This window comes from Plecotus auritus (genome assembly GCF_963455305.1).
Source record: "Plecotus auritus genome assembly, chromosome: 9".
Classification (NCBI taxonomy): Eukaryota; Metazoa; Chordata; class Mammalia; order Chiroptera; family Vespertilionidae; genus Plecotus; species Plecotus auritus.
In genome coordinates this window covers 110,431,077-110,503,165 of record NC_137783.1, presented here as the reverse complement: position 1 = coordinate 110,503,165, position 72,089 = coordinate 110,431,077, and the positions used below count along the sequence as shown (strand labels likewise).

The window sequence follows — 72,089 nt, the reverse complement described above, 5'->3', positions numbered from 1 at the left end:
CCCCACCCCCACCCCCATCTGATGGAAGAGGCAGACACTACATGAATGACCATCACACAAGTCAGAGATAAGAACTAAGACAGAGGCTTAGGGTAGGGAGAGGTCTTTGCCTTTAAAGAGACTTGGGGGTTAGACTTGGAAGCCCTCAAGGGAGGAATCAGATCACTCATTTGCCATTCAAAATGTTTATGGAGCCCCTGCTATGTGTTAGGCCTAATGGGAGGCAATGGGTGAGCAAGATAGAAGAACTGCCGTCACTTCAGGGGATAGACAAGGGTGGTTCCAACTCTGAGGGACTGGGGCCAGAAGCCTCGGGGAGCCCATCCAGGGCTCTGGACCCAGCAGGCCCTGCGATTAGCCTGCCTGGTGGGTCTGGAATATCTCACAGGCTCTATCCTTCGCCGCTGGAAACGGAACTGGTTTGCTCTGTGGCTGGATGGGACTCTGGGCTACTACCATGATGAGACTGCACAGGACGAGGAGGACCGTGTGCTTATCCGCTTCAATGTTCGCAACATAAAGATCGGCCAAGAGTGCCACGGTGAGAAGCCCTTTCCTTTCTGGCACTCTATGAGTACGGCCCTCCCATCGTGTCTGTCCGAGAACACCTGCATTGGAAGGGGCCTGTGACCCATGGAGACCCCTTATCTGTGTGTCTGCCTTTAGATGTGCAGCCCCCAGAGGGCCGGAGCCGAGATGGGCTGCTGACTGTGAGTCTACGGGAAGGCTCCCGCCTGCACCTGTGTGCGGAGACTCAGGATGACGCCATGTGAGTTGCTCCCAGGAGAGGATGGGAGGTATCCTAGGGAGTGTGGTCAGATGCCTGCTCCTCGTTGGGCCTCCTGGTTCCCTGACATTAGGGAGAGGGGACAGAGAGATCAGTCAGGTTGGTGGAGGCTGGAGGAGTGGATTTGATGGTTCATGGTGATTGGTAAGGTACCCCGTTGGACTGTTGGGGGAGGAGTGTGCACACCTGCCTCGTGTGTGTGGCCCCTGATCATTCAGAGTCAGGTCTCGAGCAGTCTCTAAGGTGAGCACTCACTTAGGAGTGATACAAAGGAACAGAGCCCTGTGGCATCCTCAAAGGACCCTCCTTCTGAGATGATGTCCTGGTTGGAGACTGATCTGAGGAGTAGACCCTGACCTGCCTAACAGAGGCAGCCTGCCATATCATGGGGGCACCCCAATGTCAGACTCAGGTCCACACTGTGAGACTGGGTGTATCTTCAGGCACCAGCTGCTCACTCACATTCTTTCCCTTCCTACCCTCTGGCAGAGGGTCAGTTGGCCTTTGCATTGTAGGAGAGTGAATGAGATGGGGTGTGTGGGAGTGGGGGAAGCTGAGCTCTGGGTAGACAAAGCACAGAGCTGCCTTGTCCACCCGACAGGTGCCATGGCAACCAACAAAAGCCCAATTGTCCTGTGTCCACTGGGCCTTTCCAGGGCTCTGGGGTCAGTGTTGGGAAACTGTTTGTAGGTTTTGGATGTTGGCGGGGGGGGGGGGGGGGGGGGGCGGGTACTGCAGCTAGAGAACCAGCCTAGGCATGTCAGAATTTGAAGGCCCCAAAGAGACCCCCAGGTCCAGTTGTCTGTTGTCTACATGGGGAAACTGGACCTTCTAAAGGGTAAAAACTATGGACTATGAATGAATTATGAGGTTCCAGCTCAACTGAGGGCTCTGTCCATGTGACTGAGGCAGGGGAGGGGGTCATCTTTGTATATTCAAAAGATCTTACCCTCCCCTCCAAAAATGGGGCAAGAGTCTGGGTGGGAGAATTAAATCTAAAATGTAGGGGCTCATCCCCCTTCTTCCAACCCTCCCTCATAGTGTGGTGGGGTTTGCTTTGCAGAGCTTGGAAGACTGCGCTGCTGGAGGCGAATTCCACCCCGGTGAGCCCCCATTCCTTCCTTCTCTCCTCCCCACCCCTACTTGCCATGGAATCATGGGTGATTCAGACTCGGTCTCCGCCTGCCAGGAGTTCTCAATTCCCATATACGGTCAAACCTGGGTTCTCGAACGACTCCTATCTGGAACAATTTGGTTCATGGGGAAAAAATGTCTAGGTCCTTGAATAAAACTTCAGTTCTGGACCTGATAACCCTTTCATGCTGGTACATCAGCATGACAAAAAGCATCTCTCAGGCCACAAACAAAGGAGAGAATTGGAGTCTACTGCTAAACCTTGCATTGTTAACATCTCAGGAAATTGTGCTGTGAATATTTTTGTGGGTTTTTTTTTTTTTTTTTTGCTGGCAAAATGGACAACTAGCACAATTTTAAAATATATAGGGGCCATCAAGAGTGCTAATGTTGCTAAGGGTGTGAAAGAAACAATGATCACAGGCCATTGAAGAGTTACTAGTAGAAAAATTGTTGATTTGGTTAAACAAAAAGCAGTAAGCAGTGACAACATTTTGGAGGCAGCAACATGTGAAAAAGGGAAGATCACATGCTGACTTCCTGAAAGACACCCCTGGAAAAGTGCTACGAGTGGTTCACTTAAGGCGAGTAGGGGTGATTCAATAAATGTAAGAAAAGAAGTGTTTGTTTATAGTTTAAACAGTACCTTAGACATGTACCGTATATAAGAATGGTTAAAACGGAATCATCTGAGCGACTGGAACAAACTAATTCAATTTACATTATTTCTAATGGGAAAAAATGATTTGGTTTTTGAACAAATCGCTTTCTCGAATAGCCTTCCAGAATGAATTAAGTTTGAGAACTGAGGTGCCACTGTATGTGAGTGGATTGACTTGTGCAGACTCAGATGCCCTGAGTCTCAAGCAGGAAAGGACAGAAGATGGTCCACTGGTGCTCAGAGGAGGGAGAGAGGCCTCCAAGAAGGGGATGGCATGTGAGCTGGGGGAAAGGAACTGTCTTTTATTGAGCAACTATTACGTGCCAGGTGTGGTACAGATGCAATTCCAGCTATTCCTCACAACAGTCCTGTGAGGTAGGGATTATTGTTCCCTCTCTGCAAAAGATGACTGAGTTTCATTCATGTACACAGCAAACATTTACTGACTTTCTACTACATGCCAGGCACTGTGCCAGGGCAAGGGATCAGATGTGAGCTCAGGAGATGTGAGCCCTGCCCTCCTGGACTCAGCCTACTGGGAAGCCAGATGTGAAGCAACTAATTATACGCTTGTTTGTTCCATTGCAATGGTGGTAACTGCTCTGATGGAGACATACAGTGTACATTCAGTTTGTGACCACCCTGGTGGCCTGATTCAGACGGGAGTTCAGACAAGGCTTACACTGAGACCTGAAGTATAAACAAATAGACTGGGTGAAAGGGGTGGGTGGGGTGAATGGAACAGCTTTCCAGGAAGAGGGAACTGCATGTGCAAAGGCCCTAGAGGGATTAAGACTTTGGCAAGTTGAAGAACAAAAAAAAAGGCTGGGTGGCTGGAGCTCAGGGAGTGAGAGGGCAGTGGGAAAGGAGGGTTGGCAGGGCATTACGGGCTGTGTTAAGGATGTCAGTTTCTCCGGAGAGCATCAGGAAGTCATTGAAGGTTTTTAAGCAGAGGGATGGCACGAATAGGTCAGGTGGGATTTGTATTTTTTAAAAGATAGTCTGGCTGGTAGGTAGGAAATGGATTGTAGAGGGTAAAAGTGGATCCTGGAGACCAGTTAGAAGGCTGGGACTGTGTCCAGGTGACTGGCTGGAGGACTGGACTAAGGCCTTGCTGGCAGAGACAAGTTGATGAGGATAAGGCATGTTTAAGAGGCAGAGCCAACAGAACTTAGTGAGGTGTGGGTTTGAGGAGCTGTCCAAAGCCCCTAGCTCAATATTGGCCCAACTTGCCTTGACACCCATCTGCCTGTCTCCAGATTCCATGCTTGCTCCTTCTATCTGTGGTGCAGTGGAGTCGTCCTACTTATCTTGAGAGGAAGTCCGTGGGAAGTAGCAGGGAAAACTGGGATGCATTTAGAAACCCCTTTGGACCTGATATAGATATAAAAGGCCTTAATAAAACATAAAATTAAAAAACAAAGAAACCCCCTCAGGCATCTACCTTCTGAGAGACAGGCAAGCCGATGAGCACCTGACATGGGTTATATCATTTAAACTTCCAACAACTCTGGTAGGGGTTGATGTTTTCAGCCCCATTTTACAGATAGGGAAGCTGAAGTTCAGAGGGAGTGATTTGTCCGAAGTCTCATAATTTATAGTCAGTGAAAAAGCCTGTATTGGAATCTAGGTCAGTGTGAGATTTTGAGGGAAATTGCATGAGCAGAGGCAGGGAGGTGACATGTGCATTTGTGTGTATGTGCGCATGTGTGTATCAGGGCCAGGAGTCTGGCCTGGCTGGAGGGTAATGTGCGGAGGGAAAGAAATGGGAAAGATGACCTCTGAGGAGCTATGTCACAAAGGGCCTTGAAGTCCAGTTAAAGGAACTGAACTTTACCCCAGGGTTGTGGGGAGCAGTAAAGGTCACTAAGCAGGAAGGGCTGTGGTCAAACTTTGGGGAGTAGACTCACGCTTCTGGGTGAAGGCTGGATTAGAGGAAGCTAGGAGTGAGGAGGCTGGGCAGTGGTCAGTAGGACGGAGGTGGAGGGACCCCAGTTGGGCTAAACTGGCTCTGAGCTCCAAATCCCCCTTATACAGGGCAAATCAGTCCCACCTGAGAGATGGAAGGAAGGAGGTGAGAGCTGACCGTTCTGCACTCTGTGACTCTATGAAGCTGTCTTGTCCCTTCTTCCTGTCCGCCTTCCTGCTGCTCTGCTTACCATACCTCTCTGCTCTGACCCTCTACTCCACCTCCCACTGCTCTACACACACACACATCCCTCCGGTCCCAGAGCTTCTCAAGGGGGTTGTGTTTGTGTCTCTGTCTTTGTACCAGTGTCTGCCTGTCTCTGAGTGTTCATGCCTGTGTGTGGGGGCTTCTCTGTCTTGTACCTATGCAGGAGTGACCTGCACTTTATCTCTTCACATCTTGCAGGTTTATCCCCTGTTCTGGGTGGAGGCTCGAGGAGGAGCTCCTGACCCCAGCTGTTCTAGGGAACACAGGGCCAGGGAGAAGGCTGGGGGGCCAGTGAAGGGGGCAGGTGGCTGGAAGGGCAGATCATAGCTGTTTTGTCCTCCCTGGAGATGGGAACCTCAGCAGCCCGAAACACGTGAAAGTGGGCTAATTCTGGAGAGATGCTACTGATCCTTCTTCTCTGAGTAACTTTGGCAAAATCACCACCCCCTCCTAGTCTCCCCGCTTTACCATGAGTGAGGAGGAAGACACCCCCAGCCCCTGCCCAGCTAGAAGAGGGCTCTGTTAGGGCCTATTAAGAACTGTGGTTCTCTCCAGATGTAGAGAGCCTCTGACAACTCCCTTCCTCCCCCTTCTTGGGTTTCTGTGGCCTGAGCAGGCCCCAGCTGGAGCCACCGTCCCTCCCAGAAGCCGCCGGGTTTGCCCCAAGGTCAGGTGTGTGACCAGCTCGTGGAGCCCCTGTAATGTTGAGAGGCGAATCTGGGTAAGTGCTGACTTAGCCCTTCTTGCCTCCATTCTGGCCACCAGGATGTGCCTCCCAAACTGGGCCTGGTCACATTCCTTCCCGGCTCACAAACATTCCTTGGCTCCCATCATCCATCAGACACCAACCACAACCCTGCTTTCAAGGCCTCGGGATCTGGCCTGAGCCAGTCTTGCCTACACAGGCCCCTCATCCCCTGTGCTCCAACTGCTTTGCTGTACCCTCTGTCCTAGCTGCTCCAGACCTTTCCCTTCTTCCCAGCCTTTGCACATGCTGTTCTCTCTGCTGTGAAAACCCTTAGTTTCCATATTCACTTGACAAACTGACGTTTAGTTTATTGTCTAAGACTCACTTCAAAGGCTGCCACCTCCTCAGGGAGGACTCCCAGACCTCCAGGTACCATCACTCCCTCCCACATCCCACTGCACTGATGCTCAGTACTGTCTTCATTCTGCCTGGTTTCCATTCTGTTTATTTCTCTTTGTTCTCTCATGAGACCTGGAACATCCTCCAAGGCAAGGACCAGGTCTGATCGGCTCTGCCCTATGGAGCCTGGCACAGTGCTAGGTATACAGCAGGTCAATGACTACTTAGTGATGGAGAGACAGTCTATTTTGACCCTCCTTATTCCTGGTGCACAAGGTCAGGCACAAGTAGGCCCAAGGCAATGTTTACTGAATAAGCAAACAAGTGAATGAATAAAGGGAAGAAGGAAGAAGTGAAAAACTTATTATGGCATATTATAATTTAGACCCTGTCTGTCTCCCTGCACACTCCCAGTGTTTCTGGAATGCAGGATTTAGGGATGAATCCTCTCTCTCTCCAGTGCTCAGTCAGGGCACAGTGGGGGCCTGCCATAGAGTACCTGTGATCTTATAGTCAACTGTGAGCTCCTTTTCTAGCACAGTGGTGATCAATGTGGTTGTACATTAGAATCACTTAAGGACTTAAAAAACAACAACCCAGAAGCCGAAACCGGTTTGGCTCAGTGGATAGAGCGTCGGCCTGCGGACTGCCCCGGGTTCGATTCCGGTCAAGGGCGTGTACCTTGGTTGCGGGAACATCCCCAGTGGGAGGTGTGCAGGAGGCAGCTGATCGATGTTTCTCTCTCATCGATGTTTCTAACTCTCTATCCCTCTCCCTTCCTCTCTGTAGAATATCAATAAAATATATTAAAAAAACAAAAAACAAAAACAAAAAACAACAACAACAACCCAGAAATGTTCAGATCTTACCTCTGGATTCTCTAATACCACAGGTGTGGCTTTTGGAAATCTGGTTTAAAAATTTCTCTTGGTGATTCTAATGTACAAGAACCACTGAGCCCAGAAGTACTAGGACCAGCCAGTTGCTTAGACGTGGCTCTGCTGGATTCTCACTGTAGCTCAGGAGTGGACAGTGTAGGACTGTCCCTGTTTACAGATGAGAAAATTGAAGCTCTGAGAGGTCATAACTTGACTAGGGTCACTTAATTCATCAGTAGCAGGGCTGGGACTTCCAGCCCAGTATTCTGAGGCATCCGCCATGCCCAAACTATGATTCAAGTTTGTATACAGTGGAGATTCCAAAAAATAGGATTTAAACGATTGTAAACCACCCTGGCCAGTGTTGCTCAGTGGTCGAGTGTCAGTCCATGGACCAAAGGGTCTTGAGATCAATTCCCAGTCAAGGGCAAGTATGTGGTTGCAGGTTTGTTCTGGCCCCGGCCAGGGGCGTGCAGGAGGCAACCAATTGATGTCTCACATTGATATTTCTCTCTTTCTCTCCCCATCCTTCCCATCTCTCTAAAAATAAAAAAAAAATTAATGGAAAAAATATCCTCGGATGAGGATTTAAAAAAAAGGCTGTGGAACCTTTAAAATCTTATAGTAAGTACACAACAGTTTTTCTGAGGGAAGGGATCTATTTGCATATAAGGGTCTAGGCCTGCAGAGAGGGAGAGGACCAGAAATCAAGTCCTTTGGTTCTTCTGTCCATGAGGTCTCGGGGGATCCCCCGCTCCGTTGCCAGGTGACCCACATGACTTTACCTCTGAGCCTCCCAGGCCTGGAGGGTAGAAACAGGTGGCCCACAGGGACTTAAGTGGTGTTTTCCATTCTCTCCAGGGCCTGACAGGGCCACTGGCTCCCTGTGCAGCTGCAAAGGTGTACACTCTGGACCTCAACTTCCCTACCGATAAAATTCGGGATCTGAGTGCTTAGATCTCTCTAGCCCCTTCTAGGCCTGGATCTCAAATCCTGGCCACACCCACCAGAAATCCCTATTGGATCACCCTTGGAGAAGGAGCACAGTGAGGGAAGTCACTTGAGACTGAGCTTTTTTTTGTCTGAGCCTCCTGCATTGTCCTGGGTCTGGTCATTGTGCCTAACTTGAAACTGGACTGAGTTGGATGACCTTAGTTCCAGTCTGACCCTGTATTTGATTCACTTGAGATATATTCAGTATATTAGGCACCTACCATGTTCCAGTCAGGCCTGTTTAGACCCAGGCGCTGCCTTTGGTGGTGATGATAGGGTGTCTACAAGTCTGATGAGAGAGATTCACACTCACAGGGATACAAGCAATGACACTACCGAGTGATTGGTGCTTTGCTGTGATCAGGAAACTCTAAGGCCAATGAGTGCCCAGATGGGAGCCCACCAGAACCTGAGGTTCAGGGAGAGTAATACTTGAGTTGACTCTGAAAGACAAGTTAGGTAGTTGAATAAAAAAAGGTGAGGAAGACAAGCTCCCCATCATTGGGAAATGGCATCGAGATTTGAGAACTCCCCTTTACAGCTAAGCTTGTGGTTTTTTAACCTGCTTGAAGTCTATATTTTATTTTTTGTTAATCCTTACCCAAGGATTTTTTTTTTCATTCATTGATATTTACAGAGTGGAAGGGAAGAGGGAGGGAGAGAGAGAAAAAGAAGGAGATAAAAACATCCATGTGAGAGAGACACATCAATTGGTTGCCTTCTGCACCTACCCTGACCCAGTCAGGGATAGAACCTGCAACCTAGGTATGTGCCCTTGACCATGAATCAAACCCAAGACCCTTTGATATATGGGCCAGCATTCTAACCATTGAGAAACACTGGCCAGGGCTACAGCTAAACTTCTTGAAAGAGATGTCATGATATGTTGGTTCCATCCCTCACCTCTCAATCATTCTTTAACTCCCTATAGTCTGGCTTCTTTTCCTAATCACTCCTCTGAAAGGTATTTTTTTCAAGGTCACCCACAGCTTCCAAGTTGCCAAAACTAATGGCTTATTCTCTTGGCACTGGCCAAAAGGATGGACAGAAGAGCATATTTAGAAGATAAAGTCATGTGACCTGATGGCTGATATGATGTGGAAGATGAGTGTGTGAAGACAAGGGTGCCAACATGATGTCTTTGAGTGCATAGTGGTGGCATTTAGAGAAACGAATTTACAGAAGAGCAGGTTTGGGGGGATGGAAGGATGATGAAATCACTTTGAGATGCGTGGAGTTTAAGACACCTGGACTTCAAAGGGGAGCTGGACCATTCAGGTGTGAAGCCCAGTTAGAAAGAGATATAGGGTGGAAGGGTGGCCAAGGAGGAGTCAGGAGAGAAGGGGATTCTGCCTCCTCTCCAGGTCTGCTCTCTGTAGGTAAAATGAGGGCTTGGACTAGGAGCTACCATTTAATCCAGCATATATTTATTCTTAGCATTCACTAGACTCTGCTGGTGACACAAATCAGAGTCCTTGCCTACGGGTAGCTTACATTTGGGGTGCAAGCAGGAAAGGCCCAGAGGAAGGATAGGATAAGAGGCACAAGCATAGCTCACAGAGAATTCAGAAAGAAAGGATTCTTTCTGAGCCCAGAAGGGCTTCCTGGAGTGGGTGACTTTTGAGTTAGGCTTGGAGGGGTTAGTAAAAATCTAATGGGGAGCGAAGAGGGCAGGGAGTGCATTCCTCCCTCCCAGAGAACATTGGCCATTTTCTGAGCCTCCATCCCTAGCTCTGTGGTAATGTGGAGATGATAATGACTGTGGTAGGGAACAGAGGAGGTAACAATGTGAACACCTCCCTCAGGCCTGGTACATGGTGGATGCTCAATAATACTTTAATTGCTTCCTTTCCCTACTGGATCAATCCCATTCCTTCCTCCCCAACCCTCTTTTATTTCCTGGGCCTGGGGCTTGGCCAGGTCTCCCTCTCTGTGACTAGCAGAGTAGAAAAATTCAGCACCTTACTCTGGGTTGGGCTGGAGTCAAGCGGGAGGAGAGGAATCATTAGAGAGCTGCTAGAAAATATTAGACTATTTATGAAGGAAGTTGGAAGCCATGGAGAATTATTTTGAACATGCTTTTTTAACTATGTTTTAATTGATTTTTTTTTTAAGGGAAAGGGAGAGAGATAGAGACATCAATGAGAGAGAACTATCAATCGGCTGCCTCCTGCACGCCCCCTGCTGGGGATCTAGCCCACAATCTGGGCACGTGCCCTGACCAGGAATCTTGGTGCATGGGATGACCCTCAATCCACTAAGCCACACCAGCTGGGCTCCATGGAGAATTCTTGACTTGGAGAGTGCTAGGTGGGAAGCCAGGGCAGAAAATGGCCTCACTGGGAGCTGGATATAGAGGCTGAGCTTTAGAATACAAGGACCCTGGGGACCCACTTCTAAACTTGGGGAGGCAGCTCCATGGGTCCAGAGGGGCTTGAGCTGGGTGTAGTGGGTAAGGGACCAAATCCGGGCCAGGGAATTCCCAGGCAGCTAACCTGACAGGGCTCCCCAGGTGCGTATCTACAGCCCGTACCAGGACTACTATGAGGTGGTGTCGCCCAACGCGCATGACGCCACTTATGTTCGAAGCTACTATGGACCGCCCTACGGACAGCCGTACCCAGGTAAATTTCTGGCCAGCCCAGCTTCCTGCTTCGACCCAGGGTCAGGACCCACCCTTTTAGTGACCAAGGATTTTCTTAGGCAGAACCCTCCACAAGGCCCTCCCCATCCCCAAACTCGGAATAGCACTTGGATTGGAGCCCCTTCCCATCCCAGGGCTGACTCACGTCTCCAGGCCGACTTTTTCTCAGGCCGCTCAATACCCGTTCCTGAGCTGGTAATGACCCCTGGTGGCTAATGCGGGAATGGCTGTCGCCCCCCGCTCCAGATGTGGTCTGGAGGTTCTTAGAGATGGGGGTTTCCTCGCCTTTCCATCCTAGCCCACATCCACAGCGGACCCAAGGCCTGGAAGCAGTGGGGCTGGGCTGCACTTCTTTCCCACGTTAAGGCCTCAGTTTCTCCAACTAGGGAACAGAACAGTGGGCTCAGCGCCTTACTTTGGGTTGGGCTGGAGTCAAGCGGGAGGAGAGGAGCGAAGATCGCTCTGTTCTCTCGGCTGAATTCGCCGTCAACGGCTCTCTCCGCAGGCCCCGGAGGCGTAACGCACGTGGTAGTGCGGGAGGATCCCTGCTACAGCTCGGGAGCCCCGCTGGCCATGGGCATGCTCGCGGGGGCGGCCACCGGTGCGGCGCTGGGCTCGCTCATGTGGTCGCCCTGTTGGTTCTGAGCTCCGAGACTCAGCGCATAGTTTACTCCTTGACCCCACCCCTCCACCCAAGCCCTGCCCAACTTTGGCCTCTTCCTATTAGCCATGCGAAGCTTGGATCTCCCCCTCCTACTCCTCACACTCACCCCCAACATGGGAAGAAGCTACCATCGGAGGCACAAACATTAACTAAAAATCCTTGTCTCTACTGCCAGACACCCCAGAAATCCATTATAGACACATGGATATATTTGCCCCAAACACAACAGGGCACAAAAAACAACTCATGTGGCTTCAAGTTTCCCAGGTGCTGGAGACACAGAAGTCAGGTTCTTCCTGGGGTGGCTCCAGGCTTGGTGGGGGAAAACAGCTGTACACACTTGACAAGGCAGAGTTATCAGTCCTTTGACAGTAAGAGGGAAGAGAGTGAGGAAGGCAGGCTAGAAGTAAGGTTGTTGGCAAGAGTGCAGAGCCATGACCATCATGGCATACCAAAGAAATTAAAGGGGCATTTAATTGGGCTGGGGAGGGAGGCAGGGGTCAGATCATTATACCCCTCTAGGTTAAGAAGCTTGCTGAGTAAGGGGGAGATGTGAGGTTTCTTTAGAAGAAGTTTCATAATAAATGAATATATTGCCTGTTGTTTTTTTGACACATACCAAAACACTGTACATTTAGCCCCATCCTTCCCACTACCAGCTTACTGGGTTCCCTGTTCCTTCAGTGTCCAGAAAGCACCTGTTTCCCACCTGTTTGGGACCTCCAGCCCTAGGATCCTCCATCAGGAAATGCATTTCTGCTCCCCAGAGGCTTGGCCCTGTGCCCATAGCTGTGGCTATCACCCTCTTAGGTTTTGTCTCCACTTTCACTCTGGGGAAGATGGCAGTGTTCACTTCTGGGGCATAATCTAAGTTTGTCTCAGCTCAGAAGGCCTCCCACATGTGCCTCCCTGCTGGTCTCCTTCCAGTCTCCTCCCCCAGCCTATACCAATCACCACAGAAATGCTAATATTCCTGCCCAGTAGCCAGAGTAGCCTGCAAAAGTTCCCCTGTAGATAGGGGCTCCAGTGGTCCTGCTGCAGAGACTAATAAAGATGTGTTGGCTCTAGCCCTGGCTCTGGCTTGCTTTGTTCTCCCTGGGCCCTGTCCCCCTTGGTCATCTCCATGACTCAGCACCTACTAGTGCCTTCTCTGGTGTAGTGAGAAGTGAGGGTTCTGAGGTCAGGTAGAACTCGTGAGAGCATGTTAGCTGAGCAATTTGGGGCAAATAACCTTTCTGAATCTTGCTTCCCCTCCCCACACTCATAAGGTAGGAAGCTGAAGTTGGCTATCCCGGAGGGCTCGAGAGAGAGGCTATTATCAGGGTCTCTGTCATCTGAGCTAATGGGTGAGCCTGCTTTCTGAGAGTTCTGTAGTGTTGGGGTCTGTCCCAATACGTTCACATCCTTCTACAGTGAGTTGGTCCCAGAGACCAGGTTGTCAGGGAAGGAAATACAACCATCTTGCATCAGGCCTTTTGAGGCTGCAGGTGGTCTGGGAAAGATAGTCTAAAACAACAGGCTCTGAGAAGGGATGGGGTGGTGTCTGAAAGTTAGGGCACTGCTCCCAGAAGTAGGATAAATAGATGTGAGATGGGTGGCAAAAACCTCAGGTGTCCACTTCAGCCATATTCCCAGATACATCAACTGAGAGGGAGACGTCAACATCAATGATTCAATGAGGTAAGAGAGGAACATAGTGCCTCTGAGGAGGTGGTATCCAACTCTAAGGGAACTGGGGAAAGCTTTGGGAGAGGAAGTAAAAATTCTGGGTGAACCTTGCAGGATGAGTAGGAGCTTGCCAAGTACAGAAGGGAGAGAGAGCTTTCCACACAGAACAGATGGAAGAAATGGCATGAACAAAGGCCTTGGAACACATTGGCCTTGAGAGCATTATGTGTTCAGAAAACAGTCTGATGTCACAGCAAGTTGTATGGTGAGGGGGTGGTGAATGTGGCCAGGTTATAAAGAACCTCCCACAACTGGGTTTAAGGGCACTTTTCTTTGTGCCTCTACAGCTTCAGGATTACCATTTGCCATCATCCTGGTAACACTATGGTTTTTTCCACTCACCCCACTGAACAGGGCAAGAGGGATGCAAATGGATGCTCCAAATGCAGTTTGCTTCAAAATCTCTCCACTAACAGTACTGCAGCATGAATTTTTAATCTTCCAGCTGTCCAACAATTATAAAATTACTAGAGGTCTGGTGCATAAATTCGTGCAGGGGTGGGGTCCCTTGACCTGGCCGGCGATCAGGGCCATCTCGCCCTGTCCCGATAGGGGCTGATCGATCGCGGTGGTCGGCTGGGGGGAGGGACCGCGGGAGGTTGGCTGTGGGAACGCACTGACCACCAGGGGGCAGCTCCTGCGTTGAGGGTCTGCCCCCTGGTGGACAGTGCATGTCACAGCTACCGGCTGGCTGGCTGGTCGTAACAGTTGCTTAGGCTTTTATATATATAGATTCTTGAAGAGAAACATTAACCCTCACAGACAACACAGTCTAATCTGGAGGTGCCCCATGGACCACATCTGGGTCACACATTAGTTTGGTCAGCACAGCATTTTTACCAAGTTTTGAATTAAAATGTGATACCACTATATACCCACCTAAATTTCTAAAGGTGAAAAAGACAACATTAAATACTGATGTGGAGCTGGAAATCTCATGTATAAACTGTTATATCTGCTTTGGAAACTGGTCAGTAGAGCCAAACATAGACAAATATGATAACAAATCAATTCTATTCCTAGGGCACACCCAACAGAAATGCATACATATGTTCAAAAATAAAACAATACACAATAGGTATAAAAGTATCATAGAGGCACTGGAAAAACTCAAATTCTAGAATAGGTAATTCCACTGACATATTCCATTCACAAAATGGATACTATTCTAAGAGAATTATCCATATGTATAAACAGAATTATGGGTGAATCAAGAAAATAACAGAGGATGGGAGGGGGAAGACATTTTTGGGGCATGACCAGTCAGTGAAGCAGTCAGAACACACACACCATTTATTGATTAAGTTTGCCATCTTATAAGAGCACTAGAGGCCCAATGCACGAAAATTCGTGCAGGAGTCCGCCTTCCTTCCCCCAGCTGCCAGGACCTGGGCTGGTTTCCCCCGGGCCACCCACAAGCACCCGGACCCGGCCTGGCTTCGTCAGGAAGGGTGTCCAGAATGACGTCTGGTCTAATTAGCATATTACCCTTTTATTACTATAGATCAGTGGTTCTCAACCTTTTTAATGCCGCGACCCTTTAATATAGTTCCTCATGTTGTGGTGACCCCCAACCATAAAATTATTTTCGTTGCTACTTCATAACTGTAATTTTGCTACTGTTATGAATCATAATGTAAATATCTGTGTTTTCCTATGGTCTTAGGCTCTACAGCAGCAGTTCTCAACCTGTGGGTCACGACCCACAGGTTGAGAACCGCTAGCAGGGTCACCTAAGACCATCTGAGAACCGCTAGCAGGGTCGCCTAAGACCATCGGAAAACACAGATATTTATATTACGATTCATAACAGTAGCAAAATTACAGTTATGAAGTAGCATCGAAAATAATTTTATGGTTGGGGGTCACCACAACATGAGGAACTGTATTAAAGGGTCGCGGCATTAGAAAGGTTGAGAACCACTGCTATAGATGGTTTGTGGTGCCCCCAAACAATTACAAAAATAACATTAAAGATGACTGATTACAAATCATCCTAACAAATGTAATAAGAAAAAATTTGATATATTATAAAGAATTACCAAAATATGACAAAGACACAAAGTGAGCAAATGTTCTTAGAAAAATGCTCTTAAAAGATGTAGGGTTGCCAAAAACCTTCACTTTGTAAAAATTGTGCAATAAAACAAAGTTTGCTGTACAAAGCTACAGTAATCAAAACAGTGTGGTACTGGCATAAAGACAGATATACAGACCAATGGAATAAAATAGACAATACAGAAATAAACCCTCACATATATGGCTATCAACTGATTTTCATCAAGGGTGCCAAGACAGGTCAATGGGGAAAGAACAGTCTTTTCAACAAATGTTGCTAAGAAAATAAAATATCCACATGCAAAAGAATTGAAGTTGGAGTCCTGGCAGGTCTGGCTCAGTGGTTAGAGGGTCAGCCCACACACCAAAGGGTCGCAGGTTTGACTCTCAGTCAGGGGCATGAACCTGGGTTACAGGTTCGATCCCCGGCCTCAGTCGGGATGCATGCAGAAGGCAACCAATTGATGTGTCTCTCATATTGATGTTTCTTTCTCTCTCCCTAGCTCTCCCTCCCTCTCTTCTATTCTCTCTAAAAATCAATGAAAAAAAATATCCTGGAATGAGGATTAACAACAAGAAAAAGAAGTTGGGCCCTTACCTTAAGCCAGATACAAAATTAACTTAAAATGGATCTAAGACCTAACCTTAAGACCTAAAACTATAAGCTCTTAGAATAAAACATAGGAGAAAATATTCATGACAATGGACTTGCTAATGATTAAAAGTTAAACATAGTTAAATATAGAATTACTATATAATTCAGCAATTCCACTTCTATGTTTTTACTAAAAAAAGAATTGAAAACCATAACTAAAACAGACATTCGTATACCAATGTTCATAGCAGCATTACTTAAGATAGCCAAAAGGTAAAAATGTGAGTGTCCATCAACAGATGAATAAGTAAATAAAAAATGTGGCATATACATGCAATGGAATATTATTCAGCCATAAAAAGGAAAAAATTCTGATACATGGTACAACATGGATGAACACTGAAAACATTATGCTAAGAGAAAGAAAAGCCTTTAAACCCAGTTTAGGAAGAAGCAGTTCTTACAGGAGGCACTCTCCCTAGATTACATCCACTAACTGATGTTTTAAAAGGAAAAAGGTAGAGAGGACTGAAAGACCAGGTCCTTTAATCAACCAGTGATTTTATATAGCCCTAATATTACCCCTGTGGACACCTGCACCAGTAGTCTGGCCTATGGCTTCAGTTTTTATAGTGAAGGGAACAGCTATGGTTTATACCAAGGCAGGGATCAGCCTTTTTTTTCTGTAAAGGGCCAAATAGTAAATATGTTTAGCCCTTTGGGCTGTAAGGTCTGTCACAACTACTCAACTCTTTTTGTAGTGATAAAGTATGGCTGAATTCCAATAAAACTTAATTTAAAAAACAGGTAGCGGCCTAGCTGGCGTGGCTCCATGGTTGAGTGTCAACCTATGAACCAGGAGGTCACAGTTCAATTTCGGTCAGGGCACATGGCTGGGTTGTGGACTTGATCCCAAATGTGGGGCGTGCAGGAGGCAGCAGATCAATCATTCTCATCATTGATGTCTCTTTCTCTCTCTCTCTCTCCCTTCCTCTCTGAAATCAATAAAAATATATTTAAACACACACACACACACACACACACACACACACACACACACACACACAAAAAAAAACAGGTATTGAACATCAACTCAGGAACCAAGAGGTCACCAATTTGATTCCCTGTTAGGGCACATAGCCGGATTGTGGGCTGGATCCTCAGTAGGGGGAATGCATGAGGTAGCCTATCAATTTTGTTTCTCTCTATCCCTTGCCCTCCCCGCGCCTTTCTAAAAATCAATAAAAACATATTAAAACGAAAAAACAGGTAGCAGGCTGGATTTAGTGGGAAGGTAGTAGTTTATTGTCTTTGTCCCAAGGCAAAGGTGGGGTTAGGAGTGATAAAGCAAAAGCCGAACTTAAACTACTTTTCTTTTTTTTTTTTTAAATCCTCACTGAGGATATTTTCCATTGATTTTTACAGAGACTGGAAGAAAGAGGGAAAGACAGAGGGAAATATTGATGTGAGAAACACACATTGATTGGTTGCCTCCTGCACGCGCCCTGACCAGGGCCTGGGCTGGGGAGGAGCCTGCAACCGAGGTACGTGCCCTTGAGGGGTATCAAACCTGGGACCCTTAGGTCCACAGGCCAATGCTCTATCCACTGAACCGAACTGCTTAGGGCTTAAACTACTTTTTTTTAAAAAAAAATATTTTTTAATTGATTTCAGAGAGGAAGGGAGAAGGAAAGAGATAGAAACATAAATGATGAGAGAGAATCATTGATCAGCTGCCTCCTGCACGCCCCTTACTGGGGATTAAGCCCACAACCTGGGCATGTGCCCTTGCCTGGAACTGAACCTGGGACCCTTCAATCCACAGGCCGACGCTCTACCCACTGAGCCAAACCGCCTAGGGCTTAAACTACTTTTCTTAATATATCCTATTATTGCCTCCACCAGTAGCCCTGTTTTCTCAAGTTGCAGCCACTCTCCTTCACTTTTTGTTGTTTTATTTTCCTGGATTTTATGTTCCCCTTTATAGTTCTAGAGAAGAAGTAAGAAACACATGCTAATTTACAACCTTGGCAGGAATGGGAAACCAAGTCAATAATTGTTTTCTTTTGTATTTTATTTATATATTTTTGGCAGCAAAATTGTGTTTATTAAAAAAAAATCTGGCCTATGAATACATTTCACTGCTTCAGTTGAAGAACCCTAAGCTAAATAAAAATACCAATATTAAAAGCAGCATATTGGTTACTACTGTCTTAAAGATACATAAAAAGAATCAAATGCTACAGTGTAGGAAATCAATCACCCCCATGTCAGAAATCACAACTTCTTCCAAATAAAGAATATGACCCATTTGCCATATTGAATTGATATTTATTTCAGGACATGCCATGTCAAAATAAAACAAAAGAGTCAACCCTTGCCTTTAACAATAATATTGTATTATAAAAGCACTTTACAACTCCATCCCATCTTTGAGTATAAGTTACTGGTATGTGGGCTAACGATTATCTTAAAACAATTCTCTATTCAGACCCATTATCCAAGTGCTCTCTGAATATTAGAAGGTGATAATAAATGGGAAGTGGAGGAGGAAGAGGAAAGAGAGGGGAATAAGGTTCTCCCAGTTAAGGGTTTTGTTGTAATGAGGGGGATGAGGAAGTATGAAGATACTTCTGTTTTTTTTCCATTTTTATACTGTGTTAAGTAATGCTTACAACATAAATTCAGCAGGCTTTTCCCGAGCTATAACTCAGAAAATTTTTTCCTGCAAATAATGTATTTACAAATGTGTTTAACTTACACAGCAATCTCACAATAACTAGTAAAGATTAAAATGGTGCACTCCTCGTATATTTGTTTGCAGTGTTTTAAGGGAAATACATATTGCCATGGTGATGAAGCTCTAAATAGATGAAACAAAACATCTAAAATTAAAAGTAGTTTTAAAAAAGGCAAAGAAATAAATATCACCAAAGAAAAAAGATTAATTGTAGCTTAAATATAAAACTAAATTACTAGTTAATTAACCAAACTATACAGATCTAATAAAAAGCAAAACCAGCCTGAAAGACCCAACATTTAAAAAAAGCTAAAAAATAAGGCATAAATCTGCAATATTGAGTTTTATTTCCATTCTCTCTTACCCTCTTCTGTGTACGCTTTTCCAGATCTGCCTCTAGAAGCTTATAAGAAAACCTGCCGTTTTCAATCTGACCCCAAATATCCTGAGCAAAGTATTTGCTATTCTGTTGAGGATTCTTTTGTTGGTAAGCTTTAGCTATCATCATTTCTACTGGATAAAGTAGTTTTGACCAAGGTGCCAAATTTAAATTCTTCCACTGGTTCTTCTTAAAGGAATTTTATTTCTATAGTGCCTTGCCTGCACAGCATTTTAAAAAAACAAAACAAGACAAAAAAAAACCCAGGAGAAATCTATTTCTTAAATAAATTTTTTTAACAAACAGAAAAACTCTATCTTGACAATTTTAGAATCTTGGAAAAGACAGTTCATTAGAAAAATTAAATATAAAAAAAACTGTTCTGTTTTACTTTTCTCTTCCAGAGTCTAACATATGAAAGGGTCTTTAGTTTTGGTCAGAAATAGATTTTTTTGTTCATTACTTGTAAGTACTATGTTCATTAGGACTCATTTTAAAGATGCACCAGAACACTTATTCGAGTACTGCCTACCATGATAATTGAGTTTTGACCTCAAATAAAGTCTAAATAATTTACTTCAGTGCTCAAGAATAATTTTGGACATCTTGACCCAAGTCCTAAAGCAAGTGGTATCACTAAAATTGAAAGATAATTCCAATGGGCTTGGTCTGATTGATGCTTTGCCACCTCTTGTTTGTTTTCAGGAGTGGAGAGTAAGAATAGGAAATGGGGTAAGGGAGAGATGAAAAAAGCAGGGAGAGGTCAAGTAGGTAGGCAAATGCTGCTGTGAACAGCTATTCCTTAACCAAGCCACATACTGTTGAGATTTCCATCATTTGGAAGTGCATTATCATAACATTAAAAAGGAAAAAAAAGTTAAGAAAATGTACCTAATGTTTAAAATTATCACTGGAATATGCTAGAATTGACTTTTTGTAAAATATAAATAATATAGACACTGACTTTTTTGTGCTTGTGAAGCTAATAGATCATCTCCACGAAACAGGCAGCAATGATGAATTGCAATACGTTATTACTGAAGGGAAAAGGTTCAAGCCAATATTCACACTGCAGTCAATGAAAGAGTAAGGGGGCCAAAGCAGTGAGCTTCTGCAGAAAAGGTGAAGAGGCCAAGAGGGATTAGCAGGAACAGCCTCCTTCGCTGACTGGCTGATCCTGAGGCTTTTCCAGTTTTATGTCAATCACTGAAACAAAAGTTAAGGACCTATAAATGGGAAAGTACAATTCCAATTCTGCTGAACACTGATATCTCTGGCAACCCCTCCCTCCCATTCCTACTAACAGCCACTACTTACTATTTAGCTAGCTCACCATAAAACAAAGTGCTCTAATAGTATAAACTTGCTTATATTCTAACTATATGCAGCCAGAGTCAGAATAAGATAACCTCTCTATTCATGGGATCTAGCCTAAGCAGGAGCAAGAAACCCTATTAAGATGATGTTCCTTATGGAATTATCTGTAATAAAAATCTTAAACTAACCTACAAGAGAGTTCCAACAACAGGGAGAGAATTTAATAAATGATGGGACTTAATTCTGTGGAATACATTATGCTATTAGAAGTAATAAAAGCTTAGAAAACATAAAACTTTTAGAAGAGGGATGTGCTGAACACAAAGTGCCTTAAATTCTATGGCTTAATAAAAATGTCTATATATGGAAAAACACTAGAAGACAAATAAACAACAAATAATGAAAATATCAAAATTTTAAATCTTTTGAAAAAATTGGTACTTGATGTGCTTCATTATGTTCTGTTTCTGAAAGCAGAAGCCACAATAAAGTTCCAGACAGTTATTTCCTGCCTATGCCGAATAGAAAACTTGAATGTTAGAAAAAGCAGAGGAAGAAAATATGATACGTACTGTGGGGTAAATGTTCAGTCAATAGGACTCAAATTTAGGAGAAGGTTGGGCCCTGGCCAGATGTCTCAGTTGGTTGCAGCATCTTCCCATACACCAAAAGGTTGCCAGTTCGATCCCCGGTTAGGGCGTATATGGGAGGCAACTGATCGATGTCTCTCTCTTTCTCTCTCTCTCTCTCTCTCCCCCCGTTCCTCGCTCTCTAAAAATCAAATCCTTGGGTGAGGCTTAAAAAAGAAAAGACTGGATTTCTAAGGGTTTCCTACTCATTAAAAATCAAGCAAGACTGTGGAATCTCAGGGGGGAGGGGAGGGAGAGTAGTGGGAAGAGATCAACCAAAGGACTTGTATGCATATATGCATAACCCATGGACACAGACAATAGGGTGGTGAAGGCCTGGGGTGGGGGGTGGGATATTAGTGGTCAATGGGGGGGGGGGGGAGAAAGGGATATACGTAATACTTTAAACAATAAAGATTAAAAATAAATAAATAGCCCTAGCTGGTTTGGCTCAGTGGATAGAGCATCGGCCTGCAGACTGAAGGGTCCCAGGTTCAATTCTGGTCAAGGGTACATGCCCAGGTTGTGGGCTCAATCCCCAGTGTGGGGCGTGCAGAAGGCAGCTAATCAATGATTCTCTTCCATCATTGATGCTTCTATCTCTCTCTCTCCCCCTCTCCTTCCTCTCTGAAATAAATAAAAGTTTTAAAAAAATAAAAATAAATAAGCAAGCAAGCAAACAAATAAAAATTCTCTCATTGATTAGTTGTAGTGAGCAGTGGGGAGCAAGTATGCACTTGGGTAACCAGATCTCATCCTATATAATAAAAGCCTAATATGCAAATTGTCCCCTCGACTGGGAGTCCCGTCAGGAGTTCGACCACTTGCTATGATGTGCACTGACCACCAGGGGGCAGCGCGGAACATGGCGGATGTTGGCGATGCTGTGCTGGCAGTGGAAGTGCCTCAGGTACTGATGGGCCCCAACGAGAGCAGGACCAGGGTGGGATGGTGGAGGTGAGTGGGCGGAGCCAGGCCAGGGCGGGTGTGAGCCACTGGTCGCTGGGTGGGGACCTGATGGCCCCGTCACTGCTGGGCTCCCAGGCACTGAGGGAGCCAGGCGGGGACCCGATGCCCTGCTGATCCGATCCCAGGGCAACCAGCAGCAATGGCGCCACCCGGCTCCCTCGGCGCCTGGGAGTCGGATGGCAGCAGGGCAATTGGCGATTGGTGGGCGACTGGGCCCCCGCAGGTGGCAACCAGCAGGGGCAGCGGGGCCTCTGCCCTGCTCCCTCAGCACCTGGGAGCTGGGGTGGCAGCGGGGGCAATAGGCGCGATCGGCCTCGTAGGCGGTGAGTGGCTGGGGTGGCAGGTGGCAGGTGGCGGGGCCAGGCTCCCAGGCGCTGAGGGAGAAAGAGCAAATAGCAATATTAAAATATTTCTTCTAATTATTTTCCTTTCAATGTGCACGAATCTGTGCACCGGGCCACTAGTTTTGCTATAAAAAAAATCATAGCTTCTATGCTCTTCAACCATCTATTTCTGACTGTAAAAGGCAATAGCATAATATTCCTTAGCCAACCAAGTGGAGCTGTCAAGACTAGTGATAACAACAACATTCTCCGATGAAAGAGAAAGGATACTGTCTTCTCTGCTTCTGTCCTGTGTGCTTTCCATTCCAGGCAAAGCTGCTGCAACACGTCGGAAGAGCTGTGGAAAAGAGAGAAATTGTGATAATTGGCAGGGAAAATTTAACAAATGGCATCAAGTAAAGGTGGATGACTACTGAATGCTGTGTTCAAGGATATGGCTTCTAGGTCATTCCTTACCATAATGAAAGCATTTTAAAATACCTATTTAGTCCAGCCAGCGTGGCTCAGTGGTTGAACGTCGACCTATGAACCAGGAGGTCTTGGTTCAATTCTTGGTCAGGGCACAGGCCTGGGTTGCGGGCTCACTGCCCAGTTGGGGGCAGGGAGGAGGCAACCGATCAATGATTCTCTCTAATCATTGATGTTTCTATCTTTCTCTCTCCCTTTCTTCCTCTCTAAAAATAAAAAAATATTTTTAAAAAACATACTGCACAAAGCTGAAAATCCTGGGTAAGAAGAAATTGTTTTGTGAAATATTACAAACAAATCACAGACATAAAAATTTAATCCATTTTCTATGACAAAGATTTTTTATCTATAGTTTTTAACTGATGTATTTTAAAAATTTAGTGCTCTTTCAAAATATTTCAATTAAATTAAAAGAATCAATGTCACTAACCTGTACTCAACTCAGGACATCTCAAATTGAGTCAAGAAAATGCTTTACAAAAGCCAAGTTCTATCCTTACAGAAATATATATACATAGGAGTTTAAGTTGTTTTAAATAATCATTAAAGAAAAACCCATTTCTTAAATGGCAATGATATACTACTAACAGAGGCGTATGCTATATCAGTATAAAGTATGGGTCAGTACAGTTGGTAATATTTTTTTAAATCTTCAAACTAGTATTTATTGAGTATCCACTTTCTATAGGCATTCTGAAGCATCCTTGCCAGGACATTTTCTTTCTGGAAAAGGGGTATTAATTCCACCCTGACCTCGAGCTGTATGGTATATTACTTGTAATTTCTAGAGAGAAATAGGCATATTTAAATTGCAGTGAAAGCTATGAGAATTAGCTCTGGAGACGATGACAAGCTCAATATAGGCTCTCCATAGAAATTTTCAAGTTGAATATTTTGAGCTATAATTTCAGATGTTTAATTTAAAGGAGTGAATTGGAGAAGGAGACCTCAAAGTAAAATCACTATTGCTATCAGTTCTTACCATTATTATAAAATTAACCAAATACTTCTAAATTAAAAATTTTTTTTTTACTGATTTTAGAGAAAGGAAAGGAAACAGAGAGAAACATTGGTTTGTTGTTCCACTTACTTATGCATTCTTTGGTTGGTTCTTGTTTGTGCCCTGATCGGGATCAAACCTGTAATTTTGGCATATTAGAGCAATGCTCTAACCAACTGAAGAACCTAGCCAGGGCTTAACCAAGTATTTTATAAGCAAGAAGAAATTCCATCCTTCAAAGAGCAAGCTAAGCTAATCAGTCCCACCAACTTACAGAAAAATTGCAATTATGAAAATAAACTTTGTAAGGGTAAGGAGTATTTTTGTTGTTGTTAATCCTCACCTGAGGATATTTTTCCATTGATTTTTAGAGAGAGTGGAAAGGAGGGGACGAGACAGAGAGCAAAACATTGATGTGAGAGAGACACATTGATTGTCTCCCACACTCGCCCTGACCAGGACCCGGATGAAGCCTGCAACCAAGGTACCTGTCCTTTACCAGAATCGAACCCAGACCCTTCAGTCCTCGGACCGACGCTCTATCCACTGAGCCACACCAGGAAGGGCAGGTAAAGAGTATTTTATTTTTAAATTAAAAAAAAGTTATATATATTTTTTTATTTCAGAGACAAAGGGCGAGGGAGAGAGAGATAGAAATGATGAGAATCTGAAAACCTATTTGAAAAAACAACGAGAGAAAACTTCCCCTACCTAGTGAAAGAAATAGACTTACAAGTCCAGGAAGCGCAGAGAACCCGAAACAAGAGGAATCCAAAGAGGACCACACCAAGACACATCATAAGTAAAATGCCAAGAGCAAAAGACAAAGAGAGAATCTTAAAAGCAGCAAGAGAAAAACAGTTAGTTGCCTACAAGGCAGTACCTATACGACTGTCAGCTGATTTCTCAACAGAAACTATGCAGGCCAGAAGGGAGTGGCAAGAAATATTCAAAGTGATGAATAGCAAGAACCTACAACCAAGATTACTCTACCCAGCAAAGCTATCATTTAGAATTGAAGGTCAGATAAAGAGCTTCACAGATAAGAAAAAGCTAAAGGAGTTCATCACCACCAAACCAGTATTATATGAAATGCTGAAGGGTATTCTTTAAGAAGAGGAAGAAGAAAAAGAGAATTTTGTTTGGGGTTCTCTGCGCTTCCTGGACTTGTAAGTCTATTTCTTTCACCAGGTAGGGTAAGTTTTCTGTCATTATTTCTTCAAATAGGTTTTCAAATTCTTGCTCTCTCTCTTCTTCTGGCATCCCGATAATTTGGATGTTGGTACGCTTGAAGTTGTCCCAGACTCCTTACACTATCTTCATATTTTTTTATTCTTTTTTCTTTTCCAGTTGGGTGTTTTTTTGCTTTTTCATATTTTAAATCTTTGACTTGATTCTTGTAATCCTCTAGTCTGCTGTTGGATCTCTGTATATTATTCTTTATTTCAGTCAGTATATGCTTAATTTCTAGTTGGTCCTTTTTCATATCCTCGAGGGTCTCACTAAATTTATCGGTGGTTTCTAGAAGATTCTTGAATAACCTTATAACCGTGGTTTTGAACTCTATATCCCGTCGTTTGCTTTCCTCCATTTCTGTCATTTGTGACCTGTTTCTTTGTTTCTGCATTTTGGCTGCTTCCCTGTGTTTATAGAGTGGCTTTGTGTGCTAGGTGTCCTATAGGGCCCAGTGGCTTAGCCTCCCGTTACCCGAGGTGGACACTCTTGGTGCACCCCTTTGTGGGCTGTGTGCACAGTCTTGTTGTAGTTAAGCCTTGATTGTTGTTGGTATCACTGGGAGAAATTGACCTCCAGGCCAACTGGCTGTGAAGATCAGTTGTGTCTAAAATGGGAGAATTTCTGTGCTGGAGACACCCTTATGGGGCAAGACACCCTTATGGGGCTTTGGTGCTCACTGAGTGTGCCCCGAGTGTGTCCCTTATGGATCTGAGGAGTTGTAATCTGGATGGTCCTACTCTGACCACTGGGTACAATGGCTCTTGGGTCTCCAAGGAGGTGCAAATTTAGCCTCTGCCTGAGGCCACCCAGCAGGAGCTACAGAGAGATCTGCAGATTCCTCTTCTTTGTTTGGGGTTTGGAGGTGCCCATATGAGGCCCAGCTGTGAAGCAATGCAAGCTGCTATGGAGCCTTGGGTCTTCTTTTGGAAGTTCTGCAGCTCTCTGACCCAGCTGCAGTTTGTTAGGTAAATTTATTTATTTATTTATTTTTTAAAATATATTTTATTGATATTTTACAGAGAGGAAGGGAGAGGGATAGAGAGTTAGAAACATCGATGAGAGAGAAACATCGATCAGCTGCCTCCTGCACACCTCCCACTGGGGATGTGCCTGCAACCAACGTACATGCCCTTCACCGGAATCGAACCTGGGACCCCTCAGTCCGCAGGCCGACGCTCTATCCACTGAGCCAAACCGGTTTCGGCTGTTAGGTAAATTTAGATTGCAAAGGGCCAGGCCACTCATACGCAAAAGCCTCTGCGCATAGCTTGAGTGGGGTTGTAAATTGGGTTCGGCAGGGTCTCAGGGAATCAACAGCGTGGAGCAAACAGCAATGACTGACCAGCAGCCCTGCCCTAAGAGGCCCCCGGGTCTCAGTGTCCCGTGGTAATCGCTGCAAGCACTTCTGAGAGAAAGCCGCCCTCGTGTTCCGGCCTGATGCTAGACAGTCCAATTTCTCCCTGTATGAGTCTGGGTCCCCAGAGTCTCACCCAGAACTGGAGTTCAGAGCAGTTGGGAGCTTGTGTCTCCCTCCTGATTAAAAAAAAAAAAAAAAAAAAAAAAAAAAAGACAACCGCATACTCAGTCGCCAGCCCCTTTCCTTGCGCACGCGCATGCCTCTGTACCTCTGCATTTTACTTCCGCACCTCCTCTGAGTCTCCGTGTGCTTTTCTCTTTCCTTCTAGTTGTAGAATTTCCACTCAGTCAGCCTTCCTGTTGTTCTGGATGATGTCTGTTTTGTCTTTTAGTTGTAGTTTTGAAGTGGTTGTGCGAGGCAGCAAGTTCAGGTGTTTACCTATGCCACCATCTTGGTTTCTCCAGCACTTATTTATGTAATGTGCTTGCTTGGTAAGAAGGCAATAAAGAAATGTTTTATTTTTTATTATTTAAAAATATATTTTTAGCCAAAACCGGTTTGGCTCAGTGGATAGAGCGTCGGCCTGCGGACTGGAGGGTCCCGGGTTTGATTCCGGTCAAGGGCATGTACCTTGGTTGCGGGCACATCCCCAGTGGGAGGTGTGCAGGAGGCAGCTGATCGATGTTTCTCTCTCATCGATGTTTCTAGCTCTCTATCCCTCTTCCTTCCTCTCTGTAGAATATCAATAAAATATATTTAAAAAATATATATATATATATATATTTTTATTGATTTTAGGGAGGAAGGGAGAGGGAAAGAAAGATAAAAACATCAATGATGAGAGAGAATCATTGATCGGCTACTTCCTGCATGCCCTCTACTGGGACCTAGCCCGCAACCTGGGCATGTGCCCTTGACCAGAATCAAAACGGGGACCCTTCAGTCTGCAGGCTGATGCTCTATCCATTGAACCAAACTGGCTAGGGCTAAAGAAATGTTTTAAAGTTAATATTTATGGCCTAATATTTATACAGTGTATGCTGATTGGTCTTGTATTATATGTTAATTTCTCTTCTCCTTGAAATATCCCCTATCTTCCATCTATTCAAATCAAATATACTCCTCCAGGGTTTTAGGTCAGATTTTGGCATTTTTAAATAAAGCCTATCTTGATCATCTTAACTATATGTGATCTTACTCATTTATTCAAAATACTTCTTCATCCCACCATTCATTTTACATTGCAACAAATACTATGGATCTTACTGTCTGTAGCATTTGCTAGGCATATCATATATTACCTACCCTTTACTGCATAGTTTTTATGAGAATGTGACTCTAATGCTCAACAGTATCATAAATTTTTTAAAAATAAAAAAAACATATTTTATGCAATTTTATATTCTGCAAAGAACCTAGAGTGGTCTTGAATATTGAAGGTACTTGATACCTGTGGATTAAGGTACATAATAAAAGTACAAGATTAAGACCTACTATAAGTCGAGAACTTTGGTAGACCTGGGATATGATGCTGTGGGAACAACACCACTGCTACCAATGATTCAAGTACATACGCTATCTCAGGAGGTATAAGATAATATTCACACACACTCACACTCACACACTCTCACATGCAGCTCTACTTTGACTATGTACACAAGTTTTCACTGACCTATTAGCACTGAAGCCCTTCTGCTATCACTAATTTCTCAAAAGGCCTTCCCCTCGCCAAAACCGGTTTGGCTCAGTGGATAGAGCGTCAGCCTGCGGACTGAAAGGTCCCAGGTTCGATTCCGGTCAAGGGCATGTACCTTGGTTGCGGGCACATCCCCAGTAGGAGGTGTGCAAGAGGCAGCTGATCGATGTTTCTCTCTCATCGATGTTTCTGACTATCTATCACTCTTCCTTCCTCTCTGTAAAAAATCAATAAAATATATATTTAAAAAAAAAAAAAAGGCCTTCCCTTTCTTTCAAACAGATATTTTTCTTCTGATAAGCGTTGATGATTTAAGAAATTAAAGATCAAGGAGTGTTTCTGTTCCTTTTCTTTTAAAAGTATTTTTTTATTGATTTCAGAGAGGAAGAGAGATGAGAGAGAATCAATGATGACAGAGAATCACTGATTGGCTGCCTCCTACATGCCCCCTACTGGGGATTGAGTCTGCAACCTGGGCATGTGTCCTGACCAGGAATGGAACCCATGATCCCCTGGTTCATAGGTCGATGCTCAACCACTGAGCTACACCGGATGGGTCATACACTTAATATTTCATTTGAAGAATATACTAATTCTCAGGCCTTGGCTGGTGTGGCAGAGTAAGTATTCATCACATGACAGAAATATATTCTATATGATTAATCACTGAAGTTAAAGGAAGATTTTAACCTCTTGTTTAAATGTGCTTACTAACGTAAGATTTAAAAAAATATTTTAATTGACATTTTTAAAGAGAGAGGAAGGGAGAGGGAGAGAGAGATAAAACATTGATGTGAGAGTGAAACTTTGATCAGCTACCTCCTGCACACCCCTAACCAGGGATCAAGCCTGCAATCTGGGCATGTGCCCTGACTGGGAATCAAACCAGCAACCTTTTGGTGCACTAGATGATGCCCAACCAACTGAGCTACACAGGCCAGGGCTTAAACATAATATTTTAATTCTTTTTCTTTATTTGTTTGATTGTATTTTTGTTAATCCTTACCCAAGGATATTTTTTCCATTGATTTTTCAAAAAGATGGAAGGAAGAGAGGAAGGGGGAAGGAGGGAGGGAAAGAGAGAGAGAGAGACATCAATATAAAGCTCATCATTTGGTTGTTTCCCACACACACACCCCAACCAGGGCCCGGGATTGAACCTGCGACCTAGGTACATGCCCTTGACAGGGAATTGAACCCAAGACCCTTCCATCAGTAAGCTGATGCCCTAACCACTGAGAAAAACCGGCCAGGGCAAAATTTTAATTCTTTTTTTGCTGACAAAGCATAGGTCTCTAAACATTGAAATAAATTTCTAATATACTGTGATACTTCCTATAAAATAAAAAGGGTATGTGTGAGTTAAGAAGGAATCTACAAAAAATTAAAATTTGAAAACAGTAATTTAGGTCATATTAATATTTATTTATTTATTTATTTATTTCATATATTTTATTGATTTTTTACAGAGAGGAAGGGAGAGGGATAGAGAGTTAGAAACATCGATGAGAGAGAAACATCGATCAGCTGCCTCTTGCACACCTCCCACTGGGGATGTGCCCGCAACCAAGGTACATGCCCTTGACCGGAATCGAACCCGTGACCCTTCAGTCCGCAGGCCAACGCTCTATCCACTGAGCCAAACCAGCTAGGGCAATATTAATATTTAAAAGATAATAAAATCAAGTCCCAAAATAATCAGAAACTTCAGCAAAATCACATGTTCAGACACAGCATCTACATTAAGCAGAAATAATAACGTAGCAAATGGGTTTTGAATTCAGGATGAGATTGTTTAAGTCTCTCTTCACTATCACTGGCTAGCTATATCTGTCTGTAGGGTCAGGCTCTTAGGAAAAATTATATGTCTAGTGATAACATGATTTAAAATCAAATTGTGCTGATGACTGCACAATGCTGTAAATTCACTAGAAATAACAGAACTGTACATTTAAAACAAGTGAATTGTATAGTATGTAAATTACACTTAAGGCTGTTAAGGAGTTATCTAAATTTAGAAGGAATTAAATGTCATGATGATGATTTTAGAGCTTTCAAACTATGAGGCTACTTAGGATTAGGATTAGGATTAGGATTAGGATTAGGATTAGGGGGACACAGCAATCTTTGCTTTAGACATTAACCCAGATAGAAATATGTCCCATGGAAAGGCCATACTCTGACATACAATAAACTGGTTCAAATCCTTATTAATATGTCTATAATAGAGAAAACTAGATGAAGCTACCTACTGCTTTGTCCTAGAACAGTAACATATGATAATATTGTGGTAACTTCTATTACTCAAATTCTTTGTCAATGGCTCCTATAGGCTCAGTTACTTATCACGTGGCTAAATTCCATACACATTGATACATTCTAGGAATATACAATTCTGATAGAAGGGATAATTTCAATATAATGTGGTAAGTTCTTTGATGGAAGAGGTAATTTCAACATAATGTGGTAAGTTCTATGACAGGGCTCAGGTGTCTGTAAAAACACAGAAGAGAGTCATTTATCACTAAAATAGCCTGGAGGTATGGTAGAGAATTTCATAGAAAATATCTCTGAAGAACAGACTCCTAAACTGAAACTTAAAAGGATGAGTAGGTATCAGGAAGGAAGAAAATGAGTATTCTAAGCAAAAAGAAAAATAGCATAAACAAAGACAGGGAGCCATGAAAGAGTATGCTATGGAGAAGTATAGTGACAATTCAGTATTACTTACCCACTAGAGACCCAGTGCACGAAAATTTGTGCACTCGTGGGGGCGGGTCCCTCAGCCTGGCCTGCGCCCTCTTGCAGACCGGGACCCCTTGGGGGATGTCCACCTGCTTAGGCCCTCTCCCCAGGGGATCAGGCCTAAGCTGTCAGTCAGATATCCCTTTGGCAGCCCGGGAGCCCTCAGGGGATGTCCACCTGCCGGCTTAGGCCTGCTGCTCCTGGGGGTATCGGGCCTAAGCTGGCAGTCAGACATCCCTCTGGCAGCATGGGAGCCCTTGGGGGATGTCCGACATCTTTAGCACTGCAGCCGAGGTGGAAGAGGTTCCCGCCACCGCCACTGCACTGGCCAGGCATGAGCCAGATTCTGGCTGAGCGGGGCTCCCCTGTGGAAGTTCACTGACCACCAGGGGGCAGCTCCTGTGTCGAGCATCTGCCCCCTGGTGGTCAGTGCGCATCATAGCAACTGGCCATTCCCAGTCGTTCTGCTATTAAGGTCAATTTGCATATTACCCTTTTATTATATAGGATGTTTAAAGGCAAGGAGAGATGGGAAATAAAGTGTCCAAAATGAAAACAATATAGACAATTTTTCATAAAGCTCTACGTATTCATTTTAAAGGATTTTACTTTAACCCCCTACTGATCACCTAGAATAAAAAAATAATAATTTAGCCCTGGCCAGGGTTGCTCAGTTGGTTGGAACGCCTTCCCATACATTGAAGGCTCTTGGGTTCAATTCCCGGTCAGGGCAATACCCAGGTTGAGAGTTCTATCCCCAGTTGGGGTGCATATGGGAGGCAACTGATCAATGTTTCTCTCTCAGATCGATGTTTCTCTAAAAAAAAATAAAAAAATCCTTGGTGAGAATAAATAATAACTGTAATAATTTATTGGTCTGTAAATACTATAAATCTTCAACTACTACTCTACATTATACATAGCCCTGAAGAATTAAGCAGGTTTTTTTGAATATTTCATCTTTTAGAAAAGTTTGATAATGTGAGGTCCCCAGATATTTTCCTGCCCATCGCCCCCGCCCAAACACTCCTTTTATAATCACTGTTAACACACCAGTAGTTTAAGAATAAAGTAAGTACGATGTACTTTCATCACAATAAGCAAGATAGCATTCCTGACAGCAATATTTGCTTTCTTTTATCATAATCTTACTATCAAACTCTAAAATAAGAAATGTTACCTTGAAACAATGCAGTAGGGAAGTAGTGAGAGGATGGTGAGTTTACAACCTTGCAATCACACAATGTTGCTATCATAATAAAGTACTTTTCCTGTGCATGATTTGAAAAGTTTGGTAAGTCTTTTTCTCTTTGTTCAAAAACTAGCCACATATTTATGTTTTTCACTGTTTAATAAACTAGTTCATGAGGCCTACTGTTGCTAATGGAAAGAAAACCTTACACTAGAGAATACTCACACAATCTATACTAATAAAAGTGTAATATGCAAATTGGTCAGGACACCCTCACAGTAACAACTGAACAGCAGACTGCATGGGGCAACAAGGCCGGCAGGGGCGTTAGTGAGGTACGACCAAACAACTGAACAGCAGGCTGCATGGGGTGACCAGGCCGGCAGGGGAATTAGTGAGGGATGACCAAACAACTGAACAGCAGGCTGCATGGGGCGACCAGGCCAGGGGGGGGGGGGGGGGGGCAGTGAGGTGCGACCAAATGACTGAACAGCAGGCTGCGTGGGGTGACCAGGCTGGCAGGGGGGGCAACTGGGGGCGACCAGGCTGGCAGTTGAGGGCAACCAGGCCGGGGGGGGGGGGGGGGGGGGGCAGGGCAGTGAGGGGCAACCAGGCCAGCAGAAGGGGGCAGTTGGGGTGGACCAGGATGGCGGGGGGGGGGGGGGGCAGTAAGGGGCGATCAGGACGGCAGCGGGGGCAGTTAGGGTCAACCAGGCCAGCAGGCAGAGGTGGTTAGGGGTGATCAGGCTGGCGGGGAGGGGGGCAGTGAGGGGCAACCAGGTCGGCAGAGAGGGGCAGTTGGGAGCGACCAGGCCGGCGGGGGCGGGGGGGGCAGTTAGGGGCAATCAGGCCAGCAGGCAGAGGTGGTTAGGGGTGATCAGGCTGGCGGGGGGGGGGACGACAGTGAGGGGCAACCAGGCCGGCAGAGGGGGGCAGTTGGGGGCGACCAGGCCGGCTGGGGGGGCAGTTAGGGGCAATCAGGCCAGCAGGCAGAGGTGGTGAGGGGTGATCAGGCTGGCAGGGGGGGCGGGGCAGTTAGGGCGATCAGGCAGGCAGGCGAGCAGTTAGGAGCCAGCGGTCCCGGATTGTGAGAGGGATGTCCGACTGCCAGTTTAGGCCCGATCCCCGGGATTGGGCCTAAACTGGCAGTTAAGACATCCCGCAACGGGTCCCGGATTGGAAAAGGTGCAGGCTGGGATGAGGGGACCCCCTTTCCCCGGCCCATGCACTAATTTTGTGCACCCGGCCTCTAGTTATTTAATAATATGTGTTTTCAATTTGGTAAATACTCCAAAGAACACTTACCTGCTTTACATTGTATCCTGCTTTTGCACTAGTTTCAATAAACATAACATTCAGCTCTTTGGCTTTCCTCTCTCCCTCCTCAATTGATACTTGCCTGTAGAAAAATAAAAAAAACCAAATTCTTCATTTTGAAAGATGATATTATCAAGATTAGAAACAAAGTTCTAAAATAACTTTTCTTGATATGGGTGCTGGTTACACAGACAAGACTAATTTGAAAATTCAAGCTGCTGTACATTTAAAATTTGTGCACTTGTATGTGTATGTTATACCAAGACATTTTTTTAATGATTTGCTTTTTTACTTGGCTGAGCACATCCTATAACTTTATTTTTTTAAACTTAATAGCCTGCTATTTTCTCTTAATATTAGACCCTAAGTATTTAATCTTGTGATTAAAAACTTCGTGTAAAGCCGAAACCGGTTTGGCTCAGTGGATAGAGCGTTGGCCTGCAGACTGAAGGGTCCCAGGTTCGATTCCGGTCAAGGGCACGTACCTTGGTTGTGGGCACATCCCCAGTAGGAGGTGTGCAGGAGGCAGCTGATGGATGTTTCTCTCTCATTGATGTTTCTAACTCTATTCCTCTCCCTTCCTCTCTGTAAAATATCAATAAAATACATTTTTAATATAAAAAAATAAAAAAAACTTCGTGTAAAATAATTTTTTATGGCTAAACCATTTGTCAATTTGCTACTATAATTTATTTTTTATCTATTTTATTTTTTAATTTTTGGTAACCCTCACCTGGGGATATTTTTCCATTGATTTTTTTTTTTTAAGGGAGAGTGGAAGAGGGGAAGACAGAGAGAAACATTGATGTGAGAGACACACATTGATTGGTTGCCTCCTGCATGAGCCTGGGCCAGGGCCCAGGCCAGGATCCAGGCCAGAAAGGCACCTGCAACCAAGGTACGTGCCCTTGACCAGAATCAAACCCAGGATCCTTTGGTCCACAGGCTGATGCTCTATCCATTGAGCAAAACTGGCTAGGGCAATTTTCTACTATAATTTATATAACCATTCCCAAACTGTTAAAATGTAAGTTGGTTTCAAATTCTACACTAATGTGAAAAATGTTGCTCTAAACATCTTTGTGCTTACTACTTTGTGCACTGTGGATCATTTCCGGAGGCTAGATTTTGTGAATATCTGCAAGTGAAAAAGCGAGTCAAAAGACATGTATGTTGGCCCTGGCCAGTGTTTCTCAATGGTTAGGATGTAGGCCCATGCACCAAAGGGTTGTGGGTTTGATTACCTGGTTTGCAGTTTCGATCCCTGGCCCCAGGCAGTTTGTGTGCATGAGGCAACCAATCAATGTGTCTCTCTCTCACATCATTGTGTGTGTCTCCCCCCTGCTACCCTCCACCTCCATTCCTTCCACTCTTTTTAAAAATCAATGGGGGGAAAATATCCTAGGGTGAGGTTAAAAAAAAAACCACACATTGCCCTAACCGGTTTGGCTCAGTGGATAGAACGTCGGCCTGCGGACTGAAAGGTCCCAGGTTCGATTCCGGTCAAGGGCATGTACCTTGGTTGCGGGCACATCCCCAGTAGGAGGTGTGCAGGAGGCAGCTGATCGATGTTTCTCTCTCATCGATGTTTCTAACTCTCTATCCCTCTCCCTTCCTCTCTGTAAAAAATCAGTAAAATATATATTTAAAAAAAAAACCACACATTTATGTTGAAGTCTCTTGATACACAGTTTAATACCTATTTTAGAGGATATTTTGTGATGTATTATAATTAGCAGTGTCTCAAATTGTAAGCTCTTCAAGTATAAGATTATCTTATCTTGGTGTTCCAAGTGCCTAGCTGGCAACATAGGTGTTTAGCTCTATAAATTTGTGTGTGTATATAAATTTTAAATAACACACTTTTTCTTAACAATTTGAAAGTTGACAATCTAATAAACCTTTAGCCTTGAATGCTTTAGCAGTGTGGATTTCCTAAAAATAATTGTCAGCCCAGCAGGCATGGCTCAATGGTTGAACAGGAGGTCACGGTTCAATTCCCAGTCAGGACACATGCCCAGATAGTGGGTTCGATCCCCAGTGTAAGGTGTGCAGGAGGCAGCCGATCAATGATTCTCTCTCATCACTGATGTTTCTATCTCTCTCTCCCTCTCCCTTCCTCTCTGAAATCAACAAAAATATATTTTTAAAAAATAATAATTCTGTCAGGTGCCCTCAAACTTACTCTTGGACCTCTTTCCTATCTACAATTAGTCCCCCTGGTGATTCCACATAGTCTCATGGTTTAAAGTACCATCTATATGCTGATGACTCCCAAACTTACATATCTATCTTAGACCATGCTCTGAACTCTAGACTCATATATCCAACTGCCTACCTACATCTAATAAGATATTAGGATATCGCCCTAACCGGTTTGGCTCAGTGGATAGAGCGTCAGCCTGCGGACTGAAGGGTCCCAGGTTCGATTCCGGTCAAGGGCATGTACCTGGGTTGCGGGCACATCCCCAGTAGGGGGCATGCAGGAGGCAGCTGATTGATGTTTCTCTCTCATCGATGTTTCTAACTCTCTATCCCTCTCTCTTCCTCTCTGTAAAAAATCAATAAAATATATTTTTTAAAAAAGATATTAGGATATCTAATAACCATTATAAACTTAAAATGACCAAAACTGAAGTTATATTACATTCCAAAGCACCTCTTTATGCAGTCTTTCCTATCTCAATTAATGACAGTTACTCAGACCAAAAATATAGGTGTCATCCTTCTCCTCTCAGACCCCATATTCCATCCATCAGCATGTATTCCATCCATTGTATCAATATATCCTGAAAGTTCTATCTTCAAACTATATCTGAATTTGACCAATGATCACCAGACAAGGTTTGCCCTACATGACCTGGCCTTCATTATTCTGTGTGTGTTTTTTAACCTCATTGTCTATTATTCTTTCCATCATTCTTTTTACCAGCTATATAGGCCTCCTTGCTGTTCCTCAAAAAAGCTAAGTGTAGCCCTAACTGGTTTGGCTCAGTGGATAGAGCATTGGCCTGCGGACTGAAAGGTCCCAGGTTCGATTCCGGTCAAGGGCATGTACCTTGGTTGCGGGCACATCCACAGTGGAAGTTGTTCAGGAGGCAGCTGATCGATGTTTCTCTCTCATTGATGTTTCTAACTCTCTATCCCTCTCCCTTCCTCTCTGTAAAAAAAATCAATAAAATATATTAAAAAAAAAAAAAAAAAAAAAAAGCTAAGTGTAGTCCCAATTTAGGGATCTTGCATTTTCTGAGCCATCTGCCTCGGGGCTTTTCCGCCTTAAAATATCTGCATAGTTAACTTCCTTAGCGTCTTTAATCAAAAGTCACCAGTCATTCTCTCAGTGAGATCTTCTACTGCTATGCCATTTAATATTTCAAACTCACCCTTGACATTTCATATTCCCTTTCCCTGCTTTATTTCGTCTGGCTCACTCTCTGAAATAAAAACTCCGTGAAGACTTATCTTTTTTGTTCACTACTCTACCCTAGAGTATCATCCTCTGAAACATAAGTGATATTTAATAAATACTTCTTGAATGATTATTAGTCTGTAAACCCTACATGTGAAGGATTCCAGACAAAAACCATTTTTAGTTGTAGAACTGTAAGTCACCCTAATAAAATGGTTGAATGTTAGCTATAGCAATGATCCCAATTGTGGTTTGATTTTGTCACAATCACCTAAGGAAAACTCTCTAAAATACATTTCCAAGGGCCCTATTTTAGACTAACATAGTACCGAGAAATAGGGTTAAAACCGCCCAAATTTAAAAAGTTGACCATGATCCTTTATAGCCAGAATCTTAAAAGAGGTTCTAATAAGCCATATTTATCAGGGTTGAAACATTTGGGGATCACTGGGCTATAAAAAACAGAGAGTACTGAACATCTAGGTGCTTAAATTGAGACATTGAAAGATACATTCTAGCCTTTCCTTCATGTTTTTACCCCCAAAAAGGTAATTCTCAAAGAAAGTGACATTTAACTTTTCATAAAGAATAGATTAGCCCTATCCGTTTTGGCTCAGTGAATACAGAATCGGCCGGTGGACTGAAGGGTCCAGGGTTCGAGTCCAGTCAAGGGCACTTACCTCGGTTGCAAGCTCGATCCCCAGCCCCGGTCGGGGCACATACGGGAGGCAACCAATCTATGTCTCTCCCTCACATCAATGTTTTTCTCTCTGTCTCTCCCCCTCCCTTCTACTCTCTTTGAAAATCAATGGAAAAATGTCCAGTGGTAAGAATTAAAAAAAGATGAAAACATACTTTGAATTTACTTTTAAATTATTATAATTTTTTTGTCACTGTACTGACAATTCCAAATGAAGTACCTTGGCCAGCAATATAGTGGATTTCTTTGCAACATTTTAATAGCACAAGTTTATTACCTGCATTTCAATATCCGACTCATGAACAAATAATAAATAAATAGTAAAAGCTTCTACTATTAAGTAAAATGGTGAAGACTATTTAAAGCAGAAAGAATATCAAGATCACTTAGGAATGCTAAAAGCAGATATTGAAGCTATGGGTTTGACAGTGAATGTTAATACATTTTGCATCCTGTGACTTGAATATGGCTTTCCTCATTTGACTATGGTATCACAATCAAGCTATTCAGTTCAACTACACAATCTGGCTCAACCATACAACTTAAAAAAGAAAAAAAACCACACCACTGAATTATAATGAATATTTATAAGAAGACTACCAAAAGAGTGTGTATTTAGTTATTATTAATAATTTTTTAAAATATATTTTTATTGATTTCAGAAAGGGAGAGGGAGAGAGAGATATAAAAATCAATGATGAGAGAGAATCACTGTTCAGCTGCCTCCTGCACACCCCCTACTGAGGATGGAGCCTGCAACCCAGGCATGTGCCCCTGACCAGACTTGAACCCGGGACCTTTCAGTCCGCAGGCTGACCCTGTATCCACTGAGCCAAACCGGCTAGCGGAAACATTTTGTTCCTTAACAGAACACTGCTCATATTTATGAGGCCTAAAAAATGCAAAGTTTAGCTTTATGTGTAAACAAATCTTGCACAAGAGTTACTTATACATGGGCTTTTATAAAACAAAAATACTCATTTTCCTTTAAGGGCTGAGTTTAACGTTTTATATTTTAGGTTCCCACACTGAAGAAAAAGGGGATATAAACTTAAGGATTTAATATGTTATTTTAAAAACAATTCTTCATAACATTAAAAGTAACAGACTACTTAACAAATAAACCAAATATTTCATATACATACAAAATCACTCCATACCTCTTATCAGCAAGATCTGTTTTATTTCCTACTAGCATGATGATAACATCACTTCCTCTTTCTGTTCTGACATCATCAATCCATTTTGTAGTTTGCTGGAATGAGTTAACATCTGGTATAAAAGGGTGGATAGAGACATCATTGTTATTATAAATGCCTCCCCACGTGATGGACCAAAAAATAAAGAAAAAAAGTAAACAAAGGAAGGAAGGGAGGGAGGGAGGGAGGGAGGGAGGGAGGGAAAAAAAGCCCTGGAAATTGGAAGGAGGCTGGCACATTAGGACCCACTTTTAATGTGCCTGTAACATAACTCCATTTTATCTGAGTATAACTGTCAATAGTCTAAACAAATCACAAATATAAAATCCTCAAGGTTCCTTTTATAGTGGTTTAAATGTTGAACACAACTAAATGAGTGCAATGTACTATATGTAATTGAAAAATAATTTTTAATATAAGGACAGCTATGGCAGATAATATGGTGTTACATTGCCACAATGTTTTTTTTTTTTATTACTTACACATACCAAACATGACAAAGAAAGCATCTCCAAAAGTATGTCAGCCAGTAAGACCCAACACATCCAGAAAATTTGGAAAGCCTTTAAATAGCTTTCAACACCACTCTATTTGCATTGCTTATTCAGTTTGTGATCACTTTAACTTGAAGTTTGTTTAATGCACCAGAATCACTTAAAAAAAAATCCATCTTTTCTAGCACTAGATTCTAAGTAGAATACTCCAATATTTTTTATAGTAGCTAAAGAAAATAGTTTACTAATATTTTAACCTCATGTGCACAATTTTTAAAGAAAAATACATACGGTTCACTTGATCTGGTTAAAGTAAGCACAAACATTTTAAAGCTGCAAAACTTGTCAATGCACAATAATGAACATACAGTTTTTTAAACAAGTAGCAACCCAAAGTAAAGCTTCAAGAAAAGACGGCATATAGCACCTAACCAAAAAAAAAAAAAAAAAGTCTCTGAATGCAAACTTGTAATTTATAATTCTGCTATTGCAATTTATTAAGTAGATATGACTTCTGGTTGAGCAGATATGCAAAAATGTATGAGAATATTATTACTCGCTCAAATCAATAGTTTGTTGCTATGTTTTTGAAGGCCTCAGATGTAGTACTGATTTTTCTATAAGTTATGGACCACTAGATGGAATGATGCTTAATATTGCCTAATATATTTTAAAAAACAATTTACAAAGATAATTTTAATCAGAGAATATTTCCTTATCAGTCACCCATGCTCCATGGAACATTTAAAGTCACATAAAATTCTAAAGGCAATATTCAGTTTCTAGGGAAAAGAAAAAGGAAGAACATTACTTTAGTCTCCTATTTATTTTCTTGGGGAGAAATGAAAGTGTAATTTGTTAGCAACAAAGCAAGTCAGTCAATCATAGAATCCAGATATTCAAATGAAAATGATTAATAGAAGATTGCACATTGTGTTTTCTCTGCCTTCCTCTATAGAGAAAGAATGGCTGTAAGGGGAAAGCAGGGAAAAGTAGGCTAGCAAAAGTTTTTAATAGCCTCAACAGAAGCCTTGGAAGATTAGGAAAACTTGGCAGGAGGCTTAAATGCAGATTTACTTTATTTTAGAGAAGTCTGAGATCAAGTTAAATAAAAAAGAAGATGTTCTTCCAACCATAATTATGATGTGAATTAGGGATAATAGGATATTAAGAAAGCCTTGGAGAGGATTCATAATTGAACCCAAAGGAAAATTTTCAGGACAAAAAATTTGGCACAGTAGAAATAAAGGGTATTGGTACAAATACCAAGCAAATATTTCTGACCTAGACAATCTGTGAAAAGGTTTGCTATGATTAAACTCATTTTTGCATGCCAGTATTGAAAACAAGCACAAGACAAGAACATGCATACAGCTAAGCTACAGGTTGAAAGAAGATTAGAAATGCATAATTCCCCCCCCACTCACTTGTGATATCATAAACAACAACTGCCACAGTGGAGTCACGAATGTAGCTAGGAATCAAGCTCCTGAACCGCTCTTGACCTGCTGTGTCCCATAATTGCAATCGTACCTAACAACAAAATCAGTCAAACAAGCAAGGTCAACCCATTGCAAAATACCTACTTGTGATATCGTAAACTACTACGGCTGCAGCAGAATCACGGATGTAACTGGGAATGAGGCTACGGAAACGTTCCTGACCCGCAGTATCCCACAGCTGCAGCCTGATCTGTGGGATGGGAAAAAATGAATAAAAAAAAAAAAAAAAGCAAAAAAAAAACTCATACTAAAAATAAAAAAAGTAATAATGTTTTTTAAAGGGGGTAGAAAGGAGGTAAAACAAAGACTCATGCAAAAGGTTGCAGGGGATATGAGGAATGAAAACACAAAACTTTCCTTTTCCAAAAGACAGTAATATAAAAATGTATCTGAAGATACATGACTTAAAAATGGCAATGGCAAATTCTTCACAGAATCAGAAATACAGCTTCCTTCTTCCCCCACCTCCACCCCCTCTCTATAACCTCTCTTTGAATCCTATGCCTTCTGGATAGAAATAGTAGACTTTGTTCATGTTCAAATAGTAAGCATAAAAGGGAAAAGTCAATGAGCAGCCCAGGCTATCACAGAAAAGGAATTAATGCTTCTCAGAAAGCCTCTCTGAAGCTAAAATGTGTCTCTTTTCTATTGGGTCTGGAACACTCTGAAATTGGGTCTCTGACTACTGTGCTTATGTTTCTCCCACACACTTCTTCCCAGAACACTGTATATAATCTAACAAAAAAGAGGAGTATCTTTTTGCAACCCTACATAAAAATTTTACTTTCTTACTTTTTCACATTTGAGGAAAAAAGCCTGAAAACAGGCTTAAGTTCTTTTACCATTATAAAGCTGTTTCTAAGCTTTCAAATTTTAAGAAATGGCATGCTATATATTAAAACATAAAAGAGAATATCCCAAAGAAAACACACACTTATAAGAAATAGCATTAGATATAAAATGTTTTGGGGTATAGATCCCAAAATATTGCATTTAAGACAGTCACTGTTTAGGTGATAGAAATCTCTTCAAGAGATAGTGGACTTAAAATACAGAATTTACATTGTACTTAAAGGGAACATTCCTAAAGATGGAAGACAAATCCAACAAATAAATACACATTCTTTCTATTTAAAATTTGATATATTAACCATTTTCTATTCACTTTGGTATACATATTCTGACAAATATAACCTTGAAGTTCACAAGTTTTGTCAAATTCAAATGAAATCTTTGAGTGCATTCAAAAGGTCTTTAGCAGCTTTAAATATCTCAATGCTATATTTGTTACCATTTTTCATTTTCGTCAGGATGACGAATTCTGTTTAACAAGCCTAGGGCCTTCAGGGTTTTATAAATAACTTGGCTTTCTCTCATTTTTGGATTTCACTTGGGGTTAAGAAGTCAGAGTGCTAAGACCTACGCAATGTGTAATAAGTTTTTCTCAAGACCTGTAAATTAACTTTGGCAAGTTTGCTAAGTACTTTCTATGGTGATAATCATTGATTATAGCTTGATCACCGTTTTCTATCCTAGAGTGTTGAAGAAAATTGCACATGGAAAACATTACTCACTGTTCGATCTTCCAAGTACATTGTTTTTGATAAAAAATCAATACCAATTGTTGCCTGTAAACCAAACCAAAACAAAGAAGTTAAATAATAATAATAGTTTAATGGCAGTTAGCAGTTTAGGGTTCAAATGGGAATTCTGATTTTGGTAGAAATAATGAATAAACATAAACACATTGTAGTCAAGTAAGAATGAACAAAATTTTCAGTGATAATGGTTTCTTCCACTTATTTAGTACTTGCTGTGTATTGGGGATTCTTTTAGGCTCTTCAGATGATCATCTCTAACCCTCATAAATCTCTACAAGGTAGCTATTATTAGCCCTGTTTTTCTCATTGTATAGATAACAATATTCGAGTTCCGAGAAGTTAAATAACTTATCTAAGGACACAAAACTTGTGTTGTAGAGTTGGGAGTAAAAGCTCTTTCTAATATATGCTTATTAGATATATATCTTAACCACTTTTTTTTTATTAAAAAGACTTTATTTTGAGTAGTTTTAAGTTCACAGCAAAACTGAAAGGAAGATATACTCCCAAAATATGCACAGCATCCTCTATTATCAACATTACCGACCAGAATGTTACATTTGTTGTAACTGATGAACTTACATTGACACTGATATATTTTTAAAGATAGGTTTTATTTTTAAACTAGAGGCCCGATGCATGAAGATTCGTGTGCGAATAGGCCTTCCTTTCCCTGGCTGCCAGCACCGCCTTCGCTCCAGCCAGAGCTGCCTTTTCGTTCCGGCCCAGAGCCGCCTTTCCGCCTTCCCACGCTGCCCAGAGGCCCGGAGCGGCTGGGGTGGTGAGGAACGCCTTCGTTGTTGCCATGGCAATGACACAAGCATCCAACCCCACCCCCGGCTGCTCAGCGCCTGCATATGAAAATTAACCTGCCATCTTTGTTGGGTAAATTTGCATACTCACTCCTGATTGGCTGGTGGGCATCACGAAGGTACGGTCAATTTGCATCTTACTCTTTTATTAGTGTAGATGGTGGCAAAATATATGTATCATAAAATTTGACATATTAACCATTTTCAAGTATAGCATTCAAAATGGCATTAATTACATTCATTGTCAATACTGTCTATTTCCAAAACTTTCCATCATCCCAAACAGAAACTCTGTACCCATTAAGCAATAACATTTTACAGTATATCCATTCATCTATTGATGAACAATTGGGTTGTTTCCACTTTTTGGCTATTGTGAATTCCTTCAATTATCCTTGGTTTATATCTAGGAGTGGAATTGCTGGGTCATATGGTAATTGTATTTAACTTTGTGAGAAAATGTCAGACTTTTCCACAGTGGCTGCACTATTTTAAATTATATCCTAGTAGGTGTGAAGTGGAATCTTATTGTGGTTTTGATTTGCAGTTCTCTAATGACTATTGATGTTGAGAATGTTTTCATGTGTTATCCGCTATTTGTATACCCTCTCTGAAGTAATGCCTATTGAAGTCGCTCACCCATTTAAAATGAGTTTGTCATTTTTATTATGATTTGTAGGAGTTCTTTATATAGTATTCTAAATTTTAAATACTTACTAGACATGTAACTTTCAAATATTTCCTCCCATTCTGTAGGTTGGGCCCAGTACACCTTTATGGAAAATCCATTGTCAATAGATACATGGATTTTCTTATGGACTCTCAAATATATTTCATATAGGTCTATATGTCTTTCCTTGTGCTGGTACCACATTATTTTGATTATTGTGGCTTTGAATTAAGTTTTAAAATCTGGGTGTATTAATTCTCCAACTTTTCTTTTTCAAGACTGTTTGGCTACTGCAAATCAGGATTGGCTCTTTAATTTCTACAAAAAATGATGGCAAAATTTTTTATAGGAATTGCACTGAATCTATAGATTGCTTTGGGTAGTTACTACTGACATCTTAACAATATTAAGTTTTCCAATCCATTTACTTGTGACGTCTTTCCATTTATTTAGGTCTTTAATATTTTGAGCAGTGTTTTATAGATTTCAGTTACACAGAGACTTTTATTAAAAAACACACACACAAAGAAGTTTCCTCCTTTATCTTAAACTATGTGTCTATGTATTTCAATTATGTTTCTTAATTTAGGGCTTAAGTACATGTAAGCAAAGTACTAATTCCATTTTATGACATTCCAACTGAGAATGGATATATGGTGGGATAACAGGTTGATAAACTTGAACTTACTGTGCAAGAGTATCTACATGACAAACCTGAAGAATGTATAGGAATGAGATATGGCTACATTTAAGAAACCTCATCAGGAGAATCTCATCTACTCACTATGGTAGAAGCAGCTAATTTCCCACACAAATATCCATCTTCCCTTTCTTCCTTAATAACACAAACATTTATTTAAATCCATACTTTTTCCATCAAAAAAACTATATTTTCCAGTCTTCTCTGAGTTTCAAATAAATGGGGCTCTCTGAGTTGGCAGTGTACCCTTGGTTTTGTCTTACTTCTCCTTCCTGCCTGGATTGTGGATAACAGAACTCTAGGAAACATTCAATAATCATGAGGCAAACTTCAATATGAAAGTCATATTAGATCTGTTTGTTTAAACAGAAAATTAGGAGGAGTCTTGGTCCCAGATGATCATGGAGCTGCCACACACTTCCTGAACTACCCTACCTCTAGAATTATTTTACATGAAAAAAAAAAAATTCTCAGCTGCTCTGTCTATGGAGTAACTTTCTTTGTTCCACTCCTTCAATGATAAACTCTCTTTCACCTAAAAATAATTCTCATGTCACTTGTTATTAAGTTTGTTAAAAACAGCCAAAAGTAATTTTTAATGGCTACAAACAGAAACTGTCATTTTTCAGATCTCATAGCCAACACATGTGTTTTTTTAAATTAGTACAAAGTCAGACGTTACGATAAAATGTACAATAGTCCCCTTCTTCCACTACGTCATCCTAGTTTGGGGACATTTACACCACTCAACTCAAAGATCAAAATTAACCTTAAAAACAACCTATTGCTGCTTTTCTTTTCAGTTAATTTTATACCAAGCAGAGCTATTATGGCAAGGAAGTCAACAGCAGGAAGAACAGAAAAAAAATCCAGGGAAAATAAACATTATCAGCTATTGCAGCATCTTAAATGCTACTGACATGAAACTAATTCAGATCTCTATAAAAGATAAATGAGTGGGAGGAAGCTGGAAGAGATTAACAGGGGGGAGGGGGGCAGGGGGAGGGAGGAGGACCTATGTAATACTTCCAACAATAAAGATTTAAAAAAAAAAGATAAATGAGACATTACTGCTGCCTCACTTTCATCTCCTTTATGAAAATAGAGAAGACAATAATTGTAGAAGAAATCAAAGGTTAAAGAACCATGTATATTAATTTACAGCTTCACATTATTTAAGTGTTAATTAATTTATTGATTTTGGGGGTGGTCTACATTGTAAAAAGCATACTAAACTTGCAGGAAAATACATACCAAAAATAGAACCAGATTCAGATTTTAAATATACCCTAGAAACTTTTAGAAAAATAAAAATGGTTTGACAAATAATTGAGACAGTGGCAGTTAATAACTATGAAAAGTAATCATCCCTTTAATCAGATTAACATTTGATATCCTATAAAAGGCTTACATGCAAATTGACTGAACGGCAGAATGACCGGTCCCTATGATGCACACTGACCACCAGGGGGCAGACGCTCAATGCAGGAGCTGCCCCCTGTTGTTCAGTGCGCTCCCACAGGGGGAGTGCCACTCAGCCAGAAGCTGGGCTCACAGCTGGCGAGTGCAGTGGCAGTGGTGGAAGCCTCTCCCACCTCTGAGGCAGCACTAAGGAGCAGCAAGCAGGCAGGCGGTAAGGAGCGAGGGGTCCCAATCTGCGAGAGGGCGCAGGCCGGGCTGAGGGACCCCCCCCCCAGTGCACAAATTTCACGCACCAGGCCTCTAGTATTATGATAAAACCACGGAAATCAAGTTTTTATATTAACTAGATAGTAACACAGATATAAAATAGATACTTAAAGGAGCCATTTTATAACTTGAATTTAACAAGAACATTACAAAAAGTTAATACAGAAAGGCCTAGCCGGTTTGGCTCAGTGAATAGAGCATCGGCCTATGAACTGAAGTGTCCCAGGTTTGATCCCAGTCAAGGGCACATGCCCAGATTTCAGGCTCGATCATGCAGAAGGAAGCTGATCAATGATTCTCTCTCATCATTGATGTTTCTATCTCTCTCTCCCTCTCCATTCCGCTCTGAAATCAATAAAAATATATATATTTTAAAACGTTAATACAGAAAAAGTTTTGCAAGTGCTTAGGGTCTCAGTGAAAGCACTTTTTTTAAGATTACTAATTTTTTCTCTTTAGTTTGTTCTTTTATATTACAACTAGAGGCCCAGTGCACTAAATTCATGCACTTGGGGGGGGTTTGAGGGGGAGGTCCCTCAGCCCGGGTTGGGAGAAGATGCAGGCGGTTGGCCGGCCGGGGAGAGACTGCGGGAGGGCTCTAGGGCGTGTCCAGTCCATCTCTCTCAGTCCTGATCTCCCGGACCCCAGCAGCACTAACATACTGGTTAGAGCGTCTGCCCCCTGGTGGTTAGTGCACGTCATAGCGAGTGGTTGAGCGGCCTTAGCATATCATTAACATGTTACGCTTTGATTGGTTGAATGGCGGACCAGTCGACCAGACACTTAGCATATTAGACTTTTATTATGTAGGATTATGCAGTTCAAACTAAAATACATATATATAACTTAGATCTACATAAAACTTAAACATATGTAGAACTGAGAGCAGACATCCTTACTTTGTTCGTGATCTTACAGAAAAGCATTCAGCCTTTTTTTAAAAATACATCTTTATTGATTTTAGAGAGGAAGAGAGAGGGAGAGATAGAAATATCAATGATGAAAGAGAATCATTGATCGGCTGTCTCCTGAATGCCCCCTAGTGGGGATCAAGCCTGCAACCCCAGGCATGTGCCCTTGGCTGAAATTGAACCTGGGACCCTTCAGTCCGCAGGCCGACACTCTATCCACTGAGCCAAACCAGCTAGTGTTAGCATTCAGTCTTTTAAGATTAAGTATATTTGTTGTGGGTTTTCCTGATACCCTTTATCATGTTTTTTTATTTCTAGTTTGTTGAGTGTTTTTCTTACCATGAATGGCTATTGGATTTTTTTTTAAATAAATCTTTATTGTTCAGATTATTACAGGTGTTCCTCTTTTTTCCCCCCAACAGCTCCCCTCCACCGGGTTACCACCCCACTCCATGTCCTTACCCCACCACTGTCCTCGTCCATAGGTGTAAGATTTTTATACAGTCTCTTCCCGCACCCCCCACACCTCTTTCCCTCCAAGAATTACCAGTCCACTCCCATTCTATGACCCTGTTTCTATTATATTCAACAGTTTATTATGTTCATCAAATTTTTTATTCACTTTTTAGATTCACTTGTTGATAGATAAGTATTTGTTGTTACTTTGTTGTACATAATTTTTATCTTTACCTTTTTCTTCTTCCTCTTCTTAAAGAATACCCTTCCGCATTTCATATAATACTGGTTTGGTGGTGATGAACTCCTTTAGCTTTTTCTTATCTGTGAAGCTCTTTATCTGACCTTCAATTCTAAATGATAGCTATGTTGGGTAGAGTAATCTTGGTTGTAGGTTCTTGCTATTCATCACTTTGAATATTTCTTGCCACTCCCTTCTGGCCTGTATAGTTTCTGTTGAGAAATCAGCTGACAGTCGTATAGGTACTGCCTTGTAGGCAACTAACTGTTTTTCTCTTGCTGCTTTTAAGATTCTCTGTCTTTTACCCTTGGCATTTTACTTATGATGTGTCTTGGTGTGGTCCTCTTTGGATTCCTCTTGTTTGGGGTTCTCTGCACTTCCTGGACTTGTAAGTCTATTTCTTTCACCAGGTAGGGGAAGTTTTCTGTCATTATTTCTTCAAATAGGTTTTCAGTATCTTGCTCTCTCTCTTCTTCTGGCACCCCGATAATTCAGATGTTGGTACGCTTGAAGTTGTCCCTAAGACTCCTTACACTATCTTCATATTTTTGGATTCTTTTTTCTTTTTGCTTTACCGGTTGGGTGTTTTTTGCTTCTTCGTATTTTAAATCTTTGACTTGATTCTGGCGATCCTCTAGTCTGCTGTTGGATCTCTGTATATTATTTTTTATTTCAGTCAGTGTATCCTTTTTCATATCCTCGAGGGTCTCACTAAATTTTTTGGCGATTTCTAGAAGATTCTTGAATAACCTTATAACCATGGTTTTGAACTCTGTATCCCGTAGTTTGCTTTCCTCCATTTCTGTCATTTGTGACCTGTTTCTTTGTTTCCGCATTTTGGCTGCTTCCCTGTGTTTATAGAGTGGCTTTGTGTGCTAGGTGTCGTATTGGGCCCAGTGGCTCAGCTTCCCCAGTTACCTGAGGTGGACAATCTTGGTGCACCCCTTTGTGGGCTGTGTGCACAGTCTTGTAGTTAAGCCTTGATTTTTGTTGGTAAGACTGGGAGGAATTGACCTCTAGACCAATTGGCTGTGAGGACCAGTTGTGTCTATAATGGGAGAACTTCTGTGCTGGAGACACCCTTATGGGGCAGGACTTGCTTCAGTGGGTTTTTGGCGCTCACTGAGTCTGCCCCCTGAGTGTGTCTCTTATGAATGTGAAAAGTTGTAATCTGGATGGTCTCACTCTGACCACTGGGTACAATGGCTCTTGGGTCTCCAAGGAGGTGCAAAATCAGCCACTGCCTGAGGCCACCCAGCAGGAGCTACAGCAAGATCTGCAGATTCCTCTTCTTTGTTTGGGGTTTGGAGGTGCCCAGATGGGGCCCAGCTCTGAAGCAATGCAAGCTGCTGTGGAGCCTTGGGTCTTCTTTTGGAAGCTCTGCGGCTCTCTGACCCAGCTGCAGTTTCTTAGGTTTTAGATTGCAAAAGGCCAGGCCATTCATATGCAAAAGCCTTTGCACACAGCTTGGGTGGGGTTGTAAATTGGGTCCGGTGGGGTCTCAGGGAATCACCAGAGTGGAACAAACAGCAATGGCTCCCAGTCAGCCCTGCCCCAAAGAGGTCCCCGGGTCTCTGTGTCCCACGGCACCGTGCAGGAACAATGATTGCTGCAAGCACCTCTGAGAGAAGGCCGCCCTCGTGTTCCGGCCCGATGCCAGACAGTCCAGTTTCTCCCCGTATGAGTCTGGGTTCCCAGAGTCTCGCCCAGAACTGGAGTTCAGAGCAGTTGGGAGCTTGTATCTCCCTCCCGATTGAAAAAGATAGCAGCATACCTAGTTGCCTGCCCCTTTCCATGCGCACCTCCGTACCTCTGCATTCCGCACCTCTGCACCTACTCCCAGTCTCAGTGCACTTTTCTCTTTACTTTTAGTTTTATAATTTCCATTCAGCCAGCCTTCCCATGGTTCTGGATGATATCCGTTTTGACTTTTAGTTGTAGTTTTGATGTGGTTGTGTGGGGCAGCAAGTCCAGGTGTTTACCTATGTCGCCATCTTGGTTCCTCCTAGTCTGGCTATTGGATCTTATCAAGTTCTTTATCTTTGTCCATTGAAATGATCATGTGATTTTGTCCTTTATTCTATTCATACAGTGTATTATATTACTTTTTATATATTGAACCAATTTTTAATCCTGGTACCAGCCTACCAATCCCACTTGATAAATGGTACATAATCCTTTTGACACATTGCCAAACTGAGTTTGGTAATAACGCTGCTGAGGATTGTTGTGTTTATATTCACAAAGAGTATCACTCTGCAGTTTTAATTTTGATGTCTTTGGTTTGGGTATCAGAGTAATATTGATCTCATAGTATGAGTTGGGAAGTATTCCTTCCTGTTGTGTTTCTTGGTAGTTGATGACATTTTTATGTTATTAAATATTTCATAAAATTGAACAGATGTCTTCAGAGATGAAGAATCTAGTCCTGGTATTTTCTTTGTGAGAAGTTTCTGATCACTAATTCTATCTCTACTTATTATAGATACATTCAAATTTTCTATTTCTTCTTGAGTTCATTTCAGTAGTTTATATCTTTCTTGAAATTTAACCATTTCATCCAGGCTACCTAGCTTGTTGACATAATTATTCACAGTATTCCCTTATAATCCATTTTAATTCCTGCATGGTCAGTAGTAATGTCCTCTCTTTCAATTTTGATTTTAGTAATTTGAGTCTTCTTTTTTTTTTATTAGTCTAGCTCTGTGGTCGGCAAACTGCGGCTCGCGAGCCACATGCGGCTCTTTGGCCCTTGAGTGTGGCTCTTCCACAAAATACCACGGCCTCAGCGAGTCTATTTTGAAGAAGTGGCATTAGAAGAAGTTGAAGTTTAAAAAAATTGGGTCTCAAAAGAAATTTCAATCGTTGTACTATTGATATTTGGCTCTGTTGACTAATGAGTTTGCCGACCACTGGTCTAGCTCAAGGTTAGAAGATTCTGCTTAGCCTTTCTAAGAACCACTTTTAGTTTCATTGCATTTCTCTACTGTTTTTCTATCTTTCATATATTTCTGCTCTAATCTTTATTAGCTTCTGAATTAAGCATATCTTTATTTTGTTTTGTTTTGACATCTGGGAGACTGGCCCTCCCAGAGTTTGCTAATTCCTAGAAACAGTAAACTTGCCTGTGAAAACACCTTTAATATGCAAACCAACCAATCCAGAGCCCATAATTCCAACCACTTCATGTATCACACTCAGGGCCACTATTCCCCAGCCCTAAACATTCTAGAGCCAGGTACCAGACAGCCAGGAATGGCTCCTGCACTCCAGAGCCCACTTAAATTATTCAAACTAGGCAATCCTAAATCTGCTTACCTGGTCTCACCTATCACTCCCACAGAAACCACAATAAAGGCTCTTGCCCACTTTTCCCATTTCCCACTCCTCACCTCCTAACCAACTCAAGAGCTTCCCCATGTGCCTCCCTCCCATGGCATGGAGTATCATCCTCCTCTTGGGATCTGTGAGTACAACAGATCTATTCAATGGCAATTAACTCCCTAATCTGTTAGCCTCACCATACATGAATAAAAATAAAACCTACATTTAAAAGTTACTTCCTACTGCTTGCTTTAGATTTAGTTTACTTTTCTTTTTCTAGTTTTTTACAGTAGAAGTTAAATTATTGATTTAATGTTTTTATTTTCCTTATAGCACTGTTTTAGCTGAATCCCATAAATTTTGGTATATTGTGTTTTCTTTTTCATTTGTCTCAAAGTATTTACTAACTTCCTTTGTGATTTTGTCTTTGATCCAATGGTTATTTAGGAATGTATTGTTTAATTTCCAAACATTGGTGAATTTCCCAAATCTCCTTATTCTTGACTTTGAGTATAGGTCAAAATGTCACAGAATCCTAGACTAGAACAAAATCTCTATAAGAGATTTACAATCATTTACAATCATTCCTACTTCTAGCCGAGATGGTATTAGCGATAATCTTTCAATATACTTTGGAAGAGATACAGAAATCACATGAAGAAGTCGAAAACAATGAGCAAAATCAGTTATACTTTATATTTTATAGCATTTTACAGATTACAAAGTGCTTTTATTTACATGACTGCATGTGAAATTTTTAAAAACACCATAAATAAAGAGTGTCCCAAAAAGTGTATATATTACTAAAAGTAGATAGCTCAATTGATGTTCTTTCTTTTCAGACTTAACCCATTGGAATTAATAATTATTCAAAGAGTGTATATATTCTTGGAGGGACACCGTATACTACTTATAACATACAAAATAGACACAACCAGTAAGTTGGCAAAATCAAAATACCTGATAGGTGTTGTCAAAACTGTCATACATGAATCTGGTGATCAAGGATGTCTTTCCAACTGAAATTAAAAGGAAAACATTCACTCAGTTAACACATTATATTGGGTTCTCGAAAAATACTTTTATAAAGAACTGCAATTAAATTCAATGGAAAATAGTGATACTGGAGGTGTAAGAAAGCTGGGCTCAGCCTGGCCGATGTGGCTCAGTGGTTGAGCATCAACCTATGAACAAGAAGGTCATGGTTGGAAAGAACAGCTGAGCATCGCACAGGGAGTGTCTGTTGGAGAGTTAAGGGAAAGCTATACTCCAGCAGAAGGTGGGGGACTGCAGGACAGGGGTCCACTGACTGGGCAGCCCTCACTGCTGCTGGGTTCCCTTCCAGAGCCACTGGCTCGGACGCAGAGACCGCGCCATCTTGAAGGGGAAAATGGATGTTATCTGAAACCTGAAAATCTACAACTGCAGCACCCACCGAACAGCTGTGAACCCCAGGGCACCGGTCCCCAATTGGCACAAACACGCGGATTCAGAGGAGCTCTACACTCCACCACGGAAAGGACAGATTTCGCCTGGGTTAAGGTAAGGTCTCTGGTCCCGGCAGGGGAGAGAAACGCGCGCACTGCAGGAGCTGGAGGACCGGGGGATGTCTGCACCTAGAAAAATCCGTGGCTGTTGGGGCTGGCATGATCCGTGAATGTGGAAGGGGGTCCTCAGAGCTGCTAACAGAGGGGATCTCTAAAAAGCAACCCATTTTGATCTGATGCAGAAGGACAGCCTAAAAATTTTGGGAGTGTGCCGGCTGCTCGAACACAAGGGGGGAAAGGGGATTGCGCAGGCTTGCGCGCAGACCTGGAGTTCGCACACTTGTGCTTTCTCCTCTTTGAATCCTTGCTTCTGATTACTGAGCCCAATACATAGGATTACCCAGTTGGGGACACACTAGGAGACTGCAGGGGAAAGTTGTTTTTCTGGAACCTGGGGATCAGAACGGGGAGTGACCGTCAGACAACCAGCTCTGGGGCAGCCCACTCCCACAAACCGGTATTGAGTGCCACAAGGAAAGCAGGATCTAAGCACAGGCTAGAGAGGACCTACAGAGACAGAGGTCAACCCAGAAACACTGCCACCCAGTGGCTGAATCACAAATTGACTCTTGTGTAATCACAAATAAAGGAATATAACAAAGTAAGACATACTGCCTGCTTAAAAATCAGGACTGGCTTACAACACTGAGGAGCAGTGGAACGCAGGGAACTGCAATACTGTCCTGACTGGGAAACAGGCGTGCCAAACAGAACAACAGAGGAAGTGAATGACCTTCACTACTGCACATTTTATTTTTATTTTTTATTTATTTTTATATTTTTACTAGAGGCCTGGTGCACAAAATTCGTGCTCGGGGGGGGAGGGTCCCTCAGCCCAGCCTGCACCCTCTCCAATCTGGGACCCCTCGAGGGATGTCTGACTGCCCATTTAGACCTGATCCCGGTAGGATCGGGCCTAAACGGGCAGTCAGACATCCCTCTCACAATCCAAGACTGCTGGCACCCAACTGCTCGCCTTCCTGCCTTCCTGATTGCCCCTAACCGCTTCTGCCTGCCAGCCTGATCACCCCCTAACCACTCCCCTGGCAGCCTGATTGATGTCCAACTGCTCCCCTGCCAGCCTGTTTGCCCCCAACTTCCCTCCTCTGCCGGTCTGGTCACCCCTAACTGCCCTCCCCTGCAGGCTTGATCGCCCCCAACTGCCCTCCCTTGCAGGCCTGGTCCCTCCCAACTGCCCTCCCCTGCTGGCCATCTTGTGGCGGCCATCTTGTGAGCAGCTATCTTTGACCACATGGGGGCAGCCATCTTAGGTGTTGGGGTGATGGTCAATCTGCATATTACTCTTTTATTAGATAGGATTATTTTTTTCTTTTTCATCTTTTACTTAAGAAACTAATTTTTTTCTTTTTTCCTCACTTGATTTTACCTTTTCAATTTATTACATTTTTATTTTCAATCAGTATTATTACTACTACTATTTTACCTTTTTTTAAAAAAGTGTCATTTTATTTTCTCTTTATTTAACTTTGAGATTAGTGTTCTACATTCTATTTTCATCTTTTCTTTAGCATCATTCCACCCTATCTCAAAGCCATTACTCTCTTCCTAACTTTTGCCCTTTTGTTGTCCTGTTTCTCTTACCCATTTCCTGCTTTAGATTTTCCCTATTCTTTCTGTTTACCCCGTTAAAATTTCACCCAACTTATATATCTAATTTCCAATCCCCTGTTCCGAGTTCATACACACCTCTCTCTTCTCGGTCTTCACTATCCACAAAATTGTTTTTCTCTCTGTCCTTTTGTTGTTGTTTGCTTGAATTTTGATTATATCGATTTTTTATGCTTGTTTGTGAGATTGTTTTGCTTATTCTTATTTTGTTTGCTTTGTTTTTGTTTTGCATCTGTTTTTCTTTGCCTCGCTTGATATTAATTGTTGTTTGTAGTTTGTATTCATCTCCAGGTACTTGTTGCTGGCATTTGCTGGGATTAGTGGCTGTTCTATTGGAGTTTTCGCCCCATGTATATAATTTGTTCCCCTTTTCTTTCTTATTCTCTTTCTTTTCTCTCTTACTTTTTTTTTCCTTTTCCCAATTTCATTTTGGCACTCCTTTCTTTTTTTTTTTCTTCTCTTCTTTGTTCTCTCCTATCCCCTAATTTGTCTTTCTCTGGTGGTCACCTTTATTTGGGGTTATTAATATTGTGAATACATTTCTGTTCAGTGCCTTGTGTGTTGTACCTGGTTATGTTGTATTTTGTGCCTTTAAATCAACGCAGGAGAGAGAGAACTACATAACCAGAGAAGAGAGACCATGGGGAGACAAAGAAACAGCCTGCATATGAAAGAAAAGCAGGCATCAACAGAAAAGGAAGTAAATGAAATGGAGGCAAGCAACCTGCCAGAGAAAGAATTCAGAGACATGGTCATAAGGTGGCTGAAAAGAATGGAAGACAAATTCAACAATGAGTAAGAACCAAGAGGAAATGAAGAAGAACCAAGAAGAAATTAAAAATGACATCGCTGCTGTAAAGAACTCAATAGAAAGCATCAAGAGTAGACTAGAAGAAGCAGAGGACCACATCAGTGAGCTAGAAGACAAGGTAGGAAGAAATACCCAAGTAGAGCAGCTTCTAGAAAAAAAATTAAAAAGCAGAAGGAGAGCCTAAGGGAACTTTGGGACAACACGAAACAAAACAACATCCGCATAATAGGGGTTCCAGAAGGAGAGGAAACTGAGCAAGGAATAGAAAACCTGTCTGAAGAAATAATGACAGAAAACTTCCCTGATATAGGGAAGAAAAAACCCACACAAATCCAAGAAGCTCACAGAGTCCCAAGCAAAATGAACCCCAAAAGACTGACGCCAAGGCACATTATAATTAAATTGGCAAACACCAACAACAAAGTAAGAATCTTAAAAGTGGCCAGAGAGAGACAGAAAGTTACCTACAAAGGAACCCCCATCGGACTAGCTATTGATTTCTCAACAGAAACTGATCAGGCCAGAAGGGAATGAAATGAAATATACAAAGTCATGCAAAGGAAGGGTCTGAATCCAAGAATACTGTACCCAGCAAGGCTATCAATCAAAATTGAAGGTGAAATCAGGAGCTTCACGGACAAAAAAGGACTAAGGGAATTTATTACCACCAAACCAGCAATGCAAGAAATGCTAAAGGGTCTGCTGTAAAAAAAAAAAATAGGAAGCGAAGAAGGAACACAGGGGTAAAGAATAAAAATGGCGACAAAGAAGTACCTATCAATAATAACTTTAAAGGTAAATGGATTAAATGCCCCAATCAAAAGACATAGGGTAACGAATTGGATAAGAAAACATGACCCATATATCTGCTGTCTACAAGAAACCCACCTTAGAAAAAAAGACGCACACAGACTGAGGGTGAAGGGATGGAAAAAGGTTTTTCAGGCTAATGGAAATGGGAAAAAAAGCTGGGGTAGCAATACTTATATCTGACAAATTAGATCTCCAAGTGAAGGACATAACAAGAGATAAGGAAGGCCACTTCATAATACTAAAGGGAGCAATCCAACAAGAAGAAATAACTCTGGTAAACATATACACATACAATACAGGAGCACCCAAATACATAAAAAAAAAAAAAAACTCCTGGAGGATATCAAAGGAGAGATTGACACCAATACAATCATAGTAGGAGACTTTAATACACCACTATCACCATTGGACAAATTCTCTTAACAAAAAATCAGCAAAGAAAGATCAATCCTAAATGACTCACTAGACCAGATGGAATTAATTGACATCTTCAGAACATTTCACCCCAAAGCCACAGAATATACATTCTTCTCAAGTGCACATGGGTCATTTTCAAAGTTAGAACATATATTGGGTCACAGGCAAAGTCTCTTCAAATTCAAGAAGATAGAAATCATATCAAGCATCTTCTCATATCACAGTGGCATAAAACTGGAAATCAACTACAATAAAAACAATCCAAAAAAATCAAACACATGGAGACTAAACAGCATGCTATTAAACAATGACTGGGTTACCAGAGAGATCAAGGAAGAAATAAAAAACATCATGGCAACAAATGACAATGAAAACACAACAATCCAAAATCTATGGGACACAGTGAAAGCAGTCTTGAGAGGGAAGTTCATAGCTCTACAAGCATACTGCAAAAAAATAAGAAACAATGGTAATATATTACCTAACCCTACAACTCAAAGAGTGAGGAAGAGAGCAACAAGAAAAGTCCAGTGTAAGCAGAAGGAAGAAAATAATAAAGATCAGAGCGTAGATAAACAACATTGAGACCAAAAAAACAATACAAAAGATCATCAAAACCAAGAGCTGGTTCTTTGAAAGGATAAACAAGATTGATGAACCTCTAGCCAGGCTCACCAAGAAGCAAAGAGAGAGGACCCAAATAAACAAAATCAGAAAAGAAAGAGGTGAAATAACAACAGACCCCACCGAAATACAAAGGATTGTTAAAAAATACTATGAACAACTCTATTCCAACAAACTGGACAACCTGGAGGAAATGGACATATTCCTAGAAAAATATAACCTTCCAAAACTCAATCAGGAAGAATCTGAACAGCTCAATAGGCCAATAACTATGGAAGAAATTGAAGCAGTCATCAAAAAGCTTCCAGCAGCCAAAACCGGTTTGGCTCAGTGGATAGAGCGTCAGCCTGCGGACTGAAGGGTCCCAGGTTCGATTCCGGTCAAGGGCGCGTACCTTGGTTGCGGGCACATCCCCAGTAGGAGGTGTGCAGGAGGCAGCTGATCGATGTTTCTCTCTCATCGATGTTTCTAACTCTCTATCCCTCTCCCTTCCTCTCTGTAAAATATCAATAAAATATATTAAAAAAAAAAAAAAAAAAAGCTTCCGGCAAACCAAAGCCCGGGGCCAGATGGCTTCACAGGTGAGTTTTACCAAACATTCAAGGAAGAACTAAAACCTATCCTCCTCAGACTATTCCAAAAAATTCAAGAGGAAGGAACACTTCCAAGCTCCTTCTATGAAGCCAGCATCATCCTAATACCAAAACCAGATAAAGACAACACAATGAAAGAGAATTACAGGTCAATATTCCTCATGAACATAGATGCCAAAATCCTCAACAAAATCCTAGCAAATCGGATCCAGCACTACATCAGAAAGATCATACACCATGACCAAGTAGGATTTATCCCAGGAATGCAAGGATGGTACAATATCCGCAAATCAATAAACGTGACACATCACATAAACAAATTGAGAGATAAAAATCACATAGCCAGCCCTAGCTGGTTTTGCTCAATGGTTAGAGCATCAGCCTGTGGACTGAAAGGTCCCAGGTTCGATTCCAGCCAAGGGCACATGCCTGGGTTGCGGGCTTGATCCCCAGTAGGGGGTGTGCAAGAGGCAGCCAATCAATGATTCTATCTCATCATTGATGTTTCTACCTCTCCCTCTCTCTTCCTCTCTAAAATCAATAAAATATATTTAAAAAAATCACACAGCCATATCAATTGATGCAGAAAAAGCATTTGACAAAATTCAACACCCTTTCTTGATAAAAACTCTCAACAAGGTGGGAATAGAAGGATCATACCTCAACATAAGAAAAGCTATATCCAATAAACCCACAGCTAACATCATACTCAATGGACAAAAACTAAAACCATTTCCCCTAAGAACAGGAACAAGACAGGGATGACCACTCTCACCACTCCTGTTCGACATAGTACTGGAAGTATTAGCCATTGCAATTAGACAAGAAGAAGAAATAAAAGGCATCCAAATTGGAAAAGAAGTAAAGCTGTCCTTATTTGCAGATGACATGATATTGTACATAAAAAACCCGAAAGACTCCATCAAAAAACTAATAGACTCAATAAATGAATTCAGCAATGTAGCAGGATACAAAATTAATGCCAAGAAATCTATGGCATTTCTATACACCAATAGCGAACTTACAGAAAGAGAGACTAAAAAAGCAATCCCATTTACCATCGCACCAAAAAAATTAAGATACCTAGGAATAAACTTAACTAAGGAGGTAAAAGACCTAGACACGGAAAACTACAGGACACTGAAAAAAGAGATAGAGGAAGATGTAAACAGATGAAAGAACATACCATGTTCATGGATTGGGAGAATCAACATCATTAAAATGTCCATACTACCCAAAGCAATCTATAGATTCAATGCACTCACCATTAAAATACCAACGGCATATTTCACAGACCTAGAAGGAACTCTCCAAAAATTCATCTGAAATAAAAAAAGACCCCAAATAGCCACAGCAATCCTGAGAAAGAAGAACAAAGTAGGTGGGATCTCAATACCAGATTTCAAGCTGTATTACAAAGCCACTGTTCTCAAAACTGCCTGGTACTGGCACAAGAACAGACATATATAGATCAATGGAATAGAATGGAGAACCCAGAAATCGACCCAAATCACTACGCTCAATTAATATTTGACAAAGGAGGCATGAACATACAATAGAGTCAAGACAGTCTCTTCAATAAATGGTGTTGGGAAAATTGGACAGATACATGCAAAAAAAAAATGAAACTAGACCACCAACTTACACCATACACAAAAATAAACTCAAAATGGATCAAGTACTTAAACATATGACGAGAAACCATAAAAATACTAGAGGAATCCACAGGCAGAAAAATCTCTGACACATGCCGAAGTAATTTCTTCACTGATACTGCTCCTAGGGCAATGGAAACTAAAGAGAAAATAAACAAATGGGACTACATAAAAAAAAAAAAAAAAAGCTTCTGCACATCAAAGGAGACCATCAATAAAACAACAAGAAAGCCCACTGCAGGGGAGAACATATTTGCCAATGATATCAACGATAAGGGTTTAATCTCCAACATTTACAGGGAACTCATGCAGCTTAACAAAAAGAAGATAAACAACCCAATCAAAAAATGGGCAACTGATCTAAATAGACACTTTTCGAAAGAAGACAGAAGGAAGGCCAGGAGACATATGAAAACCTGCTCAAAGTCACTAATCATCAGAGAGATGCAAATCAAAACAATGCGGTACCATCTCACACCTGTCAGAATGGCTATTATCAACAAATCAACAAATGACAAGTGCTGGTGAGGATGCAGAGAAAAAGGAACCCTCGTGCACTGCTGGTAGGAATGCAGACTGGTGCAGCCACTGTGGAGAACAGTATGGAGTTTCCTCAAAAAACTAAAAATGGAACTCCCATTTGACCCAGTGATCCCACTTCTAGGAATATATCCCAAGAAACTAGAAACACAAATCAGAAAGGATATATGCACCCCTATGTTCATAGCAGCACAATTCACCAAAGCTAAGATTTGGAAACAGCCTAAGTGCCCATCAGCAGATGACTGGATTAAAAAACTGTGGTACATCTACACAATGGAATACTACACTGCAGTAAAAAAGGAGTTCTTACCATTTGCAACAACATGGATGGAGATGGAGAGCATTATGCTAAGTGAAATAAGCCAGGCAGAGAAAGATAAAATCACATGATCTCACTCATTTGTGGAATATAATGAACAACATAAACTGATGAACAAAAATAGATCCAGAGACAGAGAAACATCAATCAGAACATCAAACTTCAGGGAAGGTAGGGGAGTGTGGGGGTAAGGGGGAGAGATCAACCAAAGGACTTATATGCATGCATGTAAGCCTAATCAATGGACACAGGCAACAGGGGGGTTGGGGCATGAATGGGAGGTGGGGGGTAATGGGGGAATAAGGACACATATGTAATACCTTAATCAATAAAGAAATTTAAAAAAAAAAAAAGGTCATGGTTGGATTCCTGGTCAGGGTACATGCTCGGATTTTGGGCTCCATCCCGAGAGTGGGGCGAGTAGGAGGCAACCAATAATTCTCTCTCATCATTGATGTTTCTATCTCTCTCTTCCTCTCTGAAATAAATGAAAATATATTTTAAAATAAAAATAAATAAATAAATCCAATGGAAAATATCTGCAAAGGTTCTAACAATAATGAAAAAAACACAAAGCCCCAAGTTAGTGAAATGCTTTTTTTTTTCTAATTAAACAGGTAACAACCTCTCAAATTAAAAGCACAAGTAAAGAGTATTTACTTAGTTACGAGTTGAGTAAAATGAAGACAAAAGATGGAGAAAAACTATCAGTTATATTGATATCCCTAATTCACAAAAAGGTGAAGCAGATATTTACTTGGGCCCTAACAAAAAGAACTAGGATTAGACCATGAAGCAATTATAGTTAACTTCCTGGAGAGCGGTGGTCGGCAAACTGCAGCTCGCGAGCCATATGCGGCTCTTTGGCCCCTTGAGTGTGTCTCTTCAACAAAATACCACGGCCTGGGCGTGTCTATTTTGAAGAAATGACATTAGAAGAAGTTTAAGTTTAAAAAATTTGGCTCTCAAAAGAAATTTCAATTGTCGTACTGTTGATATTTGGCTCTGTTGACTAATGAGTTTGCCGACCACTGCTGGAGAGTAACCTGGAGAAACTGAGGTTCAGGTCTACTTAATTCAATGAATGAAAGCATAATCCCTGGGAATATAAAGACTAGAGTCCTAGAAGTATGAGGGCTACAAGAACTAGACTGTTTATGAATGAGAAAGAAGTTAACATGGAGCCCTAGCCAGTGTTGCTCAGTGGATATAGCATCGGCCTGTGTACCTAAGGCTCCCAGGTTCCATTCCATTCCGGTCAAGGGCACGTACCTTGGCTGCAGGCTCCTCCCCAGCCCTGGCCCTGGTAGGGGCTAGTGCAGGAGGCAATCAATCGATGTGTTTCTCTCACATCAAAATTTCTGTCTTTCCCTCTCTCTTCCATTCTCTCTAAAAATCAATGGAAAAATATCCCCAGTTGAGGATTAAAAAAGGAAAGGAAGAAGTAACATAGAAAGTACTAGCATGAGACTTACTTTACTGTCATTAACTTTACTCAAAAACTTGTAAGTCTAAGTGTAGAAATTTAACATAAGGAAAAAATCCTGATCCACTTTTTCTTACGGGGAAAACATTTTTTAAATTGGAAATAAAACACTTATCTCCAATTATCTTGTATGTTCGTTTATTTACTAATTTATCTCCCCAACTTACAAAGGGTAAGATACAGATCATCTTGTCTTCTTCATGGATATATTAACAGTGTTGGTCCCTGCCTGGCACTGAATAAAATTAATCGATGAAAAGAAACTTCACCAAGTTGACAGCATTCACTACTAAGGTAGTCAGACTCTGGAAGACAACAGCCTGCAACATCCTTGCCTTCTTGGGAAAATGAAAGTAGATACAGCTCATAGGGACATACTTAAAATAAAACTCAAGAAATCAAGGTTTTAAAACCAGAACACCAAATTTACTAATTTACAGTAAGAAATAAATTTCGTCAGGATGGAAATTTGATTCCTGGTCAGGGCACATGCCTGGGTTACAGGCTCAATCCCCAGTAGGGCTTGAAGGAGGCAGCCGATCGATGTCTCTATCCCAACGATGTTTCTATCTCTCTATCCCTCTCCCTTCCTCTTTCTCTAAAGTCAATAAAAACATATTTTTAAAAAACGATAGCAGAAATACAACTCGATAGAATGAAAAAGTTAAGCAAATATTTTGAGAATTAAATCAGAAACATAAAGAAATGAAAAAATAGGCAAGATAAAATCAGAACATCAATTCAGGAGGCCTAAGAAGAATTTCAGAGAGAACTGAAAATAGAAGAGGATATCATTCTAGTTAAGAAAATTTCCTGAAACTTAAAAAACATTAGTTTCCAGTATGAAAGGACTAATACTTATTATTCTGTACATAAAATGAAAATAGAGCCTGGCCGTTGTGGCTCAGTGGTTGAACGTCAACCTGTAAACCACAATTCCATTCCTGGTCAGGGCATATGCTCGGGTTGTGAAATAGGTCCCCGGTGATGGTCGTACAGGAGGCAGCAGATCAATGATTCTCTTTCATCATTGATGTTTCTATCTCTCTCTCTCCCTCTCCTTTCTTCTCTGAAATTAATAATAAAAATATACGTGTATTTAAAAAAAAGAAAGAAAATAGACATATCATTATGAAAGATCAAAAGACCAAGAGTCATAATGGCAACACTAGAATCTTCAAGGCAGCACATTAATTCTAAACTCCACCAAATTTCCAGTGTGTTAAGGCTTGTACAGATACATTTTCAGATTCACAAGATCTCAAAAACTTTCTCTCATCTTCCCTTAACTACCTACTGAAGGATATGGTCAATGCAATGAGGGAGTAAACAAAGAAGAAAAAAATGTAATTTGAGAAATAAGGAAGCCACCCAACACATCCAATAAAAAAGAGAAGGAAATCTACCAATCATAGAGGGTAACTAGTATAAATTAGAAAAGGTCAAAAAGTTCTGGGAGAGATGTCCTAAGGAGATCAAACTGAGGGAAAATCTGATGCATTCTGAAAGGTGATTTATACTGTTGGTAAAGAGTCTGGGAATAAATGAATGATGTGCATATAAATTAAACGAAGGAAAAAAGCAAGTTAAATAGTGACACAACAGAATACAAAAGACATGCAAGAGAGTACAAGTAATCTGTATACTACATGACTCAGCTGTGAATATCATTTACCTATTAATAATGTAAAGATTAGCCCTAACCGGTTTGGCTCAGTGGATAGAGTGTCGGCCTGGGGACTCAAAGGTCCCAGGTTCGATTCCGGTCAAGGGCAGGTACCTTGGTTGTGGGCACATCCCCAGTAGGGGGTGTGCAGGAGGCAGCTGATTGATGTTTTTCTCTCATCAATGTTTCTAACTCTCTATCACCTGTAAGAAATTAATAAAATATACTTTTTTAAAAAATAAATAACGTAAAGATTAAATACCAAACTAACCAAAATGAATGATATCTATATTTAGAGGATGGGGAAACCAACACCACCAATTTAGTATTACCATATCAAAAATGAAAAAAGTTAGAATGATTAAATAAACTGTCCAAGACCACACTGTAAACACTGGGGTCAGGATTAGAAGCAGAGCCTGATTATCTCTGGAACTGTCTTTCTCACTACATATTGCCTTCCCAAAAAGAAAAGCTTTAACTATAAAGTATAGGGATAGATTTGATATTAAAAACTACAAAATGTGGACCAGCTGGTGTTGCTCAGTGGTTGAGCATCAACCTATGAACTAGGAGGTTGCAGTTCGATTCCCGGTCAGGGCACATGCCCAAGGTTGCAAGTTCGATCGATCCCCAGTGTGGGGCATGAAGGAGGCAGCCATCAATGATTTTTTCTCATTATTGATGTTTCTATCTCTCTCTTCCTCTCCCTTCCTTTCTGAAATCAATAAAAATATATTACAAACAAACTACAAAATGTGTTTTCCTGGTGATATCTAACAGGATGAAATAACTTAGAGTGAACCAATTTAACTGTCCCACTGAAGAACAGCCTAAGGAGATCTAACAAATAAATCAAATGTAGCATCCTGGATGGGATCCTGAAATAGAAAAAGGACATTAGATTAACTAAAAACATCTAAATAAAATATATAATTGGGTTAATGATGATATATCAATATTGGTTCATTCATTGTAAAAAATGGACATGGGAGGTATTAATTATGGAAGAAACTGGGTGTAGAGTATATGGAAACTCTATTATCTTTGCACTTTTTCTGTAAATCTAAAACTATTCTAAAGCAAACATTTTATTTAAAAACAAAAACACAGAATGGGAAAGCTCTCTATGTACTAATATGAAAAGCCCTTTAGAGTAAATTGTTACTAGTAAGTGGAAAAAGCAAGGTACAGAATCAAGTCTGATACATCTTATATAAGGGAGAATAAGAAATTATATTCATATTTGCTTGTGTCTACATAAAGAAATCCCAAATTTACACAAGAAAATATACGTAATTACTAAAGGAGAAAGGGGATGGGTTGAGAAAAATGTGGTTAAATTACTTATTAATAACAAAGTTGGAGGGGGAAAAAAGTGGTCCAGATTAAAGCCATATGAGAAACGGATTAGATGATTTCTCAAAGTCTCCTCCAACTATGGAATGCTTTAATTAAAGAATTTCAACTAAAGATTCTTAAACTATTAGTCATATTTATAATGTGCCTTCCCTGAAACTCCATGCTCCATCCATTATCATTTCTCTGTTCCTTTTAACTCTTACTTTTCAAAGTAATTGCACTCATCTCACTATATTACATTAGGAATGATATATTTCTTCCCCAATGAAATTTCTTAAGAGAAGGTTCTACCAAACAATGACAGAATAACAGGGTTTTTTCCATGTTGTTTTATCCTCACCCAAGGATATTTTTTCCATTGTTTTTTTTTTTTTTTTAGAGAGAGTGGAGGAGAGGGGCGAGAAGGGGAGAGAGAGAAACATCGTGTGTAAGAGACACATCAGGCCCTAGCCGGTTTGGCTCAGTGGATAGAGCGTCGGCCTGCAGACTCAAGGGTCCCAGGTTCGATTCTGGTCAAGGGCATGTACCTTGGTTGGAAGCACATCCCCAGTAGGAGGTGTGCAGGAGGCAGCTGATCGATGTTTCTAACTCTTTATCCTTCTCCCTTCCTCTCTGTGAAGAATCAATAAAATATATTTTTTTAAAAAAAAGAGAGAGAGAGAGAGACACATCGGTCGGTTGCCTCCTACATGTGCCCGACCAGGGCGGGAATCGAGCCTACAATAGACGTATGTGCCCTTGACCAGAAATCGAACCTGAGACCTTTAGGTCAGTGGGACAGTTCTCTAACCATTAGCAAACTGGCTATAGCAGTTTTTGGTTAACATTGTTAAATTAAAATATTTACTATGCTTTTCTCATGTGCCAGGCACTCTTTTAAATACACTTATTAAATAATTTAATCTTTATAGTAAGTTTACATGATAGACCCTATTATCTTTAGATTAAAAATAAACAAAACAAAAATAACTGAGCCCTGGGTGGTGCTGTTCAGTTGTTAGAGTGTCGGTCTGAGCATCAAAGGGTCTCGGATTTGATTCCTGATCAGGGCACACACAAGAATCAACAAATGGAATGCATGAATAAGTGGAACAACAAATCAATGTCTCTCTCTTTCTCTCAGGTCAATAAATAACAATTAAATTAATCACATAAGCAGAGCTCTTTAGAGGCCTCAATAATTTGTTAAGTGCATAACCCATCTTAAAAAAAGTTTAAGTTCATTGATGTAGCCAATCTAAATTGTTCAGTATTCCTAGGCTCTCATAGTAAAATAATTTTTTTAAGTCAAAAGAACTGATGTAGCCCTGGCCGGTGTGGCTCAGTTGGTTGGAGCGTCATCCCCATACACTGAAAGGTTGCAGACTCGATTTCCAGTCAGGATACATACCTAGGTTGCCCATTCCCAGTCAGGCTCCTTACAAGAGACAACCAGTCGATGTTTCCCTCTCACATCAATGTCTGTCTGTCTGTGTCTCTCTCTCTCTCTCTCTCTCTCTCTCTCTCTCTCTCTCTCCCTTCCTCTCTCTAAAATCAAATTTTTTAAAGAATGTTTAAAGAATTATTTTAAAAGAAGAAGTAGAAAGGATGTTAAAAAAATTTTTTTAAATACCATGAAAAATAAGCAGTACTCCACCATTTGTCCACCATCCAGAACTGAAATATCATTGCTGACATGTACACATAAGGAACTGTTTGACATTGAAATTGGAACTCAAAAGAACTGTTGGCCCAGAAAGAAACTCACTACAGACTGATTCATTTGCCTCTCAGCATAACCAATATTGCTTGTCTCATTTTCAGTTCTTATAAGTGTATTTCTAGTATCACATGATCTCACTCATCTAGGGGAAATAACGAACAACATAAACTGATGAACAAAAACAGACCCGGAGACAGGGAAGCATCGATCAGACTGTCAAACCTCAGAGGGAAGGTAGGGGAGGGTGAGGGTAAGGGGGAGAGATCAACCAAAGGACTTACATGCATGCATATAAGCCTAACCAGTGGTCACAGACAACAAGGGGGTGGGGGCATGCGTGGGGAGGGGTTTGGGATGGGAATGGGGGGATGAGGACAAATATGTGATACCTTAATCAATAAAGAAATTTAAAAAAACGAAAAAAAAGAAAAATAAGCAGTACTAGGCCAGGTAATGTGCTTTTTCCTGATATCACATTTCCTAATTTGTAACTTACAATATTTGTTTGTAGTATTATCTTCTACAGTAAACCAAAATGACATTCCTAAAAGTACCTCTGAATTTCAAGACAATAGTGACAGGTAGTAAAAAAGGGATTCCTCAAAGAAACTTCAGATTCAAATTATGTATTTCAACATTCCTTTATTAAACCATGTACACTACTTAAATATAAAGAAACCATAAGAGTTTATAGGAAGACTACCAAGATTGATGTCATTTATTCAATCTGAGGCTTCATGTACTGAAATAATGTATCGTCATACAGAGCATAAGACCTTAAATTTTTGATAAGATCAATAAAACAATCTACTACCTAAGTTCAAATCAGTTCCCTGAACATGTCTTAATGTCATTTGACATACTATTAGGTGCTATACTAATAGCAAATAATTTATCAACAGCTTTAACAAAATAAAACTAATTTTGCTCAACTCATAAAAAGTGTGAAATCCTGGCCAGTCTTTTTTTTTTTTTTTTTTTTTTTTTTTTTAGTGAAATGGTGAGAACAATAAATTACTGGGTTCCCTGCCCCAGCTAAGCATCTGCAGTATCCCTGAATACAATGAAATAATGTAAATATAAAATGTTATTGTTAAACCATTAATTATAGAAGGAAAAAAGGTAGGTCTCTCCATAGCAAAGATTAATATAGGCTACAGCTTTGGTTACTTTTAGATTCAACATTCATTCACCAAATATTTCAAGTACCTACTATGAACCTGGCACTGGGGATACAATGAACAAAAAAAAAAGTTTTTAATCGTCATGGATGGGGCTTGCTTGCATTCTGTCTGCTATGGGAAATAAGACAAAAACAAACACATAAAAAAAATAAGAATTATAAATGTGGTAAATGCTATTAAGGAAACGAACAAAGCTTTACCACAGATTAGTCTCTGAAAGCTGAATTGTGGAATTCTAAAACCTAAAGATAAATAATTCATGAAGAGTTACATCAAGATGACATGGATTCTACAGATCTTTGCTAATATACAAAAATATTACAGACATTGCCCATAAAAACAAAGATCAATCTGTCATTGTCAAAGCTATTGGATGGCATTACTTAGAAATATAGTAACCTCAAAAGATATTAACCTCACATAGAGTTAAAAATAAAAAGCATAAAAGCAATCCTAAATAAAAATTCTACAAGGAGCTTAAGAAGACAGGACAACTAAATATGTTATCCAGAAATTAATGCTGAAAAAAAAAAAAAGACAAAAACTAAGGAAATCTGAATAAACTACGGGCTTTAGTTAATAATGAATTAATACTAGTTTATTAATTGTAACAAATGTACCATACTAATGTAAGATAATAATAGTGAAAACTGGGTGGGGCTATATGGAAACCCTCTGCATGATATTTTCAATTTTTCTATAAATCTCAAACTGTTCTGGCCTTGGCTGGGTAGTTCAGTTGGTTAGAGCATTATCCAATACACCAAGGTTGTAGGTTCAATTCATGGTCAGAGCATATATAAGAATCAAACAAAGAATGCATAAATAAGTAGAACAACAAATCAATGTCTCTCGATCTCTGTGTCTCCCTCCCTGTCACCACCATGCCTCCTTTCCTCTCCCTCTAAAATCAATCAATCAATCAATCAATCAATCAATTAAAAAAAGAAACAAGATTATACTTCAGGAAAAGTCATAAGCAAAGAGAAGACTACATTTTTCCTTGGTAAGTGGGGGAGGGAAAATATGTTTAAAAGGAGAAAAATAATTTCTCAGGTCCAACTGGAAGCAATTTTGCATCTAATACTAACCTAGTTAGTGTTAGTATACATAATTAAAGTTCTGAACTTGTATCAGTTATCTTCTTTCCAACCGAAAGATAAATGTTTTCTATAACCTAACCTTCCTATAAGATAGCTAGCGGGTAACTCAATGTTTGAAGAGTTGGGAGAAACTAATCTCTCAATGAATGAATTCTAGAGATGACCATGAAAAGTGTAAGAAAAAACAAAGGATTATAATCTCTAAATTGCCAAGTATCAAGTTTGCATAATACAGCATAAAATTGGAATTACCACAGGAAGTAATTTTAGAGACAACCATCACACTATTAGGATCCTGTATCTAATACAAACTACAGCGATAGCAGAAGGCTAACCAGGTAAATGAGATAACAGTTTCACTTATCAGATACTATGGAATATTAAGCATACAAGAGTCATTTAGCTGAAGAGATATAACATATTAAATCTAATTTAAAAAACTAAATGATAAATCAATTCCTACTCCAACATTCTCTAACCCCAAAAGAAATCCTCCCAACAAAGATGTTTGTTATTCTCAAACCTTCTCTCACAGGAATCGTAAATATATGATTGGAAAATACTCAAGAAGAAATGGAATAAGTAACATTTTCCTCAGTAATTCCTGTTTGCACCACCATGAGGAGAATCAGACACTGCTTCATATAGAAACGAGAAAAAGGAGAGGTGAGATGTGAAAAATCCCAAGCAAAACGATCATGACATAGCATCTGGCAGAAATCGGGAAAGCATCTACACTGTCAAAAGAATTGTCAGGAATGAAAGTCAAAAGAAAAGGAGGTTTTCCAACAAGCCACAGCCTAACCCAAGGGGCAAAAATCACCACTGCTGCCGCCACTTCCCCTCCCCCCCAACTACTCCATCAAGTCGCTTCCAATTCAGATACATATCCTCTATAACCCAGACTAATTCCCCACCCAGGTGAAACTATCCAAGAATTTTATACGACCCCCACTTCCATTAGGTCCGCACTTCTCAGGGCCCAGCCCCTAGGGAAAACAACGCCCAGATCCCACCCGCCTTGCCCAAGGTTGAAGAGGGCTGGTTCCCGGTTCCCTGGGATGGGACTTGCCAGTGTGGGCCTCACAGAGCTGAGGAGCTGGGACAAGAGCAAGGAATAAGGGTGGGGCTCAAAGAAGGAGGCTGGGTGGGTGAGACAACGGAGACAGGAGGAAGAAAGGGAAGGACGAGAGGCTGGGGCTGGGCCGAATGGGGAGGGGGCTAGGGAGGCCGGGCTGCGGGGAAAGGAGACGCCGGAATCGGGGACTAAAGGGTCAAAATCCGACTGACGGATCGAAGCGAAAAGGAACCGGTGGCTCAGAGGGGTCGGTGAACCCGGAGAAGGGCTGGGGGTGGAACCAAGCGCGAAGGCGAGGCCGGCAAGGAGCCTCCGAGGACTGAAGGGCCGCACTGGGGGCGGTGCGGGGAAGCTGCAGCCAGGAGTGGGGGAGCCGCGCACTCACCGCTCTGCTCCCCCAGGAACACCAGCTTGAATTTCCTCAGCGGATTCCCGAAGTCTCCGCCCGTGGACATGATGGAGCTGGAGGAGCGACTGCCGCCTCAGCCCAGAGACCTCCCGGACCGACGCTTCTCCAACCGGTTGACGAAAAGGGCGGATGCCGGACTCTCTCGGCCCCTGCAGGGCGGCGGAGAAAGGCTGGGGCAGGACTCCTCTTCACGGAGTGGCAACCGTCGCCGCCGCCTCCCCGCGAAGTCGCCTAGCACCGAGAGTGGCCCGCGGCTGGGTAGGGAAGAAGGGCGGTATCGGAAGCCAGGGGTGTACTCGGGGTTCCCAAGGCTGGCGCCGTGTCGTTCTCAGCACCCGGCGCGGAGACTGGGGTGAGAGGCGGAGGGTGGCGGAGCCGGAGCCGCAGACGTCTGGGACCTCTGACACGCAGCACCTCAGTTCCCACAGCAGCCGCCGCAGCCCAACCTGCTGAGTGCGCGTGCCTCTGGCGGCGCAGGGCGAGCCCGGGCACGAGCCTGCGCCCCGCCGGCCTTGGCGTGCGTACGTTCGTGCGTGCGTGCGTGCGCGCCACAGCCCGCGTCTTCCTGGTTCAGCCTGCTCTCCCGGCTCCTCCCGCGAAGTTTAGACAAGAGCCTGTTTGGTTTCGACTCAAGTCTTTAGAAGCTTGGAGGAGGCGGGTCGGAGCCCTGAGGAAGTGAGGCGGCTGGAATAAGCAGAGGGGGCGAATACGTCACATACGTGATGAACCAATCGGAAGAGACCAAAGGCGGGACGGGCGTGAGGTGGCTGCAAGAACGCGCGCGGCCCTCGCTGGGTAGAAAGCGTCGTATCGCGGCGGCCATGCGAAGTGTGGCGCCTCGAAGCCTGAGGGCGGGGAAGTAATGTGGGGCGGAATGGAGGTGGAATTGAGCCCTGCAATGTACTGGTGTGGTCAGGGAGCCAAGATGTGTACTAGGTTCCTCTATCCCGAGCCTTCAGACCTGCCTCACAATCCTCAGTTCCGCCCTTCACCTGTGCACCGACCCTCCTTCCCTTGTTCTTACTTATCATAAATCATCACACGAATTCTTATTAGGTACAATCTAGGCTGATGCTCCCAGGAGTTTCATAACTACTAGAAGAAGGGGCCCCCAGTTTTGCAGATGAGGAAAGTAAAGCTGAGGAAGGAAATTACTTAACAAAATCCACAAAAATAAGGTGGAACCCAGGTATTGTTTTTTTCTCCCCATTGAGTCTTTGCAACCTTATTGATAAGCCCATCACTTCCCTGGCATGACCTAGCTTGGTCATCTGTTATGAGTCTTCCTCAGATGTTCACAACTCTAGGTGACTACCACATTCTACTGTGCCATCATGTAAAACAAACCCCTCATTGCACAGACAGTGAAACTGAGGCCCATGTAGGGGGGAAAAACACACACATAAAACAACTTTGCAAAAAGGTCACACAATAATTTGAGGTAGAGCATGATTTAGCCCAAATGTGGGGAAGGGGATGGTTTAAAGATCATCCATTCCTCCTAAAGCAGGGCTTCTAAACCTGCTAAGGATGGACCTCCCTTAAATCAGACATCTGACCCTAACCGGTTTGGCTCAGTGGATAGAGTGTCGGCCTGCAGACTCAAGGGTCCCGGGTTCGATTCCGGTCAAGGGCATGTACCTTGGTTGCGGGCACATCCCCAGTGGGAGGTGTGCAGGAGGCAGCTGATCGATGTTTCTAACTCGCTATCCCTCTCCCTTCCTCTCTGTAAAAATCAATAAAATATATTTTTTAAAAATCAGACATCTGAAGCATGAGCATTTTTCTTTGGAGAGGATCCACAGTGTGCAGCAGATTTTCAAACCAGTTCATGACCCAAATATGAAGGTTAATGTCACAGCTAAGAGGAACTCAAGGAAAAATGACAACTAAGTGTAATATGAATATAACTAACATGACAACTAAGCTGAATGGGATCCTCTAATAAAAAAATAACATACAAACACTAAGGAAATCTGAATAAAGGGTGGCTTTAGTTAATAACAATGATCAATATTGATTCATTAGTGGTGGCAAATATATTAATGTAAGATGAAACAGCAGGGGATAGGTATATGGGAACTTTCTGTACTATCTGCTCAATTTTTCTGTAAATCTTTTTCTGTAAAGCTTTTAAAAAAGCAAAGCCTATTAATAAAAGATTAATAAACAAAAGATTAAAAATCATCGAATTAGAGAAATTTGTATCCACATCTCACCATACTTCAGTCACGCCTCACCACTCTACGAGACAGCAACCAAAAAAGTAATCTCTATCCTTGACGAGGACAATTAAAAACTGGTATCAAAAGTACCTCCCAAGTTGATAATAAAAAATAAGTTCCTATTTACCATATCCAAAACATATTTACATAAATTTTCTCATTGTCTAAGGTCTATTACTTACTTACTAGTAGCTATAGAAATGACAGGATCAAACAAATGTCTTCTCAAACTAGGAATAAACTGCTGAACTATAATAAATTAAGGGGAGGAATAGAGGTTCATAAAGTATCATCTGTTCTGGGCTATGAAGACAACTGTTATATCCCCAAACTATCTTCTCAACATTTACTGCTGTTCCTCTCAGCTAAGTGGCAAAAAAAAAAAAAAAATTTGGAACATGCATCTAAAACGAAATGGTAA

The 72,089-nt window shown here is 41.7% G+C and overlaps 2 protein-coding genes across 4 annotated transcripts in view; one reads left to right on the top strand and one right to left on the bottom strand.

Moving 5' to 3' along the window:
* The window catches only part of PLEKHB1 (pleckstrin homology domain containing B1), a 14,756-nt gene extending 2,666 nt beyond the window's left edge, over positions 1 to 12,090 (top strand). The window contains exons 2-7 of one of the 2 annotated variants that reach the window (XM_080687923.1): positions 389 to 541; positions 667 to 769; positions 1,851 to 1,890; positions 5,375 to 5,479; positions 10,229 to 10,340; positions 10,866 to 12,090. In XM_080687923.1, the coding sequence (XP_080544049.1) occupies positions 389 to 541; positions 667 to 769; positions 1,851 to 1,890; positions 5,375 to 5,479; positions 10,229 to 10,340; positions 10,866 to 11,005 (653 nt within the window). In that variant the 3' untranslated portion in view covers positions 11,006 to 12,090. The remainder of the gene's footprint in view (positions 1 to 388; positions 542 to 666; positions 770 to 1,850; positions 1,891 to 5,374; positions 5,480 to 10,228; positions 10,341 to 10,865) is intronic. The other variant, XM_080687922.1, reaches the window with a different exon arrangement.
* A 5,371-nt stretch (positions 12,091 to 17,461) lies between these two features.
* On the bottom strand, positions 17,462 to 70,151 carry RAB6A (RAB6A, member RAS oncogene family). 2 transcript variants are annotated; one of them, XM_080641508.1, is made up of 8 exons: positions 69,420 to 70,151; positions 51,463 to 51,521; positions 41,673 to 41,726; positions 40,024 to 40,129; positions 38,064 to 38,175; positions 32,783 to 32,876; positions 22,054 to 22,120; positions 17,462 to 19,730 (listed from the first exon to the last, which is right to left on the bottom strand). In XM_080641508.1, the coding sequence occupies exons 1-8, from the start codon at positions 69,487 to 69,489 to the stop codon at positions 19,666 to 19,668; spliced, it is 627 nt and encodes a 208-aa protein (XP_080497634.1). In that variant the 5' UTR covers positions 69,490 to 70,151; the 3' UTR covers positions 17,462 to 19,665. The 2 variants fall into 2 exon arrangements, with proteins under 2 accessions (XP_080497634.1, XP_080497635.1); XM_080641509.1 differs by lacking the exon at positions 40,024 to 40,129 and adding an exon at positions 40,183 to 40,288 and having other exon boundaries at positions 69,420 to 70,107.
* Positions 70,152 to 72,089: the final 1,938 nt, after the last annotated feature.

What these genes read in the sequence shown, in the direction of transcription:
- RAB6A (XM_080641508.1), bottom strand. Translation starts at nt 69,489, where the DNA reads ATGTCCACGGGCGGAGACTTCGGGAATCCGCTGAGGAAATTCAAGCTG. An exon ending in TGTACTTGGAAGATCGAACA is followed by an intron (nt 40,130 to 41,672) that starts GTGAGTAATGTT and finishes TTTTGTTGTTAG; the next exon opens with GTACGATTGCAATTATGGGA. An exon ending in ACAGATCTTGCTGATAAGAG is followed by an intron (nt 32,877 to 38,063) that starts GTATGGAGTGAT and finishes ATTTTTCTACAG; the next exon opens with GCAAGTATCAATTGAGGAGG.